Source organism: Triticum aestivum, chromosome 6D, assembly GCF_018294505.1.
Source record: "Triticum aestivum cultivar Chinese Spring chromosome 6D, IWGSC CS RefSeq v2.1, whole genome shotgun sequence".
NCBI classification, from domain to species: Eukaryota; Viridiplantae; Streptophyta; class Magnoliopsida; order Poales; family Poaceae; genus Triticum; species Triticum aestivum.
The window spans coordinates 330,522,714-330,580,628 of NC_057811.1; the positions used below are offsets into that span (position 1 = coordinate 330,522,714).

Consider the following 57,915-nt stretch of genomic DNA (forward strand, 5'->3'; position numbering starts at 1 on the left):
TTTGTCCTTAACAAAGAAAAGACGACGGTGAAACTCAACAAACACGTCATTATCACAAACAAGACGCTAGACAGAAAGGAGATGCTCTCTGATGTGTGGAACATGAAGGATGTTGCGCAGTTTAAGAGATGAACCGGGTAAACGGGAATGACCAATGTGTGAAATAGACAAACCTGCACCATTGGCCACCTGAACCTGGTCCTTGCCACCATAGCACTCGTGAACCTGGAGGCGTTCCAGATCACTCGTCAGGTGATCCGTAGCCCCGGTGTCCAGTACCCAAGGATAGTCGACGGTGTTGGTGGAGGCCGAGTTGGCGGAGCGAGCGTTGTGGTCCTGGTCATACGCTTGCGACACTCATCGGCCTCATGCCCCCAGTTTTTGCAAATTTGACACCGGGGGCACCACCGATTGTTGCGACGGCCACCACCTCCGTTGTTGCCGCCGTTACCCCCACCACTTTGCCGACCATTGCCAGCGTAGGAGGGGTTGCGGTCGCGGCCACCGTTGGGTCCGCCGTTGCCGCCTTGGCGACCGTGCCCGGGCTGGCCGTTGCCGTCAGCCGAGCGACCCCCACCCTGGGAGGGGTAGGGCTCCGAGTAGGGAGCACGCCCGCCCTGGCCGTAGGGGACGGAGCGAGTCACGGCGTTGGCGGAGGGAGTCCACCCCTCCGACGCACTTTGCTGAGCCTGCAACGCTTCGAACGACAAGACGAGCGAGTAGAAGCTGGAGTAGGGCATTGGTGCGTTACTCACACCCAGGGAGGCGGTGATGGAGTTGTAGGCGGAGCCGAGTCCGGTGAGGATGTGATCAATGAGCTCGTCATCACGAATCGGAGAGCCGGCGGCAGCCATGGTGTCGGCGAGGGCCTTCATCTTGTGCATGTACTCAGCCGCGGACATCTCCTCCTTCCGCAGCGTCTGGAGTTGACGCCGGATGTGACGGACGTTGGCACGACTCTGCGCGCCGTACATGGCACCGACGGCCGTCCATACCGCCTGCGCCGTCTCGCAGCTGATGAGCTGACAGGCGATGTCCTCCTCCATGGAGGTAAGAAGGAGGCCCTTGACCTTCTGATCCTGAGTCCACCAATGATGATACGCTGGATTAGCGGCGGTTGTCGCGGCGGCGCCAGTCCCGATGGCGATGGTCTTGTCGGGTGCCGCCGTGGTGCCGTCCAGGTAGCCATGGAGGTTGGCGCCGGCAAAGACGGTGCCGGCGATGCCTCCCCACAGCATGAAGTTGTGGCGGCCAAGGCGAACGGAGATCGCCGGAACGGCGAGGGCGGCGGGAACGGTGGCAGCTGCTGGCGAGGTGATGGTGCCGACACTGTTGGAGAGCGAAAGGGCGGCAGACGACATCGCGGCGGCGCGGAGGAGGACAACGCGCGGCGGCGGAGAAGAAACTCACGGCGGCGGCGGCGCGGAAGGCGGCGCGCGGCGGCGGCGGCGGCGGATGGATCGGGCGACGCGTAGTGTTCGCGCGGCGGCCGTGTGGCTAGCTAGCAAGCAGGTTGATGGATCCTGCGTATGTGCGTGGCTAGCTAGCAAGCTCGATGGATTAGCAAGCTCGATGGATCCTGCGTATGTGCGTAGCTAGCTAGCAAGCAGCAGCGGCTACGCGGAAGCTAGGTAGCAAGCGGCGGCGGCGACGCGGTAGATGGGATCGGGCGGCGGCGGCCCAACCTGGCTGATACCAGGTTGAAGAGGTAGGTTTAGGGTTTTGCGTGGGTGGTTAACATCCAGCCTCACCTCTCTCTATATAGATGATCATAATACAATTATATACGTATACAAATACGTATACGTGTATAATATGCTAGACCCTATTTTACAAGCATAGCCGCATAAGTACCAATGGCGTCACTTAGAAATGAGGTCATGTCATCATTATCAAGATGCGGTAGTTTATGCAGATTATGACGATAATTGGAAAACAGTAGTTCATTTGAATTTCAGATGCGATCGTACACACCAGCGTTGGGATTCAGTTATAGTAAAACTAATCAATGATCCCTTTAAAATGTACTACTTCCTCCGTCCCATAATATAAGAGCGTTTGGAAGCATTTGGCGAAGCTAGTACTCGTGAATTATCTGAGCATTAGTTGTACCACCCGGATAAACAATATTGCCACCCCTTTACGATTATTTTCCATCTTTGTTTGTAGTAGCTCTTTGTAGTCATATTTGTCGTCAATCTTTTGAATCAGTCTGTAGGCAGTTATTTTTGTTAAACGCCCATGGTCTGTGCCTTAGTCTTCAATCAAATTCTATCAGATGAGTAGAAAACAGTACTATCCAAAATGATAATAAAATCTTATCCGCAAATATAATGATAATAAAATCGAAAGCTATACGAAATAAAACTTATTTGGGTGAACCCCTACAACATAACAACAATATAAGATGTTCTACTCCCACCGCTCACAAATATAAGATGTTCTACTCCCTCCGATCCAAAGTAATTGACGCAGCTTTAGTACAACTCAGTCCGTATGTAGTTTATATTGAAATATTCAAAACATCTTATATTTGTGAACAGAGGGAGTAGAATTTAGTATCAGCTCATGTTTTGTTCCGAGAAACTTGAGCGGGCTGAGATTTACTTGAGAATCGGCAAAACGGCAAAACAAATGCATAGTTGGCCTTGAGCAACACTTTTATTCTGTATGCAGGATGTTCGCCAGCGCGGTCTCCCCGAAGACTTCGGTGGCTGGAAACAATCGCACTGAGCAGATTCGGAAGAACAAGGATGCTCGTCAAGCCTTGAGGCCTTGAATCACCATCTCATGCAAATACAATACGAAACTCAGTCAATTTTTCCTTGAACCAAAAAACTCACTCACTTTGGATTTTATCTGTTCCTTTTGAGCTGAAAGTAAGTCTGGCTTCATCAATCATGTTAGAAGTACTAGTACTACTCGTGAATTTAAACTGTAGCTATCTGCAATTCCTGCATTAAGTGTCTTCTTAGTACTGGAAATAATAGTGTACTGTTTATGACGCCTTTCCAAAACAGTCTGCTTTTGGCTTGGTGCCTGGTTACAGTAGCAATATAACTACACCTATTTGACTCTGCGTTTGACTTTTTATTGCTCATCCTCACATTGACTGATCGCAGTCATTTTTTGGGGGATTTAACTCTAGTAGTATTAACTTTGCAAGAAAAGGGACTGAGAGTCTTGCAGAGGCATCTCTCCCTGTGGTCCTCAAACAGTGATGTATCAGAATTCAGAACCAAATGCTCCCCTGACATTTTCAGAGCCGTGAGCGTAACCCATATAACGTTTGCGTTGGCTCTGGTTCGCCACGGTAAATTCGTCAACCTCACCGCAAGATAAACTGAGAGGCCCTCCTCACCTTCTTCTCTCTGAGGGAATTGAAGCTGCAAAAGGTGTAGTACATGCAGAGCACTGGACCTTCTCCTGCGAGCCGTGATCCGCGCATTGCCTGTCCCGTCTTTAATTCTACCTATTGAAATTCAGTAATGCTTTGCTGCCCCTACCGACTTTGTTGCTCATCTTCTAAACCAGCTCGCTTTGTTGCTCATACATCATGTTACGAAGAACACTTTGCTACCCTAAGATATACTCCCTCTGTATCAAAATCAAGATATAAGATGTTATTTTACCTAATCTAGACAAAAAAAAGTCTTATATTTCGAGGCAGATGGAGTAATAAACACCGAGCAAATTCCTGTCGAAGAAGAGCGCGGGAAGCATGCACATGTGCAGTGGCACAACATAACAAAAATCAAGCCAGAAGTGTCAACTCACAAGAATTAGAGTAATTTTAGAAGATCACATGGCACTAGTACAGACAATCTCGCGTGGCCTTGATCGATTTGCCCTACTACTTGGCTAGCTAGCTGATACCTAAACAACAACACTGAAAAGCGTGTGTGCATTGCTATGCGTGCTCTTGGGCACAAGGACAAGGAGAAAATGATAAACAAAAAGGAAGGGCGCAGTGGTACTGCATGCAGTCCACTCCTCGGCACGTACGTACGTACTGCTAGCTCGCCGCGGCAGCCGGCAGAGCCTGAGGAGAAGGCCAGTACAGGCTAGTTGTGCAGCGGATTGGGGCCCTGGGGTACCATCCTCTTGGACTCGTCGTACGCCGCTCCTCCCGCCTCGCCGGCGCACGCCGCCGCCGGCGGTCCTGTCTGAAGCACCGTGCGGCCGCGCTTCCGCGCTGCTGCAGCAGCCGTCGCCGACGCTACCGCGTCCGCCTTGAGAACTCCGCAGACGCAGGCCGCGGTGCCCAGCTCGGTCGCCACCAGCAGGAGCAGCAGCAGAAGCGACACCGAGAGCGTGTCTGGCAATGGAGGAGCGCCAGCGCCACCGGCGCGTCGTCTCATGGCCGACGGCGGAGCTTGGCTAGGCAGGGCAGCGGATTGGAGGAACAGAGCAGGTGGTGGTTTGGTTGTCCTGTGGTGAGATTTGAGGAGTTGTCTGCGTTGTGTGGGGAGGTAGGGGGGAGGAGGAGGAGGAGGAGGCCAGACAGATGTCGCACGAGAGGAAAGAGACGGGGTCCGCCTTTTGCGAGCGTGGATTTACGCTCCTGTCGAGTGAGGCCAATCGCGAAAGCTGGCCCCGTGGAAACGAAGCAAACGCGTTCTTATACTAAATAAATTCCAACACCTTGCATCGTGAGACCGTACTTGAATTCCAAAACCCTTGGATCGTGAGACCATACTCGTCAGTAATTCCTGTTATTTACTGAATCTCCCTCTCAGTATAATTGTATAAATCATCGCCAAAAAGGAGTATAATTGTACATAAACCGGGCAAAACCCCTTGAGGCTGGCTCACAGCATGTTTGCGAAAGGCTGATTCGGTTGGATGGGCTGAGACTTCTTGAGTAGCTTTGGACCCTTCGATTATGGACGACAAAATTCTGGTCAGACGTAGACGGTACAGTTTCAAGACATGAATCATGCCGCGCGCACTGGATGTCCACTTTGGCGTCTTCTCAGTAGACTCGGGCACAGTGCCGGAGTATACTGTAAGCGCACACTGTGGAGTGGTACATCAAACGCACCAGTGATATTGTCTCACCTGCTGCTCCTGGGAATGGAGGACTCGTATGCGTGCTCTTGGACACTACTGAAGATTTACTCTGCGAGCTACTACTTGCACTAGCATGCTCAACTTTTTTTTTTCTTTTTTTCTTTTTTCTTTTTTTGCGCGGGAGCACTAGCACGCGAGTGATTAAGCTGGAGTTCAATGCTCTTGATTAAAACGGGAGCCCCGTGATTTATGAAGGCCAGAGTGACGACGTAACAGTTGGCTCTAATTGTCTGAGACGACGGAGTGTCGTGCGTGCGTTCTACTGACTCGTATTGGTTGCTGCTGCTGCTGCTGTCCAATTTATGTGCCTGCCGGTCGATGCCATTTAAATTTGGTTTGTGTCTGTAGTTGCAATGAGCTGTGCGCGTGACGGGGAAGGACGTGCTCCTTGATGGATGTTCAGTGATTACAGAGCCCACTTTTCTGTTGTGCATCATCCAGCAGGTTATTGGGGCCGTGGCTGATGCAGGATCCCGTTCAATGCAAAAGCGAGCAATGCCACATCTAAATTCTTGATTGGTGCGGGACACGCAGGCTTCTCGGAGCTCTGAGGTTCTCGTCTGTACGATTCGTTCCTCCCTTCGATCTCGACCGTCCGCCACCAATCTCGCTCCTGCCTCCTCTGGCTCCCCACTGCCATCCCTCTCGCGCTGCGCAACCATCCTCCCTTAGAGCATCTCCAGCCGCGTTCCCAACAGACCCCCAGGCCATTTTTTTGGCGCCGGCGAAAAAAAACGCCCCAGTCGTGCCCCCAGGACGCCGAAAAGCGCCGGTTTGGTCCGTTTTTGGGCCCGGCGGTCGCAGGCCGAACCCGGCGCACATCGGGGGCTCCGGCGCAAGGGAAAAGCGCGGCTGGCCCACACCGTCAGGTGAAAAGGCAAGATTTTCTTCCCCGACTCGCCTCCCACCCCCGCGCCCTTCCCCGACGCAGCCCGCCGCCCATCACCGCTAGATAGCCAATCCCCGCCGGAAAAATAGCAAAGTTCGCCGAGGCAGCCCCTCCAACAGCAGCTGGGCGTTTCCGGCCGCCGTTTCTGGCTGCGGAGGGGCAGTCTAGCGGCGGGTACACGCCCACCGGGCGCAAGGTGTTCGGCGATTTGCCTGCCTCGGCGATGGACTCGGATGACGAGGAAGCGCTCGCCGTGCTGCTGGAGGAGGAAGCCGAGGCCGACGTCCAGGAAGAAGAGCATCTCATGGTGCTCGCCGCCCTCGCCCAGCTGCTGGCGAGCAATGAAAAGTCGCGGCGAGGTGGCTCGGCGCCGGGGCGGGTGAAAGCAAAGAACCGACATCGTCTCGAAGGCTACTGCATGCTCTACTCTGACTACTTCGCCGATGCTCCACTTCACGGCGACAAAACATTTCAGCGTCGTTATCGGATGAGCCGAGTGCTCTTCCTCAGGATTGTGAATTCCATCCGGGAGTTCGACAACTACTTCAAGTGCAAAGTGGATTGCACCGGCAAACTTGGATTCACCTCGATCCAGAAGTGCACGACAGCGATGAGGATGTGTGACGCCCCGAGATCGACGCTTCAGAAGACTTCCATATTTTCGTGATCACCGTGTGTTTCTTTTGTGCTTGCTCTTTTATTTTTTGCATTGCATCATGTCATTAATCTTTGCATCTCAACTCAACTAATAAATTGCATAGATGGTTGATCTATTTAAATCGAGGGAAGGGTGACTTCGCTTTATAACATATCCTCCCAATATTAGGGAGCTATATTAGATATTTCTTTAATTTGGAAATCACCATAACACACTTGTAAATTATCCCAATGCCTTTGTTATCTTAATTCTTGGTCTCCAACCTTGCCATATATTCTTTCATCATATTCCGGAGCTCCACCAAAAATCCGAACATTTTTTGACCTTCCGAACCCTCACTTCCTATTCAAATCATTTGAATTTAAATCAAATGAGTTTGAATTTAAATCTTTCAATCATGGCCTTTTCTATTTTCTCGGAACAAGCACATTTTTTTATGAGTCCGGGAAAATTATCCGCGTGTCCAACTTCTTCCCCTAACATCTCTTTCTTTTCTTTCTTATCTCTGTTTTGTTTTATTTTTCTTTAGAGTGAGAGAGAGAGAGCCTGCAGCCCAACCAGCCTCTAAACCCAAAGCCCAGCCAGCTCCTTGTTTTAACCTAGCGTGCACCTATCGATCCCCTCTGCCTCTCGATTCCTCCAGCGCCGCCACTCCACACACGCCCCACGCCTTGCCTCCCATGGCGCCCGAAGCCATGCCCCGTCGCCCCTCCGGCCGGCGAGTCCCGACCGCCTTGCACCCGCGAGCACCACCACCTCCAGCGCGCCTCGAGCCTCCTCCTGTGCGCCTCCACCCTGGATCCAGCCTCGACGACCCATCCCCGACCTCCTCCTCGCCCGCCTCCTCGTCTACCCGGCGCCACCGCCTCGTCAGCTCCATCGTCAGGGGAGGAGCCCCTCGATCCGTCCCCTTCGGCCCCGACTCCGGCGAGCGCCGCCCCGTCGACTCTCCTCCACGCGACGCCTCCCCTCTGCTTCCTCGTCCACCGCTGTTCCCGTCACTCCACCGCGACTTGGGCAAGCTGTCGACCTCACCGCCTTCCTGCACGCGCGTGCCCGCTGCTGGTCTCGTGCCAGGGCCCCTCCTCCTCACGGCCATGGTGTCCGTCGTGGCTGTACAGTGCCGGCACGTTGCTGCTGCTTCGCCGCCCGCCTCCCTTCGTTGACCACCAAGACCCGAGGCCTTTTGTGTTGTTTCGTTTGGATGCGTCAAGTTCCTCTACTACCTGTGTACGACTACGTGGATTCGCCAAGTACACCACCGGCAAGACCACACGGATGCTCGGCCGAGTACTGTACGAAACGCCAAGTACCACGACGACCATCGACATGTACCTCTACACCGCATCGAAACGCCGAGTTCCTCGCCGTCGACCCCAAGTTACTCGGATTTGTCAAGCTCCTATCCGAAACGAGCGTGTACCACTACTTCCACTACCGTCGCGAGAACGACTACTTCCAGTACCGTCGAACCCGATCCGCTCCGAAAAGGCACGCTTCGAAGGTATAACCCCGAGACGACGTCCGTGGACCGAATGCATGTGTTGCATGAGATGCACCCTATGTTTGGACCGTGTCCGAGTTGTTCCTTGCACGTTCGCCGTAAGCCATGCCACCGACATGTGGGACACCCGGTATCCGGGATCACTCCCCGTCACTCTTGCACGTTTCACGCACCCACACTTGTTCCTTTGCACCAGCATCTCAATCGAGTTGCCGGAACCGGGATGTTGCCGTGGCACCATTTCCGTTTCACCGCCGTGGCACCCTTTTCCTTCCGCCATGGCGACAAATGCCTCGTATCATGCTCATGTCAACATTTTCATAAATTGCTTAAAACTTGCATATGTCATCCGCATCATGATAATAACATTTAAAATGTTTCAAATTGTCATTTGCTTTAAATTGCTAAATGACATATGGGGATTTTCCGGAATTGTTATTTGTTATTTCTGGCCTCATTTAAACTTGCCTAAATAGATAGTTTTATTATGCTTCACCTCTTGCCATGCTTAACCACAGTTAATTTTGTTGGGTACATAAACGGGAGAGAACTAAATAATTGATGTGGTGTTTTGTCAATATGCAACTGTAGTATTGTTTGTTGCATTTTGCCATGCCATGCCTCATTTAAACCGGACATGCATCATACTTGATTGTGCATCATGCCATGTTTATGATTGTGTGTTTACCATGTTGTTTGCTTCTTTTGGGTTTGCTTCTCTCGTTAGCTTCGGTTTCATTCCGAAGTTGTGAGGGTTCGTTCAACTACATCCGTTTGTCTTCTTCTTGGACTCGTTCTTCTTCCTAGCGGAATTTCAGGCAAGATGACCATTACCCTCGATATCACTTCTATCTTTGCTTGCTAGTTGTTCGCTCTATCGCTATGTCGCGCTACCTACCACTTGTTTATCATGCCTCCCATAATGCCATGTCAAGCCTCTAACCCACCTTTCCTAGCAAACCGTTGTTTGGCTATGTTACCGCTTTTGCTCAGCCCCTCTTATAGCGTTGCTAGTTGCAGGTGAAGATGAAGATTGTTCCATGTTGGAACATGGATATGTTGGGATATCACAATATCTCTTATTTTAATTAATGCATCTATATACTTGGTAAAGGGTGGAAGGCTCGGCCTTATGCCTGGTGTTTTGTTCCACTCTTACCGCCCTAGTTTCCGTCATACCGGTGTTATGTTCCTTGATTTTGCGTTCCTTACGCGGTTGGGTGTTATGGGAACCCCTTGACAGTTCGCCTTGAATAAAACTCCTCCAGCAAGACCCAACCTTGGTTTTACCATTTGCCTACCTAAGCCTTTTTTCCCTTGGGTTCCGCGGACTCGAGGGTCATCTTTATTTTAACCCCCCCCCCCCGGGCCAGTGCTCCTTTGAGTGTTGGTCCAAACTAGAGCACCGTGCGGGACCGTCCCTTGGCAACTTGGGTTACGTTGGTACCTGTACGCTTCGCTCATCCGGCGTGCCCTGAGAACGAGATATGTGCAGCTCCTATCGGGATTTGTCGGCACAGTCGGGTGGTCTTGCTGGTCTTGTTTTATCATTGTTGAAACGTCTTGTAACCGGGATTCCGAGAGGGATCGGGTTTTCCCGGGAGAAGGAATATCCTTCGTTGACCGTGAGAGCTTGTGATGGGCTAAGTTGGGACACCCCTGCAGGGTATAAACTTTCGAGAGCCGTGCCCGCGGTTATGTGGCAGATGGGAATTTGTTAATGTCCGGTTGTAGAGAACTTGACACTTGACTTAATTAAAATGCATCAACCGCGTGTGTAACCGTGATGGTCTCTTTCCGGCGGAGTCCGGGAAGTGAACACGGTTCTTGTGTTATGGTTGTGCGTAAGTAGTTTCAGGATCACTTCTTGATCACTTCTAGCTTCTCGACCGTTGCATTGCTTCTCTTCTCGCTCTTATTTGCGTATGTTAGCCACCATATATGCTTAGTGCTTGCTGCAGCTCCACCTCACTACCCCTTTCCTACCCATAAGCTTAAATAGTCTTGATCTCGCGGGAGTGAGATTGTTGAGTCCTCGTGACTCACAGATTCTACCAAAACAGTTGCAGGTGCCGACGATACCAGTGCAGGCAACGCAACCGAGCTCAAGTGGGAGTTCGATGAGGACCTTGGTCGTTACTGTGTTTCTTTTCATGTTGATCAGTAGTGGAGCCCAGTTGGGACGATCGGGGATCTAGCATTTGGGGTTGTCTTCTTTTATTTTGGTTCCGTAGTCGGACCTTGATTGTATTGTGGATGATGTATGTTTAACTTGTTATTTGTGTGAAGTGGCGATTGTAAGCCAACTCTTTATCCCTTTCTTATTCAGTACATGGGATTGTGTGAAGATTACCCCTCTTGCGACAAAACCACAATGCGGTTATGCCTCTAAGTCGTGCCTCGACACGTGAGAGATATAGCCGCATCGTGGGCGTTTCAGGATGCTTGCATACGGAGCTCCCGGTGATTCACTAGACGACTATGGGCGCATGGCCGATTCCACCAGCATAGAGTGTTTCTACAAGTTCTATCGGGCAGTGGTGGCAGTGTTTGGACCGCAATACTTGAGAATACCCAATGCGGAAGACACTGCTCGGATCCTAGCACAGAATGCAGCAAGAGGATTTCCTGGGATGCTTGGAAGCATCGACTGAATGCATTGGAAATGGAAGAATTGCCCATTTGCTTGGCAGAGGATGTACAAAGGCGCCAAAGGCGGTTGTAGTGTGGTACTTGAGGCGGTGGCCACACAGGACCTCTGGATTTGGCACTCCTTCTTTGGTATGCCAGGAACTCACAATGACTTCAACGTGCTGCAGTGCTCCCCTGTCTTTGCCAAGCTTGTTGAAGGTCATTCTCCTCCGGTGAACTTCGAGATCAATGGGCGGCACTACAACAAGGGGTACTACCTAGCTGATGGCATCTATCCGAGATGGTCTACATTTGTGAAGACTATCTCAAATGCTGTGCCAGGAGGCAAGAAGTCCCACTTTGCCAAGGTGCAGGAGGCTTGCCGGAAGGATGTCGAGCGAGCATTTGGTGTGCTCAATCTCGATTTGCTGTTGTCCGGTACCCTGCTCAGACATGGTCGAAAGATCAAATGTGGGAGATCATGACTTGCTGTGTCATCTTGCACAACATGATCATCGAGAGCGAGCAAGAAGACCCAGTGTTTGACACTAAACCATACTACAGGCAGGGTCCTCTAGCCGAAGTTGATCACCAGCTACTGGCAACCTGGACTGCCTACCTCAGTATGCGTCAGGAGATCCGAGACCCACAGGTGCATCATCAGCTGTAGCAGGATCTGGTGGAGCACCTATGGAGGCTCAAGGGCGACGCCGGGCGCGACGTGTGATGAAATATGAGTTTTTATTTGTTGAACTATATAATTTGTATTGAACTATTTGTTGTTGTACTATTTTGTTGAACTATTTGATTTTCTGTGATGAACTATGTGATAAAAAATATTTATGTTCATAATTCAACGCCCAGCCACGGCAACCATGCCGAATATGGACCTATTCTCGCCCATATGGGCCCTTTATTCGCCGAAAGTGGGCCAGAAAGTGGGCCTATATCGGCGCCTGAGGGCGACCTGGGGGCGACAGCTGGACGCAAAGCCGCCCCCAGCGCCGATTGTATCGCCGGCTCGCCCCCAGGGGGCGATTTTTATGCATCCTGGGGGGGCCAATGGCTGGAGATGCTCTTAGACAGGGCCCCTTATCCCTCCTTCCTGGTGGCTACGGCGTGGGACATAGCAAGTGGGAGGGTAGCGCAGCGGCGTTGCGGCGGCGTCTTGGATGGCCTGACCTTGGGCGCGGTGGTGCGTGGACGCAGCGGCGGCTGCGTGGCGAAGGTGGCAAGGCGAGCCGACGCGTCGTGATGGTGGGGCTCCGTCAGATCTGGCGCATGGAGTTGCGGACTGTGGGCATCGAGGTTCGGTGTACTCCTTTGTGGTAGCGATGGCGTCGACATGGTGGAGGCAGCAGTGTGGTGGCGGTTCTTGTGCCCTTATCGCATCACGACAATGATCTGCATGATCGGTCCTCCTCGATCTGGCTATCGACTTGTTCCGGAACTACTGCTGGAGATCTTACCCAAGGATATCTGGATCGGATAGAATCCGGCCGTGCGCGTCCATATCAGCCTATATGTGTCTAGAAGGGTGCGACGCGAAGCTCTGTTGTTTGTTGACACCATGGGACAGTCGGCATCTTGATTTCCATTGCACATGCAGTGGCCGAGAAAGTCTTGATGGCTAAGATTGAAGGATTAGTAAGGCGGAGGGGGCCTTGAAGGCGATGGAGTCAACCAGGTGTTTGATAACTTTCAGTGGGGGCGGCGGCACAGGAGGATTTCATTTTTGGTGTTGCTCCTCGGGTGCCGAGTCGTGACTTTCAAGGTGAAGACCTAAGGTCTGGCCTTCATTGGGTGTACCTGACAATTGCCTTGTTGAAAGTATTGTTTTGAGAGCTCTTTCTCTAGGGTGAAAACCTATGATCTTGGATCGGACGACGAGGGCGCTTGTGCACTGTTTTTTATCTTGAAGGCGTTGCTTTTGGAGGCCGTTTATATTTTTCAGGTGCTGTCTTTGGTGGTGGTTGTGTGCTGATGCTGAGAGGAGTTGATCACTTTGACGAGGCCATTTTTTCCTTTATTTTTTGTTTTGTTTTTGGGCTGCATGTATTCTGGATGTTTTCGTGACTTCTTATTGGTACAGAGACTGGATGTAATTGGTATCTCCACGATATTAATATATTCCTCCTTTTCTTTAAAAAAAATCCTCCCTTAGACTCCGCTAGATCGCGTGATAGGGGTGAAGGAAAATATGCCCTAGAGGCAATAATAAAGTTGTTATTTTATATTTCCTTATATCATGATAAATGTTTATTATTCCAACTAGAATTGTATTAACCGGAAACTTGATACATGTGTGGATACATGGACAAAACACTGTGTCCCTAGTAAGCCTCTACTAGACTAGCTCGTTAATCAAAGATGGTTAAGTTTCCTAACCATAGACATGTGTTTTCATTTGATGAACGGGATCACATCATTAGGAGAATGATGTGATGGACAAGACCCATTCGTTAGCTTAGCATATTGATCGTTCAGTTTTATTGCTATTGCTTTCTTCATGTCATATACACATTCCTTTGACTATGAGATTATGCAACTCCCGGATACCGGAGGAATACCTTGTGTGCTATCAAACGTCACAACGTAACTGGGTGATTATAAAGATGCTCTACAGGTATCTCTGAAGGTGTTTGTTGGGTTGGCATAGATCGAGATTAGGATTTGTCAGTCCAAGTATCGGAGAGGTATCTCTGGGCCCTCTCGGTAATGCACATCATAATAAGCCTTGCAAGCAATGTAAATAATGAGTTAATTGCGGGATGATGTATTACGGAATGAGTAAAGAGACTTGCCGGTAACGAGATTGAACTAGGTATGAAGATACCGACGATCGAATCTCGGGCAAGTAACATACCGATGACAAAGGGAATAGCGTATGTTGTCATTACGGTACGACCGATAAAGATCTTCGTAGAATATGTAGGAACCAATATGAGCATCCAGGTTCCGTTGTTGGTTATTGACCGAAGAGGTGTCTCGGTCATGTCTACATAGTTCTCGAACCCGTAGGGTCCGCATGCTTAACGTTCGATGACAATTTTGTATTGTATGAGTTATGTGATTTGGTGACCGAATGTTGCGGAGTACCGGATGAGATCACGGACATGATGAGGAGTCTTGAAATGGTCGAGAGGTAAAGATTCATATATAGGACGATGATATTCAGACACCGGAAGTGTTCTGGGGGTACCAGGTACATATCGGGTCACCGGAAGGGGTTTCGGGCATCCCCCCGGCAACTACATGGGCCTAATGGGCCAAGAAGGGGACCGACCAGCCCCTAGGGGGCTGGTGCACTCCATGTCGGCCAAAATAAGGGGGAAGGAAAGAGAGGAAGAGAGAAAGGAAGGGGAACAATTCGGCCTCCCCCTTCCTTATCTCCTCCCTCCTCCTTTCTTCCCCCTCCGGATGAATATGGAAGGGGGGAAGGCCGAATTGGGAGGCACCCAAGTAGGATTCCTCCTACTTGGGGCGCCCCCTTGGCTGCCTCTCCTCCCCTCCAACCTATATATATGAGGGGAGGCACCGTTAGAAGACACACCAACAATTGTTAGCCGTGTGCGGCGCCCCCCTCCACAGTTTACACCTCCAGTCATATTCACGTAGTGCTTAGGCGAAGCCCTGCGTAGATCACTTCACCATCACCATCACCACGCCGTCGTGCTGACGGAACTCTCCCTCGACACTTTGCTGGATCAAGAGTTCGAGGGACATCATCGAGCTGAACGTGTGCAGAACTCGGAGGTGCCGTACGTTCGGTGCTTGATCGGTCGGAATGAGAAGAAGTTCGACTACATCAACTGTGTTGTCAAACGCTTTCGCTTTCGGTCTACGAGGATACGTGGACACACTCATCCCTTCTCGTTGCTATGCATCTCCTAGATAGATCTTGCGTGAGCGTAGGATTTTGTTGAAATTGCATGTTACGTTTCCCAACAGTGGCATCTGAGCCAGGTCTATGCGTAGATGATATGAACGAGTAGAACACAAAGAGTTGTGGGTGGTGATCATCATACTGCTTACCACCAATGTCTTATTTTGATTCAGCGGTATTGTTGGATGAAGCAGCTCGGACCAACCTTACAGGACCACGTTCATGAGACCGGTTCCACCGACAGACATGCAACTAGTTTTGCATAAAGGTGTCTGGCAGTCTGTTTCTCCTACTTTAGTTGAATCGAATTTGACTGCGGCCGGTCCTTGTTGAAGGTTAAAACAGCAAACTTGATAAATCACCGTTGTGGTTTTGATGCGCAGGTAAGAACGGTTCTTGCTAGAAGCCCTTAGCAGCCACGTAAAACTTGCAACAACAAAGTAGAGGACGTCTAACTTGTTTTTGCAGGGCATGTTGTGATGTGATATGGTCAAGACATGATGAGATATACGTTATTGTATGAGATGATCATGTTTTGTAAAAGTTACTGGCAACCGGCAGGAGCCTTATTGTTGTCTCTTTATTGTACTCTCTCTGTTCCATAATGTAGTGCCTATAGATTTCTTGAAAAGTCAAACCTCACAAATTTTGACCAAGTTTGTGGAGAATAATATTTACATCTAGAGTGCGAAACATATATCACTAGATTCATCCTAAGATGTAGTTTCACACGATATATTTTTGCTATTGTATATATAAATATTTTTCTCTACAAACTTGGTCAAAGTTTGCAAAGTTTGACTTCTCAGAAAATCTATAGGCACTACATTATGGAACAGAGGGAGTATGAAATGCAAACGCCATGTAATTGCTTTACTTTATCACTATGCGTTAGCGATAGTTGTAGAAGCAATAGTTGGCGAGACGACCACGACGCTACGATGGAGATCAAGGTGTCGAGCTGGTGACGATGGAGATCATGACGGTGCTTTGGAGATGGAGATCAAAGGCACAAGATGATGATGGCCATATCATGTCACATATTTTGATTGCATGTGATGTTTATCTTTTATGCATCTTATTTTGCTTAGTACGACAGTAGCATTATAAGATGGTCCCTTACTAAAATTTCAAGGTACAAGTGTTCTCCCTGAGTATGCACCGTTGCGCCAGTTCGTCGTGCTGAGACACCACGTGATGATCGGGTGTGATAAACTCTACGTTCACATACAACGAGTGCAAGACAGTTTTGCACATGCGGAATACTCGGGTTAAACTTGACGAGCCTAGCATGTACATACATGGCCTTGGAACACTGGAGACCGAAAGGTCGACTCATATAGTAGATATGATCAACATAGAGATGTTCACCATTGAAGACTACTCCATCTCACATGATTATCGGACATGGTTTAGTTGATTTGGATCACGTAATCATTTAGATGACTCGAGGGATGTCTATCTAAGTGGGAGTTCTTAAGTAATTTTATTAATTGAACTTAATTTATCATGAACTTTGTCCTGATAGTATTTGCATATCTATGTTGTAGATCAATAGCCCGCGTATAGCTCCCCTGTTTTATTTTTGATATGTTCCTAGAGAAAACTAAGTTGAAAGATGATAGTAGCAATGATGCAGACTGGGTCCGTGATTTGAGGATTATCCTCATTGCTGCTTAGAAGAATTATGTCCTTGATGCACCGCTAGGTGACAGACCTATTGGAGGAGCAGATGCAGACGTTATGAACGTTTTACAAGCTCGGTATGATGACTACTTGATAGTTTAGTGCACCATGCTTTACGGCTTAGAACCGGGACTTCAAAAATGTTTTGAATGCCATGGAGCATATGAGATGTTCCAAGAGCTGAAAATGATATTTCAGACTCATGCCCGTGTTAAGAGGTATGAGACCTCTGACAAGTACTTTGCCTACAAGATGGAGGAGAATAGCTCAGCTAGTGACTATGTGCTCAGAATGTCTGGGTACTACAATCACTTGAATCAAGTGGGAGTTAATCTTCCAGATAAGATAGTGATTGACAGAGTTCTCTAGTCACTATCACCAAGTTACTAGAACTTCGTGATGAACTATAATATGCAAGGGATAACGAAAACGATTCCCAAGCTCTTTGTGATGCTGAAATCAGTGAAGGTAGAAATCAAGAAATAGTATCAAGTGTTGATGGTTAAACAAGAGCACTAGTTTCAAGAAAAAGGGCAAGGGAAAGAAAGGGAACTTGAAGAAGAATGGCAAGCAAGTTTTCACTCCCATGAAGAAGTCCAAAGCTAGACCCAAACCTGAAACTGAGTGCTTCTACTGCAAAGAAAATGGTCACCGGAAGTGGAACTGCCCCCAAAACTTGGCGGATAAGAAGGATGGCAAAGTGAACAAAGGTATATTTGATATTCATGTTATTGATGTGTACTTTACTAGTGTTCATGGTAGCCCCTGGGTATTTGATAGCGGTTCAGTTGCTAAGTTTTGTAACTCAAAACAGGAGTTGCAAAATGAACAGATAGTAGTTAAGGGGGAGGTGACGATGTGTGTTGGAAGTGATTCCAAGGTTGATAAGATCACCATTGCACACTCCCTTTACCTTCGGGATTAGTGTTGAACCTAAAATAAATGTTATTTGGTGTTTGCGTTGAGCATGAATATGATTGGATCATGTTTATTGCAATACGGTTATTCATTTAAGTCAAATATTAATTGTTATTCTGTTTACATGAATAAAACCTTCTATGCTCATACACTCAATATAAATGGTTTATTGAATCCCGATTGTAGTGATACACATATTCATAATATTGATGCCAAAAGATGCAAAGTTGATAATGATAGTGCAACATATTTGTGGCACTGCCGTTTAGGTCATATTGGTGTACAGCGCATGAAGAAACTCCATGCGGATGGACTATTGGAATCACTTGATTATGAATCATTTGATACTTGCAAATCATGCCTCATGGGCAAGATGACTACAACTCCGTTCTCTGGAACAATAGAGCGAGCCAATGACTTATTGGAAATAATACATACCGATGTATGCGGTCCGCTGAGTGTTGAGGCACGCGGCGGGTATCGTTATTTTCTGACCCTCACAGATGATTTGAGCAGATATGGGTATATCTACTTAATGAAACACAAGTCTGAAACATTTGAAAAGTTCAAAGAATTTCAGAGTAAAGTGGAGAATAATCATAACAGGAAAATAAAGTTTCTAAATCGCGGAGGAAATATTTGAGTTATGAGTTTGGCCTTCATTTAAAATGTGGAATAGTTTCACAACTCACGCCACTTGGAACACCACAGCGTAATGGTGTGTCCGAACATCGTAACCATACTTTATTAGATATGGTGCGATCTATGATGTCCTTACCGATTTACCACTACCGTTTTGGGGTTATGCATTAGAGACAGCTGCATTCACGTTAAATAGGGCACCGTCTAAATCCGTTGAGAGGACACCGTATGAACTGTGGTTTGGCAAGAAACCTAAGCTGTCGTTTCTTAAAGTTTGGGGTTGCGATGCTTATGTGAAAAAGTTTCAGCCTGATAAGCTCGAACCCAAATCGGAGAAGTGTGTCCTCATAGGATTCCCAAAAGAAACTGTTGGGTACACCTTCTACCACAGATCCGAAGCCAAGATCTTTATTGCTAAGAACGGATCCTTTCTGGAGAAGGAGTTTCTCTTGAAAGAAGTGAGTGGGAGGAGAGTAGAACTTGATGAGGTAATTGTACCTTCTCTCAAATGGGAAAGTAGCACATCAGTGAAATCCATTCCCGTGATGCCTACACCAACTAGAGAGGAAGCTAATGATAATGATCATGAAACTTTAGATCAAGTTACTAACAAACCTCGTAGGTCAACCAGAGCATGTTCCGCACCAGAGTGGTACAGTAATCCTGTTCTGGAAGTCATGTTACTAGACCATGACAAACCTACGAATAATGAAGAAGCTATGATGAGCCTAGTGAAGGAAATATGCCCTAGAGGCAATAATAAAGTTGTTATTTTATATTTCCTTATATCATGATAAATGTTTATTATTCATGCTAGAATTGTATTAACCGGAAACTTGATACATGTGTGGATACATAGACAAAACACCGTGTCCCTAGTAAGCCTCTACGAGACTAGCTCGTTAACCAAAGATGGTTAAGTTGCCTAGCCATAGACATGTGTTGTCATTTGATGAACGGGATCACATCATTAGGAGAATGATGTGATGGACAAGACCCATCCGTTAGCTTAGCATGTTGATCGTTCAGTTTTATTGCTATTGCTTTCTTCATGTCATATACATATTCTTTGACTATGAGATTATACAACTCCCGGATACCGGAGGAATACCTTGTGTGCTATCAAAGTCACAACGTAACTGGGTGATTATAAAGATGCTCTACAGGTATCTCCGAAGGTGTTTGTTGGGTTGGCATAGATCGAGATTAGGATTTGTCACTCCGAGTATCGGAGAGGTATCTCTGGGCCCTCCCGGTAATGCACATCATGATAAGCCTTGCAAGCAATGTGACTAATGAGTTAGTTGCGGGATGATGCATTACGGAACGAGTAAAGAGACTTGCAGGTAACAAGATTGAACTAGGTATGAAGATACCGACGATCGAATCTCGGGCAAGTAACATACCGATGACAAAGGGAATAACGTATGTTGTCATTACGGTTTGACCGATAAAGATCTTCGTAGAATATGTAGGAACCAATATGAGCATCTAGGTTCCACTGTTGGTTATTGACCGGAGAAGTGTCTCGGTCATATCTACATAGTTCTCGAACCCGTAGGGTCCACACGCTTAACGGTCGATGACGATTTTGTATTATATGAGTTATGTGATTTGGTGACCGAATGTTGTTCGGAGTCTCGGATGAGATCACGGACATGACGAGGAGTCTCAAAATGGTCAAGAGGTAAAGATTCATATATAGGACGATAGTATTCGGACACCGGGAGTGTTCTGGGGGTACCGAGTACGTATCGGGTCACTAGAAGGGGTTCCGGGCAACCCCCGGCAAGCTATATGGGCCTAATGGGCCAAGAGGGGAAACACACCAGCCACTAAGGGGCTGGTGCCCCCCATATGGGCTGGCCAAATTGGAGAAAGAAAGGGGAAGAAGGAAAGGAAAAAGGGAATAGGATTCCCCCTTTCCCCTCTTCCCTTCCTACTCCGAATAGGAATAGGAAAGGGGGGAGGCCGAATTGGGAGGACCCCAAGTAGGATTCCTCCTACTTGGGGCGCCCCCTTGGTTGCCTCTCCTCCCCTCCAACATATATATGTGTGGGGGGCACCGCTAGAACACACAATAAACATTGTTAGCTGTGTGCGGCGCCCCCCCTCCATAATTTAGGCCTCCGGTCATATTCACGTAGTGCTTAGGCGAAGGCCTGCGCGGATCACTTCACCATCACCATCACCACGCCAACATGTTGATAGAACTCTCCCTCGACACTTTGGTAGATCAAGAGTTCGAGGGACTTCATCGAGTTGAACGTGTGCATAACTCGAAGGTGCCGTACGTTCGGTGCTTGATGGGTCGGAACGAGAAGAAGTTCGACTAAATCAACCGCGTTGTCAAACTCTTCCGCTTTCGGTCTATGAGGGTACGTGGACACTCTGTCCTCCTCTCATTGCTATGCATCTCCTATATAGATCTTGCGTGAGCGTTGGAATTTTTTTGAAATTGCATGCTACGTTCCCCAACACCCAGATTCCAACAAATGGCTTGAGGCCATGAAATCTGAGATAGGATCCATGTATGAGAACAAAGTATGGACTTTGGTGGACTTGCCCAATGATCGGCAAGCCATTGAGAATAAATGGATCTTCAAGAGGAAGACGGACGCTGATGGTAGTATTACTATCTACAAAGCTTGACTTGTCGCAAAAGGTTTTTGACAAGTTCAAGGTGTTGACTACGATGAGATTTTTTTCACTCGTAGCGATGCTTAAGTCTGTCCGAATCATGTTAGCAATTGCCACATTTTATGAAATCTGGCAAATGGATATCAAAACTGCATTTCTTTATGGATTTCTTAAAGAAGAGTTGTATATGATACAACCAAAAAGGTTTTGTCTATCCTAAAGGTGCTAACAAAGTGTGCAAACTCCAGCAATCCATCTACGGCCTGGTGAAAGCATATCGGAGTTGGAATATACGCTTTGATAAGGTGATCAAAGCATATGGTTTTATACAGACTTATGGTGAAGCCTGTATTTACAAGAAAGTGAGCGGGAGCTCTGTAGCATTTCTGATATTATATGTGGATGACATATTATTGATTGAAAATGATACAGAATTTCTGGATAGCATAAAAGGATACTTGAATAAGAATTTTTCAATAAAAGACCTTGGTAAAGTTGCTTATATATTGGGCATCAAGATCTATAGGGATAGATCGAAACGCTTAATAGAACTTTCATAAAGCACATACCTTGACAAGATTTTGAAGAAGTTCAAAATGGATCAGTAAAAAGAAAGGGTTCTTGCCTGTGTTGCAAGGTGTTAAGTTGAGTAAGGCTCAAAGCCCGACCACGACAGAAGATAGAGAGAGAATGAAAGTCATTCCCTATGCATCAGCCATAGGTTCTATAAAGTATGACATGCTGTGTACCAGACATATTGTGTACCTTGCCATGAGTTTTGCAAGGGGGTATAATAGTGATCCAGGAGTAGATCACTGGACAACTGTCAAAATTATCCTTAGTTACCTAAGAGGACTAAGGAAATATTTCTCAATTATGGAGGTAACAAAGAGTTCGTCGTAAAGGGTTATGTTGATGCAAGCTTTGACCTTGATCTGGATAACTCAGTATCTCAATCTGCATACATATTGAAAGTGGGAGCAATTAGCTAGAGTAGCTCCGTACAGAGCATTGTAGACATAAAATTTGCAAAATACATACATATATATCTGAATGTGGCAGACCCGTTGACTAAACTTCTGTCACAAGCAAAACATGATCACACCTTAGTACTCTTTGGTGTTAATCACATAGCGATGTGAACTAGATTATTGACTCTAGTAAACCCTTTGGGTGTTGGTCACATGGCGATGTGAACTATTGGTGTTAAATCACATGGCGATGTGAACTAGATTATTGACTCTAGTGCAAGTGGGAGACTAAAGAAAATATGCCCTAGAGGCAATAATAAAGTTGTTATTTTATATTTCCTTATATCATGATAAATGATTATTATTCATGCTAGAACTGTATTAACCGGAAACTTGATACATGTGTGGATACATAGACAAAACACCGTGTCCCTAGTAAGCCTCTACTAGACTAGCTCGTTAATCAAACATGGTTAGGTTTCCTAACCATAGACATGTGTTGTCATTTGATGAATGGGATCACATCATTAGGAGAATGATGTGATGGACAAGACCCATCCGTTAGCTTGGCATATTGATCATTCAGTTTTATTGCTATTGCTTTCTTCATGTCATATACATATTCCTTTGACTATGAGATTATGCAACTCCCGGATACCAGAGGAATACCTTGTGTACTATCAAATGTCACAACATAACTGGGTGATTATAAAGATGCTCTACAGGCATCTCCGAAGGTGTTTGTTGGGTTGGCATAGGTCAAGATTAGGATTTGTCACTTCGAGTATTGGAGAGGTATCTCTGAGCCCTCTCGGTAATGCACATCATAATAAGCCTTGCAAGCAATGTGACTAATGAGTTAATTGCGGGATGATGTATTACGGAATGAGTAAAGAGACTTACCGGTAACGAGATTGAACTAGGTATGAAGATACCGACGATCGAATCTCGGGCAAGTAACATACCGATGACAAAGGAAATAACGTATGTTGTCATTACGGTACGACTGAGAAAGATCTTCGTAGAATATGTAGGAACCAATATGAGCATCCAGGTTCTGCTGTTGGTTATTGACCGGAGAGGTGTCTCGGTCATGTCTACATAGTTCTCGAACCCGTAGGGTCCGCACGCTTAACGTTCGATGATGATTTTGTATTGTATGAGTTATGTGATTTGGTGACCGAATGTTGTTCGGAGTCCCGGATGAGATCACGAACATGATGGTCGAGAGGTAAAGATTCATATATAGGACGATGATATTCGGACACCGGAAGTGTTCTGGGGGTACCGGGTACATATCGGGTCACCGGAAGGGGTTCCACGCATCCCCGTGGCAACTACATGGGCCTAATGTGCCAAGAAGGGGACAGACCAGTCCCTAGGGGGCTGGTGCGCTCCATGTAGGCCAAAAAAAGTGGGAAGGAAAGAGAGGAAGAGAGAAAGGAAGGGGAGCAATTCGGTCTCCCCCTTCCTTCTGTCCCCCCTCCTCCTTCCTTCCCCCTCCGGATGAATATGGAAGGGGGGAAGGCCGAATTGGGAGGCGCCCAAGTAGGATTCCTCCTACTTGGGGCGCCCCCTTGGCTGCCTTTCCTACCCTCCAACCTATATATATGAGGGGGAGGCACTGCTCGAAGACACACCAACAATTGTTAGCCATGTGCGGCGCCCCCCTCCATAGTTTACGCCTCCGGTCATATTCGCGTAGTGCTTAGGCGAAGCCCTGCGCGGATCGCTTCACCATCACCATCACCACGCCATCATGCTGATGGAACTCTCCCTCGACACATTGCTGGATCAAGAGTTCGAGGGATGTCATCGAGCTGAACGTGTGCAAAACTCGGAGGTGTCGTACGTTTGGTGCTTGATCGGTCAGAATGAGAAGAAGTTCGACTACATCAACCGCGTTGTCAAACGCTTCCGCTTTCGGTCTATGAGGATACGTGGACACACTCTTCCCTTCTCGTTGCTATGCATCTCCTAGATAGATCTTGCGTGAGCGTAGGAATTTTTTTGAAATTGCATGTTACGTTTCCCAACAAGGGGCAGCCACCGTCGCTCCTCCTCGTCCGCTTCCCCGGAGTCGTGGGCTCTTCCTTGCTCAAGCTCAACCTCTTCCACGAAGCACCAGTCCTTCTCTCCCTGCCATGTCCCACCCCTTCTCCCTTCTCCCTTCTCTTCTTTTTTGCTCTGTTCATGTGTGCATCCTATGTGAATTGTTACACATGTGGTATGTGCTCTTTGCTTGCTCAGTGGCCGAGGAAGCAGCGGGACGGTTTCATCTCGGCCATTTCTTGTACAACCATCTTTTTATTCATCAAAGGTCTTTTGAAATGTAGTGCAGATTTTACTTCATACAAGTAGAGTTTACGTGTAGTGTAAACAAATCTGTCTATGTCTAAATTATCTTGTGATTTTTTTACCTTTGTCGTTGGAGAGCGTAAAAGTGTATCTCCCAAGGACTCTCTTAATTACAGAGCTCATAATGCATTTCTCCTCAAGACCATGATGCAAAAATCGTCCTATAAGTAAACTTTTGGCATAACATGCAAATCCCTCCTTTAATGCTGGTAGCGTCTGCGGTATGTTGCAGGGCATGTGATGGTGATTGCCAAACCTCACACGTCGAACCAATACAATTGCGATGATGGGTACCAGAGTATGCGAAGTGCCCTCTTCGTCTTCATCTTGGCCTGTGAGTTAATATGATTTTTCCTACTTCTTTTGATTTACATAATCCTCACATGATTTCTGCTTATCTTTTTCAAGAATAAGCAACCAGCATTGCCTGTCATTTGTATTAAGGAGAATAAATATTACAGGTTACAATGGAGTTCATCCAGAGGACACTATGATGATCCAAAGTGCCCGCACAACCGCCCCTAGAACCCTACATCTACTCACACATGCTTGACCTGCTCTTCTTAGCCTGCCGCCAAAGTTCGTAATGATCTAGAGCTAAGCTAACAACACGATACACCAGCTTTATCTTTCCCTCAAAGACTCGCACATTTCTCTAACCTTAGCTTGCGGAAACCCGAGACGATAATCGTCGACGCTTCTCAGATTTTGGTCGCCGGCAGCCTGCTAAGAATGGAGCACCACCAGTCCCTCGCTAGATCGTCCGGTCCAGGAGCAAGTAGGCCAAGGGCAACATCACTCAGGTGCAGGAACCAGAACTGATGCGTGAAGGGCATTACATTATCAGATGCTTGATGTTCTCGTGTGCTTTATCACAAAGCAAGCAACCCGAAGGGGCATGGTTATCTAGTTCTGCTACCAAACTTAGTTTGCACAATCCTCAATTTGTATCCCAATGAGGTGAAGAATTTGTCGCAGAAATCTACTTATACTGCCTCCTACAATTATTTGTGTGTTGTTGCTGCAATTAGCTAGCTAATTAGACATGTAATCTATATTTCTTAGCATCCACATAGTATGTACGAAATAACTTTTGCCCTCTATGTTCGCTACTCACAAAGTTCACTGGAAGCATCGATATTTTCTGATGATGCCCATCTTTAGATGCATCCATGTGTTCAGATAATACTTATATGGCAGTACATTACATCGATAGAAATTTGGCAACCTTATGTGGTTGTGCCTACCCTTTTAGTAGCTGATATGGTTCAGATGAACCATCATGTACATTTTATTTTGTTTTTGCCATCACAACCATATATTGCATAGAAGTTCTTTACCATGTAGTATAGTATAATCACTATTTCACTTAGTAATGCTCTCATGGTTTAACACAGTAGATTCTCATTTATTTCATTGCAGAGTGAGGTGCAATGCAGAGTAAGAGTTGAGAGGATGTGCTGTTTGGATCAGAAACATGAAGAATCAATCATCTACGTCCTTCTTAAATAGGCACAACTCTATGCATCATCATCAATAGGCACAACTCTACGCATACTTCACCTCAATATCTGATGTTTCCTTTGGTTTCTCCATTTCATCTTGATGGATGTTTGTATTGTTCTAACCAATATATGACGCTTCCCTTGATCCTCATGCACCTTCACGGGTTTCTGCTACTGTTCACATCTACACCTGGTGCCTGTTTTGCCTTCTCCCCGGCGTCTTTAGGCTCTCCTCCATCGCCAGTGATGCTTGTGTTCCTTAAATCTGCACCACACGTTTCCTCTAGCTTCTCCACTTCATCTTCATGGATGCTTTTACTGTCACCCACATGGGATATTTTTATTGGTTGCTCCATTGCACTTACATGACCCGCAGTTGTAGTTTCAGCTCTATTTTCTTCTGGCGCCAACTCATGATTTCTCTGTATTACATTTACGTCGAAGCCTATTCCAGATATCTCAGCGTGCGCTCTACCATCTTCATCAGAGACCAAAATGGTCTTCTTTATTGTTCCAACCTTCACATACTTGCCCATGAATTTTTGCTCCCATTCTTGCAAGGCTTCCACCTCCAAAGGGCCTAAGCCTGAAACGTCACAAGTTAAATCACTCAGCTCAAATGACATCTTTGCCAATGCCCTACTTGCATCTCTCCCCGCAAACAATGCATATGGGCCGCCAGGTCCATAGAACATCCTGCACAACACAAGGAAGACAGTATGAAGGAAGAATAAACATGTCACAAACATTGATTACAATACAATGGTTAGTACCGACGTTGGTAAAATTAAGATGGTTCGGTGATTAAGTTTGAATAGCACAAAATGTGGGATATTAGTTAACACAGATCATGAGAATAATCCCACAATGGGTGTGTGGTTGTCATGCAAACAAACCAAAATATGATCAATGTGAAGAACCAGCTCACTTAGTTAGACAAGGACACACCATATGTTTCTAGCTTTAGAAAAGTTATATCTGATCCAACTATATTTGCCATGACAAAGTCAATGACTAGCAAGAATAAAAAGTATCCAGTTCAAACTATGTGTACAAATGACAATGATTTAATGAGTTTGTACGAAATAGATCACTAGTAAAATGTTTCCAACTAAGGATATATTCTCCTAACAGCTTAATTATGTCCTTTTTCTAATTGATCACCTCTAAAACTCTATGGTAGTAAGTAGACGTATGAAACGGGGTAGTAAAAAAATACGGAGAACTCCTTATAATTTTTTTTGGGGGAGTGGGGGTGAATCTGGCATCCTTATATCTATATCTATATCTACCTAATAATAAAGGGGCTATTGTTTCTGGTTGTACGTCATGAAAATTGTCCCCAAAGTTGCAAAATATTACCCACCAATGCCACCTATAAGTGATAAAAAACGTCTCCCACAGGGGAATCCTTCGCATGGGCCAGCCCATGCAGTAGGGACCTCCTATACTGCGCTCTGCGCGCTGGGAGAATATGCAGCGCGCCCATTTGGGCTGGCCCATATCCGGGCAGCCTGTTTTTTAAATTTCATTTGTTTCCTTTTTCTTTTCTGTTTTGTTTTTTCCACTTTAAATAATTTGTGACTTCAAAAAAGTTCTGAAAATTAAACAAATAAGAATGTAAAATAAAATGTTTAATAAATATTGAAGTGTTTGTGGTTTCAAAAACTATTCATGATTTTGTAAAAATTGTTTGCATATTCAAAAATATTCAAAATTTTGAAAACAAATGTTTGGTAAATAAAAAATGTTCATCATTTTTTTAAAGTTCATGTATTAAAAATGTTAATAAAATTGAACAAAATGTCGCAAATTCAATTTTTTTTCATGAATGGAAACATATCCTTAATTTTTTTAAACTGTTCGTGACTTACAAAATAGTTTATTCATTGGAAAAATGTTTGTTGACTCATAAAATGATCATTCATTTCAAAAAATGTACGTTAAATCAAAAGATATGTTCGTGAATTTCAAAAACTGTTCCACCAATTTCCCAAAAAAATCATGGGTTCTAGAATTTTTTGCCGATTTAAGAAAATTGTTCACAGTTTTTAAAAATGTTTACAAATAGTATAAAATATCTGTTGTGTTAGAAAATGTTCGAAAATTTGTAAACGTGTTCACGAATTTGAAAAATGTTTAAGATTTTAAATATGCTCACGAGTTTAAAAAAAATGTGCATGATTTCATAAATTGTTCATGATTTCAAGTAATAGAGAGTGATAGTTTATCTCGGTGATGCAGCAAAATGTGGTCATGACCATTGAGGATTATGAATTTTTTTCTCCTGCTGCAACGCACCGGCCCTTTTGCTAGTAATGACTAAACTCCATTGCAAAATATTGAAAATTCGCTTTTAAGTTTCAGACTTTCAGTTGACAAATTCTCCCTTTTTTCACTTCTCATGGCAATTTACAGATATCGATAATTTAATTGGTCCACCCCTACTTTTGCTCTAATACATATCAAGATTATTACTCCTAGTAATTAAAATACTTTTCCTTTTGAGTTTTTCAGGAAACGTAGATGTTCTTATTGTACGGAAGATGAACTGATAACTGAAATAGCCCTGAAATTCAATGGCTATACGAGACGAGAGAGAGAACCTCTACCTGCTCTGCGTGACATCATAAATTTGCCCCTTGATGGCGATGAGGAGCGGCTTCTTGGGGTCGGACCCGTCATAGAGCCCCAGCTCCTTCTCCGTCACCTCACCAAGCTGCACCGGTGGCAGCAGCCGCTCGAGCGTCCTCTCGTCCTCCGCCCCCTTCCTTCTCGGCGGCGACGGGGCTGGCCGTGCGACTGAGCCGGAGACGGCCATGTAAAGCCCGGCGATCACCGCAACCACCGTGATGAACGCCTCCAGCGGCAGTCCTGTGTACGCCGCGATGGTCGCCTTCGCTGCCTCCCACCACTCCCCCGCTGCAGCCATCGCCATGGACGATGACACAGGAGATGGTATAAAGCAAAGTTGAGATGGAAGGGGCCGGAGTGGAACTGAGGGACGCGCGAACTGTGCTCTTTTGTATGAATGGGGCCGGAGAAATCGCGCGGTCGATTGAGAGTTGAGACGGAGCACTCGACCCGACGCTCTTATCAGAGAGAATCCATCTAGAAAGTTTAGAAAGTCGAAAAAAGACTTGTGCACGAGCAGGGATCACTCTTCTTTTTAGATGGATGGAAGAACCATCCTGGAACATCGTTCAGATGACGTGCAGAACATTCACTGTCAGCGGATGGAGCACCAACCACCAACCTGCTCCTGTCATCTTCTACCGTCCAACTGAAGCTAGGAAAAGATACTGTAGGAGGAAAGAAGGCGGTGCCGGTTCAGGGATGTGAGATGTGGGGAGCTGGAACGAAATAGGTGTGTGCTCTAAGTCACGTAGGTGGACTGTCTCGATTTGACATCAGAATTGTGCGGTCCTGCTTTTATCAAAGTCTCAAGGCAAAGACCATATTACTCATCATGGTTGCACGAAACTATTATTATGTTTTTTTGTGGGGAAATCCATAAGATGAAACTTGAGTAATCCTTTTTTTTCTTGAGAAAAAAACTTAACAAATCTAGGACGCCAATAGTTGGCACAATTCCACCTCTCTTTTTTCTTTTTTTTTGAGGGGAGCACCATTCCACCTTGGGAGGTGTCTGTACGAACGGTTCATTCACTGGGAACGTTCCGATCGAGCGAACGAAATCGTTCGCCAGGGGAAATCCCTCCCAACGAACTCCTCCCCGGAAAACCCTATTTGCCGCATTCTGTGACAAGTTAGCTTTTATTCGTGCGACCATTTCCGGTTTGAGAACCATCTGGATAGTTCCTTGTTGTGCTTTCAAAAAATTTCCGTGTTTTCAAAAATTGTTTGAAGTTGTAAAAAATGCTCTGGTTTAAAAAAAAATCATGTATTCAGAAAATGTCCGTGTTTCCAAATTTGTTCAAAATTTTCAAAAAAATTCAGAAAATTCAAAAATTCAAAAAATGCTCGAGGTTCAAAAGTTGTTTCTGTCAAAAAAAACTTTTTTTGAAATTTGTTCTGGAATTCAAAAAATGTTCACATTTTCGAATAAAGTTCAGAAATTTCAAAATTTGCCCATGATTTCAATTTTTAAAAAATTGTTCGTACGTTAAAAAACATCACAAATATTTAAAAATTGCTCGTGATTTTTCCGGGAAGTGTTAAGTCTGATACTGCAATTAGTTATTTACGTATTACGCTGCACACCTGAAGCCTGAGCTTATGGTCGGTGTGGCTAGCAGTGAACCCACATCACTAGGCAGTGGCGGGTTTGATTCCAGCAACCACACGCTACCCTATTTTGCGATTTTTACCCTTGCTTCGCGGCGCAGAGCAATGGACTGGCCCAAGTGGGCTCCCCTATTGCGACTCGCCAATTACTTGTCGCAAAGAGCGACGTATAGGAGGTCCCCCTCCACCCGCCTCTACAAAAGCTGTCATACGTCTTGAACCTTCAATTGAGGCAAAAATGGTTATTTCCTATGACGCACCACGAGACTTTAAAAACTGGTTTTTAGACATCATTTTTGATAGTTATAAGAGCATCTACAATTGGATCCCTCAAACGTCCAATCGGACAACCCGGTCACTGTCCGGACAGGAGAGAAGAAATGTCAGGGTCACTGCAATAAATTTGACATGAGAACAATTATTGAAAAAATGTTGTATGGAACTTAAAAGTGCCCATGGAAAAAACATCAAAAAGTCTACGGTTGATAGTTTATAGCTGAAAGCAAGTAAATAACATGACAAAAATGAATGAAATTGACACATGGAATTTTTTTGGCAAAACAAAATGTCTATAAAACATGGTGAACCAATATCATACTTCTCTATGTTTTGAGGAAACATTTTCCATGTTATCTTATTAAAAAATGACTTGGTAATTTACAAAGACTGTCATGGTTTTTATAAACACTTTCTCTTATTCTGCCATGGACTATAACTAACAATTTCAAACATGGCAAAACTTTGGGAAACACTAACTCAAAAACATGGTTAAAATATAAAAAAAATCATGTTTTGAAGAAAAACTAAAGTTTACGAATTTGCAAGTGGTTCAACAATTAAAAGGATTGCAAAACATGTTAGAATTATCCGAGGTCGCCGTCGATCCGTTGAGGACAAGTAATCACATAGCACGAGCATGACACCAAAATTTGTTAACAAGGTTCACCGTACCAACATGAATTTTATACTAATCACCTACCATACTATTTGTAAAAATGAATGGTCGTGGCAACAATCGCCATCAATGATCTAGTACTTTATACAAAGGGTGTAGCTAACCAGCGTGAATTTTTGGGTCTTGGGCTCCTTAAAGCCCAGTATGTTACGGAAACCAAAAAATGCCATTTTAAAGTAAAAACATAATTATGTGAACACATATATATGTCCTCTTAGTATTTGTAAAGTCTTATCAAATAATAGAATGATTTTTAAGCTGTACAAAAAACATTAAATTGTGGCCCAAATACAACTAAAAATAGCGCCATTTTGACATGTATTTGTCCTTTTGTGTATACCACAAATGAAAGTATATTTTGACGAAACTTTGTATGAGCATAGCATAGGTGTGCATGTATATGCACACATTTTCAGATTTTTTCTTCTTCTGAGATGTGAAGATATAGTTTTCAAGAAAAAAACTAAAGGGCTAACTGGAGCCCATCCTCCAAATGCATTTTTCGGTATAAGAATTAACTATGTCTTATCTAAATCCTACATCTTTTAATTTTATGCAAAGATTTTTGTAAATTTTCCCTTTTTACTTTTCGATTTGATTAACCAAATGGTGTAGGAGCTAGAGGAAACTTTGTTAATCCTCATCTATATCAGAGTTAGTGAATCGACTATATAAATTGTTCCAAAGGCTTAATACAACACATACTAATTTACACCAATTTTCACCTCTTGGCCAGCTGAGGTGCGTGGCTGCATGACGCGCGACGTGGTGGCCACGGCTTGGAGTGTGGTGGCCGCAGCCAGAGGCGACGTGACGTGCGGTTGCGCCGTGCTGCTGCGTGTGCCAGGCACAAGCGAGTTGGAGAGATATGGCGGGGCTTGTGCGTCACAACTTTGTGACTCACAAGGGGTCTGGTGGCAGGGTTTTCATCGCAAAGTGGTCACGCGGCGGCGCAGCGGGGTGCTGTTGCTCGGGCGGCGCGGCGGCGCGGGTTGCAGCCGCTTGCAGTGCTGGAGTAGGAGTGCGCCTGCGGTTGTTGGATCTTCTGGACTCTCCGACGGGTGCGTGTGGTGCGTGTGCACATGGAAGCTTGGTCAAGGATGGGAACAGAGATGGTTCGCGGCCTCGAGCGCCATTTATTAGTCCCTGCCGGCATGGTGGTCGGCAAGGATTGGTGGTTCGTGCTGAATCCGGTGACCCAGCTTTCTGTCAGCGGCTGATGGATTTAGTGTTGGAGATATGCCCTAAATGCAATAATATTACGTTATTGTTTCTATGTTCATAATTAAGAGTTTATATTCTATGTTATGACTATTATGATCCTAGAATATGCGATTCACTGAAAAATTCATATGATTTGAAGATACCGTTAAGTGTAATGATAGGCTCTAAACAACATTGAAAGTATGACGTTAGAAGAACGATTATATTGAATGGACCCAAATTTATTTGTTATACTTTGAGATAATATCGTCTGAAGTCAATTGCTATAACACGAAGTGTTAACGCGTGTTTTAGTTTCTTAGACCATGAAAGTAACGTAGTCACTTATTACCATACAATAAACTTTGTGGTTGCTCAAACGTTATATGTAACAACGACAACTTATAGGTTCATCGGACAGTTTGATAAGGGACTAGATAGCTCAAGAGTGGAATTTGCTCCTCCGACGATGGAGAGATATTTTTAGGGCTCTCTCGGTGTGACGGCATCAATCCTCGTCTGGCCAAATACAGGTGACTATGTCACAGGGATGCCGGAACACGTCAACGTGAAAGAAGAACAAAATTGGCAACAAGGAGACCGGTATAGTGAGCACGTAAATGACTCAAGAGAATACCGATATATCTCATCACGGGTTTTGTGAAGTATCACGAAGCAAAGTGAATAGAACATGATAACCGAAGGTTCACTTGAATGTCATTCGTGTATTCATAGTGATCAATATGGGCGTCCATGGTTCCACTATCGGCCATTGAACGAAGGGGTTTCGGTCATGTCTATGTTTTACCGAACCTACAGGGTCACAAGTTTAAGGCAATCATGATCTGTTGAGTGTTAGTAGGATGGGAATAAGGAGAATATATTTGTGAAATAGTTTTGAGAGGAACCGAAAGCGTTTCGGAGCCACCAGAAGGATTTCGGAGTTTATCGGGCAATACCGGATATTACAGATAAATAATATATAGGTGGAAAATGTTTCCGGTGATGTTAAATTAATAATAATAAGGTTTTAGTAATTGTTAGGAGGCTTTTATATTAAATCTACTATCAACGGGCCTTAAACGACCAAGAGGTGGAAGAAGAATTGGGCCAAAAGGGCCCACTAGGAGAGGCGCCCCTTTTCCCACTAAGGGAGGCCGAATTGGACAAGGGGGAGGACTCCTCCTCCCAAGGGCTGGCGCAAGGGGAGGGGAGTCCTTCCCCTTGTGTGGCCCCCCTCTCTCCCCTCCAACCTATATACACTGAGACTTTGGGCACTTTTGAATACACAAGTTTTTGGAGCCTCCTCTAGTTCTCTAGTTGCTCCTAGTTGATCAATCAGAGCTAGATCTAGATCTTATAATCCTCATAATTAGAAGTCTAGACTGGTTCTAATCTCCTCGTTCTAATCCTCCGGAGACGATTAGCTCTGGACGATGAAGCACTGCAGATCGTGAAGACCGTACGCTTGCAACTCGTAGAGAGGTCGTGCTTTTGGTCTTCTATTCGAGGGACTGGTGGGTGGTTTGCGGAATCGTTCATCTATGGTTCGAGGGAATCCAAATACGATGTACACGGACTCATCTTCTTCCGCTGCAACTTGGAGTCTGTAATGATCAAATCCAAACCGTTAATGCATCTTAATATTGTCATGGGTGATTGTAGGGCAATTTTTTTGTTTTCTACTACGTTTCCCAACATCTAGCGGCCTCCGCAAGGTGCGGTTGGTTGTGCTAGGTGGGCTCTGTTGTGAGATGATGTGCGGATGAGGTGGTGTCAGAAGATTGTGTGAGAACCCTGTCTCGGTTGTGGCCTTGATCAGCTATAGCGACGACCGTAGCTCCTCGCTTACCTTCTTGGAGGCATCACTGGATTGCTGCCGCACCCCTCCTGTGCGGATCGTTGCAGCTCTGAGGGAAACCCTTAATATTGTTTCATCGGACGATGGCGGCGCCTTGGTGTCGTATTCCTTCCTAGGGTCATCGTCTTTGGACCTGCGTACTAGCGAGCGGGATCAGTGGAAGACAGTGGTGTTGGCGTCGAGACCTCTGTGGCAATGATGATGGTGGAGCAATGTCGGAGACGTGGAAATTGTTCTCGTAGTTGGATCTTCTCCGACGTGTCCGCGGGATTGTCTCGGCCGATTTGTTGCTGTGAAGTTGAAGCTGCCGTGGCGGGGCCCGGTGGGTAGCACGTGGTTCATTCGACAATTTTCCGTGGCGTCAGCCATGCCTAGTTCTCCTTTGTGGTTCTCCGTCAGAGTTGGAGCTGCACTGTCTAGTCGTAGGTGGCTGAGTCTAGCGTGTATCTTCATACATCTCCACACGCCCTCTACTACGTGGGTTGGGTCGACAATCGCCTATGGTGAAGGCGAGTCATTTGCTCAGGGTTTAGGGATGGTGTTGACGCCTCTAGGGGAGGAGTAATGATGATGACACATGTGTGCTGTCTCGGTGAGGCCCTTTTTGGAGTGACGTGCATGGGGTATCTTATGTGTTCCGCTCAGCGGTTGTGATGGTTTTCGCTCGATTCTCTATAATTAATTTGGCTCGGTTTTCTTCAATTAACCGAGCAACTCCTTTGTTTTTAAGGAATGCGGGAATCCTGCCATTTTGAAAACAAAAAAATCCCCCGAGGAGCGATATAAGGTAGGAGTATAAGTAACACGAATTGACCATACATTTGTATCTTTGACGTTGTCTCTGGCAGAATAAAGTGACGTTCGCTCGAGTGAGCAAAGAGTGTCAACGATGCACGTTGCTCGTGTTATGTTCTTCTAGGGTTTCTCTTTCCCTCCCATATCCTTTGGAGGTTAGAGTAAACTCTCTCCTTCAGGCTTCGTCGGCGAACCCGTGGATTCGCCTCCCCTCTGCCTGCCGCTCCAGCGACGGGTGGCAGGAAGGGGAATTATGGTGCCTCCGTTCCGGTTAGTAGTTTAGGTTAGGCTTTTTGTCCTCGCAGGTGCGGCGCTCAGGCAGAAGTCGGTGCTTCTTCTTTGAGTGTGTCTTCTGGGCACCGATCGACCTCGAGTTCGTCCATCTAGACATAGTCGACGGAGCTTCGGCATAGGTTGAGGTTAGGGTTTCTCGTCATGTGACGAGATTTGGTGTCAGGTGCTTCAGATCTATTCAAGGGTTTACCGACGACAACTGCGGCTTCAAGGCGCTGGTCCTTAGGGGTACGTGCATGAAGACTTCTCGACTGTTATCGACAAGGTCAAGCAGGTTTGGATAAGGGAGCAACGATAGTGGTACGTCAGCGGCTCGTTCTGACGGTGGTAGTGGTTGTTCAATGGTCTCGATGTAATTTTTTATATGTTTGAGATGTTTCGTACTTTTAACTTTAATAATATGTCTGGACCATTTTGAAAAAAAAAAAGCACTGTATGAAAGCGGCAGGTCGACACGCGGAGTGTTAGCATTTTGTTTTTTGCGAGGGCGTTAGCAACAATTCGGGAGACTTTGACTGATTATATTGCATTTCTGTGAAGCAATGAAGATTGTATCCAACTGAGTAGCAAACCGTGGTCCATTGCATTTCACAATCAAGTATACTAAATCCAAAAGTGGGTTTAACATGTAGCGTAGAAATATCAGTAGCTGGGTCCGAATCCGCGCAAGTAGCACTGTAGCTGTCGACAATGTCGCTGTGCTGTTTCACTGGTTTTCAGACTACAGAAGAGTCGATGTTTCTTCTCACCTTTTCCAAGTTTCTTTTCCCGATTTGCCAAGACAAGTAGGATAACGCAGAAATTTCGAGCACGCGATAGAAGGAAATAGCACGCGCTTGAAAAAACAAGTCGACGTTCCGATAGGAAAGCCCGTCTTCTCAAACTGTACTTGGAGAAAAAAAACATTTTAGGAGTCAACTTTCCTCCTGTGGACTACACTAGAATGCACGCTTCAAAAAAGATAGCCAGCTGGACTTTTGAGCTAACAACGTGAAAACGAAACGAATAGTCTTGTGTCCATTACCTCGCTCCAGGAATATCAGAAATATTACCAGCTTCGGTTGACGGCAAAGAAGAATGCGAGTGAACCACCTGGTTTTGCATCAGCTCTAGCACGTCGACACTTGCATGATTCCATAATTGCTACCGCACGCCGACGCCGCGTTGTCTCGCTGCAAGCCCCCTAAGGCCCTCCACTATGTAGCGGTGCTAAAAGTATACCACGCCCATGTCGATGCCAGATGAAGAAGTTTTAGCACCGTCCACACTATGTGAAAGAATTTGGCATTCAATGAAGCTAGGGCCCATGTACATAAACTACTATATATCAGCCCATCTCACCCTACTAGCAGCGTCCTGGTTCCTAGCTCGTTGCCAGCTCTTTGCGTTAGAAGGACGGCCGGCGCGCTTAATTTACTCTGCAGATGGATTTGGCACAGGAGCAAGTAGATGCTCCGGTTTTCTAAAATTTTGTTATGGCACCTGCTAGGTAATGAAGGGCACCGGTGCCAAATAAAGTAAAAGTGATTTTGGCATCGATTTTAGCCCACATAGTGGAAGGCCTAAGACTATGGCCATCTGGAGGTCCTTTTCCCCCTTTTTTTATGCTTTTTTGGATCTGTTTGTGCCTTCTGTATTGTCGTGATGATTTTATTTATAAAGTGGAAAGAAATTCTATTTCAAGGAGTTACGAGTAACATGAATTGACCGTGCATTCGTATGTTGTACTTGGTCTCTGACAGAACAAAGTGACGTTACCTCTGGTGAGCAAAGAGTGTCTTTCTTTTTTCGAGTGAGGAAAGAGTGCCAACGATGCAGGGTGGTCGTGTTCTGTCCTTCTAGTACTGTTTGGAAGCGGCAGGTCGACACGCCGAATGTTTACAAATAACAATAATTGGGGAGACTTGACTAATATTTGCATTTCGGTGAAGCAATGAAGATTGTATCAGTAGCAAACCGTTGTCCATACCATTTCACAATCAAGTATACAGTATACTAAATCCAAAAGTAGGTTTAACATGTACTGTAGTGTAGCGCAGAAATATCAGTATAGCTGGGGTCCGAACTAGACAACGTATTCGTCTGCCGATCGGTGAGAACCAATACGGGCACTGAAGTAGAAGCCAGCCATCCAATTTTATCCGTATACATTTCAAACCGGATAAAATTCATACAAATATGATAAGATTCAACAAAGTTTAGACATAATTTATACTCCCTTCGTCCCAAAATATAAGAACGTTTTTCGTAAAACGTTCTTATATTTTGAGACAGAGGGAGTAGAAAATAGCCCGCAATCGTTCGGCTATAATGGAAACCCTCGAATCTAGAGCTGTTTGGCGTTCCAATCCAGTTCCAACAATGCATTTCTCGGACCGAGAAAGCGGAACTGCTTGGCGCAGCAACTAGTACTCCTGTGAAATAATAGGTTAGATACATTGACTTTCTATTCAAAAAATATTCGTTGATTCAATTAAAATAAAGAACTTTGAGTTAATTGAAGAACTAAATGAATCAAAAAGTAGGATAGGAGAAGATTATTAGTATTCCTAGTTGTCTAATTATTTAGACACAATTTACCTCTTTTTTAATCCTATTTGGATTTATATTATATCGTGCCAATCCAAATAATACAATTCATCCATGCACAAATATCTCCAGTACAATAATAGTTCAAATTCAGCAAGATAACCGGATGCCCAGCGTGTTTTTCGGAATCATTTATTTCAAATTCAATGGTACTAGAGCCAGAACCGGCACATGTGTCGTCCCACACAAACAGCCCCTTAAGCAGGCGGATAGAGGACCGTGTTGGATGGCAAAACACTTCCGAACCGAACGGTTTAGAAGGACGAGGGTGGTTTGAAGGTCCGCGTTGAAGATGCCCTTGCCTGTTAGCCCAGCCTGAAGATGTGCCAACGCGTTTTGGGGTGATGCAAAGCTGCACCCCAACTATTGTTTTTCTTCTTCTTCTTCCGCTGTTCTTTCTTTGGCTTCGGCTGTTTTTTTTCTAGTACCTTGTGCCTTTCTCTGTACTTTGCCATCGGCTATCCCTTCTGAAATGGAATCTTAGCAGTCGACTGAGACTTAGCAAGACTGAAACAAAATTTTGCACTGATCTCAATGTAAGATCTCACGGATAAAGCATCGACTGAGATTTAGTCTCAGTCGACTGAGACTTAGCAAGACTGGGAGAAAAAACATATTAGGAGTCGAGTTTCCTCGGTTCCTCTTCCTCCCATAAACCACCTGGTTTATTCTTGCGCTTTAGGTATACATTAGTCGATTGAAAAATCAATTATGGCCAGTCGATTTCCTTTTTCCAATCAGTGTACGCACCTACACTTCTGCATGCATGCAACTTTCATGAGGGCTGACGCGTCCGCGGAGAGTATTAATGCGGCGTGTTGGTGCAGACTCATTGAGATCAATCAGCTAGCTGGTTTTGGTTTTAATTTAAAGATATTTTTATGAATTACAGTGTAAATGTATGAGTCCAGATGTGTTTCATATGCCATTTTTCGGTGTGTTCTTTTTTTCTTCTTCTTCCTTTTTCAATGTTTCTATGTGTGCGTGTGTGTGTCACCGTGCGCGAGCGCGCGTGTGTGGTTTTTGCTTTTGTTTTTGGTTTTTCTTTGTTAGTTCATTTTTATTTTTTATGTGGGTATTTTTGGAATGTTGGTGAGTGGAAATGTACTCACATAAATACTATGCAATATGTGTGAAAATTACACTATTTTATGATTTTTTGCATGCAACAAAAAGTGCAAGTTTAGAACGAAGTTGTCTGCAAGTTTTTTGAAACCTTTTTGTTATCTTTCTTCCTTAAACGTCAACACTATTGCTACTAAGTAATTGTTCCCTATTTAGAATTTATATTTATTATTTTATTTTCTTTCTTCTTCAAGGTTAAAACCAATGCCACTAATTCATTCCTTAAGAAATATTTTTGCGAAATTCCACTATAATATGTATATTCGGGCATATTTAAAAAGCACATTTCTTGTGAATATTGCGTGCAAAATTCGTCGTTTTTTAATTTTATTTCTCCTTAAAGGGTAATACCAATGCTACTAATTTATTATTTTGATTTTATATAAGTTTTTGTTACATTTATTTCTTCTTTAAGGGATACCAATGCCTGTAATGCATTCCTTCTTAGGAATCCTTTTTTAATGATAGTTCACTATTATATGACTATTCTTGCATATTATTAAAATGTGCAATTTATGTTCAACCGTGCACAATTTTTTGTCATTCTTTGTTTTTTTGCCTTTCTTTCATTTTAAAGGTCCCTTGGTAATACTTATGCTACTAATTCATTCTCTTAGAAACCCCAGTCTTTTTTTGTTTTTGTTTTATTTTCAATTTTTCCTCTTGGAGGGTAGTACCAATGATACTAATTCATGTCTTCTGTTTTTGCGAAAATTTCACAATTATATGTTTATTCTTTCATATTATAAAAAAGTGCAAGTTCGGCATTAAATCGTGCTTGATTTTATCATTATTTTCTGTATTCTTAAAAGGTAGTTCCTTTGCTAGTAATTCAGTATTTCTTACTCGCTCTGATCGGAAATAAGTGTCACAGTTTTGAACTAAGGTTGGAGGGAGTAGAAAATTTAATTATTACGATTTGAAAAAGTATAGACGCCATGGTTCAAACACCAATGTAACTATTCATTCTTTCTTTAGAAAACCTTGTTTTTTTGCAAAAAGAACACTACTATCTTTATTCTTGCATATTTTAACAAAGTGAATTGCGTGCAAATTTTAGCTTTATTTTTTAGTTTTTATTTTATATTCTTTATTTTTATGAGTAATACCAGATGCCACTAATTCATCATTTGTTTAAAAACTTGACTATTTAACTTTGTTTTATATTTTTTTCATTTTGTTTCTTATGAAAGGGTAGTACCAATGCCACTAGTTTGTTCTTCCTTAGAAAACTTCATTATTATGATTTTGTTTTTTTATTTTATTTAAGTTTTTAATTTTCTTTCTTTTGAAAGGGTAATACCAATGCAAGTTATTCATTCTTCTTTAGAAGCCTTCATTACTTTGATTTTCTTTAGTTATTATTTCATTTTATTTCATCTGGAAGGGTATACCAATGCCACTAATTCATTCTTAGAAAACTTTATTATTCTGATTTTGTTTCATTTTCTTTATCTTGAAATGGTAATACAAATTCCACTAATTATGTTTTTCTTAGAAAAATTCATATTTTGATTTAGTTTTAGTTTTTTTGTTTTCTTTCTTCTTTAAGATTAATATATCAATGCCCCTAATTCATTCCTGCTTAGGAAATTTCCTTTTGTGACAATTCGCCATTATATGCTTATTCTTGCATATTATAAAAATGCGCAATTTCTATATAAATTATGTGCAATTTTTCATTATTTGTTTTATTTTAATGATTTTTCTTTATTCTTAGAAAAGCTTGTTATTTTGGTTTGGTTTTATTTCATTTTCCTTATTCTTTAATGGCAATACCATTGCCACTAATTCATTCCTTCTTAGGAATTTTCCTTTTCTGTGAAAATACCACTATTATATGCTTATTTTTGCATATTATAAAAAAGCACAATTTTTGTGTAAATTTTGTATTTATTTTATTATTTTTCTTTTCCTTTCTTGTTTAAATGGTAATGCCAATGACAAAAAAATTGCATTTGCTATTTTTTGTTTACGTACATATGCTTTAGCTTACATACATATATACATCGATGAGGAGTACTGTATTTATATGGAGCTGTTTTCCATGTATGCATGCACCTAACCCGCAAAAAAAATGTATGCATGCACCTGTAAACAGCAATTAAGTTGATGTACGACTTGCTTAAGGGGCAACATGCAGGAGAATCGTCGTTGCATGCATCAGCTCTTACGGCTGCGGCGTTATGTGTTGCCAATGCTCCGGACCCAAAGAATTCGTAAACATGCAAAACTGACTGACTAAAATATTACTATATTCAGTCGATTGACATCTAGTCGCTCGCTTATCTTGTGTTTATTACTACCTCGCTGCAGGAACATCAGAAATATTACCGGCTTCCGTGGACGGCAAAGAAGAGTGCGAGTGAACCACCTGGTTTTGCCTGAGCGCTAGCACGTCGACACTTACGTGCTCTACCGACACCTCCGGGAGCCGCGTGTCACCGCTCAGGAACTGCATGATCTGCCGAATGCCCGGGCGCGCGCTGGGCAGAGGGTGCGAGCACAGCAAGCACAGCTTCAGAACGAAGCTCGCTTCTTCGGCAGGGAAGTCGCCCCGGAGTCGCGGGTCCACGGCGTCGGTGATCGCTCCTTCGCGCCAGTGCTCGATCACCCTGTCCGCCAGCAGGAGGTGGTCGCCGTGCTCGTCCTGGGAGACGGGCCGCCGCCCGCACGCGACCTCCAGCATGAACACGCCGAAGGCGAAGATGTCGGACGCCTTGGAGGCCCTGCCGGTGTGCCCGAGCTCCGGGGCTAGGTAGCCCATGGTGCCCACCACGTGCGTGGTGTGCGGGTCGGTGCCGTGATCGTAGAGCCTCGCGAGGCCGAAGTCGCCTAGCCGCCCGTTCATGTCGGCATCCAGGAGCACGTTGCTCGCCTTGACGTCGCGATGCAGAACCACCTTCTCCCAGTCCTCGTGGAGGTACAGTATGCTGGAGGCGACGTCGTTGATGATCCCCAACCTCTGGCTCCAGCTCAAGACCATCGTGTTGTGGTCGTGCAGAAGCTTGTCGAGACTGCCATTTGGCATGTAGTCGTAGACTAGCAGGAGCTCGCGCTTCCGCCGGCAGTATCCGAGCAACCGGACGAGGTTCCGGTGCCGAATCTGGCCGATACTGACCACCTCGGAGATGAACTCCTTCATTCCTTGCCTCGATTCGTGCGACACCTTCTTCACTGCAACCTCCGCCCCGGACGTCGGAAGCACGCCCTTGTACACCCTCCCGAACCCGCCGATGCCAAGCAGCCGCTCGTCGGAGAACCCCTTGGTGGCGTGGAACAAATCCTTGTACGAGAAACGGTGCGGACCGAACTCCGTCTCCCAGTCCTCTTTTACCTCCGCATACCTGCGCCGCCTCCGATCAATTAGGACGACGGCGATGGCCAGTGCTAACACCAACGCTGCCGATGCTATCGGCAACAAGATATACAGCGTCTTCGACCGGCGCTTGGGGGTCGTGAACGGCAGGGCCGGCAGCTTCTGTATGTTTAGCGGCGGGGCTTGTCCACCATCCATCTTGAAGCTCCAGGCAAGCACGTAGTGGCGGCTCGACACGACGCCGGTGGATGACGAGAAGCCAACGTAGGCTTTGTCCTGGATCACCGACGAGAGGTTCACGGTGGCGGAGAGCAGAGGCTTCTTGGGCTTGGGCAGCTCAAGGGGTGCCATGGTGACGCTGACGAGAGAGGTGCGGGCGTCGAAGTCCACCCACACCTGCGCAGCCGTGCGGTTCAACAGGCTCATGTTGATGAACGCGCCTGTGCCGTCCTCGTAGTACCCCGCGTTGTCGGCGACGATGGATGAGAGGCCGTCGACGTCGACCCCGACGTGGTTGTTGCTCATGTCCCCGAACTCGGCGTTGACGATGGTGTCGAGCTCGACGGCCAGGAAGTGGTTGCTGGAGTTGCCGTTGTTGGCCGCGTTGGCCAGGCCCATGTACTGGCTCTGAAGCGCCGTGGAGAAGTTTTTGCTCTTGGAGACGACGAAGGCCAGGCCGGGGCTGCTGAAGTCGTCGTACTCGCTGACGATGCCGAACACGAAGGCTGTCGAGAAGGAGCGCGAGGAGGCGTTGCCGTTGGCGGCCTCGTGGAACCGCACGGGGACAGGGTAGAAGGCGTGTCCTTTTAGCTGAGTCGTGCCGTTGGTGAGCATGAGGAGGCCGTCTGGGGTGACCGTGGCCGTGCCGTCGAGCGAGAGGTTCGCGCCGGCGAAGCCATCGAACGTGAACTGGTCGGCGTCGACGGCCGGAGATGCGAGGGGAAGGACATGAAGAAGCAAGAAAAGGAGCAGATGAAGGACGCTCATGGTTGGTTGGCTTCCGCGCCTAATGTGCCGGGAGTGTACTGATATTTGACCCTGAGGGCTGAGGCTGTCTTTCCACGAAGAATGGAACCATCAGTCCATGTGACTATAAACCCTTGCTGGCAAATGATGTGGTTATCGCTGTATGTGTACGACTGGCTAATCCCGAGATATCTTTTTATGTAACAGTTCAACTTGTCGCCTTAAAATGTTCGTATGTAAAACGCGTCGCCTTAAATTTCACTTACGATTGCAATCATTGACTTGACCTACAGTTTTGTTTGTGAGCTTGCGTGCCAAATTTTCAGAGGAGAGCACGCTATGCGAATAATTTAATGCGGACCCAACTAGCTGCGGCAAGTTGATTCTTTCCTAGGGAGAAGAAACAGGGGACCGGCTACCTGTCAGTTGACTGGAAACAGATTTTGGGTCAGTCGATCGACCCACAATTTGTTTCAGTCGAGTACAGTCCAGCCGAGTATCAAGTTGGTCCATAGTTGATTATTTTATCCACCTGCAATTGACGTGAGCTAGCGTGCATTTCGAATGGTCATGCACGTACGCATTTCAGCACATCAATAACGCTGCTTTTTAGGGGTAGTATCAATAACGCTGCTATAAATTTTTTTAATACAATACAGACACAAGCGTTCATAAGCGTTCATATACACGCGCATACACTTAACCCTATGAATGGACACACGCACATCCTATCCCAATGAGCACCTCCGAAAGACTGAGCCGGCATATCATCTTGAAATTTACAAAATCGCCGTAGGCATCTCGTCATCGACGGGAACATCTCCTCTCACTGAATGTGCATAACCAGAAATCCTGAAATAAATCCATAAATAAATGCGAGCACCAGGATTTGTACCCTGTTGGAATGAGGATACAACAATCCCTGTAACCATCCAACCACAGGTTACAATTGAGTCACCACCATCAGTGTGATGGATGCATGCAACACGGGCCCCCAAATATCAGATGTACATATCCATGTTTGGTTCATAGTTAGTACTTTCCCACACTCTTTTTACTCAGTAAGATTCTTGTGGAAAATAAGGCCCACATGTCATACACAAAAAATACATGGCAATTTTTCCATAGGCAAGCCAAAATGTGGCTAACAACAAGTTTGGCTAAAATAGTGTGGCAAACTATGAGACTGGCTACCGGTTTTAACAGGCATGATTTAATTTACTATGAGTTGTAAACCTGATAACCAAAAGTAGAAAAAGAGGCGGTCACCTCAAAATGTAATAGTTGTGCTGCTGTCATCTTATAAAATATATGAATAAAAATAGTGGCATTGGTCTTACCTAAAAAACATGTAAATCAAATAATGACAAAATTTGCATACAATTTATACAGAAATTGCATTTTTCATAATGTGCAAAAATAAGTATATAATGTTGAAAGTTTTGCAAAAAAGAAGTTTCCTAAGAAGGAATACTTTACTAGAATCAGCATTATCATTAAAAAGAAAGCATAATATAAAAATAAATCAAATATTGACAAAACTTACACAGAAGGGTTTCGCAAAATAAATTGCACACATTTCACATAGAAATTAAATTTTTATAATACGAAAGAATAACCATATAATAGTGGAATGATATTGGTATTACCATTACAGAAAGAAAATGAAATAAAATGAAAATGAAAATGAAAACAAAATAATGAATTTTTCTACGGAAGAATAAAACCCTTTAAGAAGAAAGAAATTAAAAATAAAATAAAAATAATGAAATTTTCAAGGGAAGATTGAAACCCTTTAAGAAGAAAGAAAATAAAAAAACAAAAACAAAATAATGAAGTTTTCTAGGGAAGAATCAAACCCTTTAAGAAAAAATAAAATATATAAAGAAAACAAAATGATGATGTTTTCTATGGAATAATGAAACCCTTTAAGGAAAAAATACAAAACTAAAACTAAAACAAAATAACGAAGTTTTCTATGTTAGAATGAAACCCTTTAAGAGGAAAGATATTATAAAAACAAATGAAAAAAATAAAATAATGAAGTTTTCTAGGGGAAAATGAAACCCTTTAAGAAGCGCGGAAATTAAAAAATAACTTGCACACAAGTAAGCCTTGAAATTGCACTTTTGTAATAAGCAAAAAATAAGCATATACAATGCAATTTTTGCTCTGTACTATAATTTACACACATGGTGTATCATACTTGCGTGTATACTTACTTACAAACACAAAAATAAAAATAATTTTTTCTAAGAAGAAATCAAGTATAGTGGCATTGGTACCACCCTTTAAGAAGAAAGAAAGTAAAAATAATAATTATACAAATTGCACACAATTTACACATAAATTATACTTTTTTAGTTATGTAAGAATATGCATATAATAGTGCGTTTTACATAAAACAAAGTTTTTTAAACAAGGAACGAATTAGTGACATTGGTATCGTCCTTAAAAATAGGAAATGGATTAAAAACTAAACATAATAAAACGAATAAAATTTCCTAAGAGAGACCAAATTATTGACATTGGTATCACTCTTAAGAAGAAAGAAAGAAAAACTTGCACACAACTTTGCAGTGAAATTGCACATTTTATAATATGCACTGAATACACATATAGTAATACAACTTTAGCAGTCTAGTATAACTTACACAAATACCGTATAGTACTTTCATGCATACATACACATAATAATAATAATAATAATAATAATAATAATTTAATTAGAAAAAAAAATTAGCACAAAAAAATAGCATTGTTGTTACCCCTAAGGAATAAAAAAAGGGAAAAAATCCACACAATTAGCACAAAAAATGCACTTGTTATAATATATAGAATAAATATATAAGAGTGAAGTTTCTGTACTCGAATGTAATTTGTACATGCATTACTTGCATGTATACATTTACACACACTCAACATCCAGAAATAGATGTAAAGAAAAAAAAACTCAAGCAAAAAATAGGAAAATAAAAGCGTACACGTGCAGAAAACAAAAGCAACCCATGGAGAAAAGCATACACACACCAAAATACAGCCTAAGAAGAAAATCGACTGACCTAAAATAGGGGCCAGTCGAATCCAAGCAGCCCAGTACACCAGCAAAATGTGACAAGAAAAACTGCACAAATCTTAAAGCACAATCCAATGACCAAAAAATTGACTAAGCACAAAACTAAAAATCAGCTGACTGAAATCCAGCTAAAGTGAAGAAACAGTCCAACCAACATTTCGTAATTTCCCTCGCTGTAGTCGGTCCATGGTGACCCTCATTTTAAAGTGCCCTAAACAAAGAATTGTTTTCTCTACTTCTATAAAAAACAAATTTGATGATGATGGTGTGCCTGTCTCCTAACCATCTGAACCATCAGATAAAAAACGAACGGTTTAGATGGCACTAAGGGCATCTTCAGCCGTTCGCCCCCCAAGGCCCTGAAATAGCGCCTAGTGGGGGTTAACCGGCGATATTTTCGCCGTGGGGGCGCTCGGGTTCCCAACCGCCGCCCTAAGTTGGCACCCAGACGTCGTTTTTCAAATGCAAAATTGACTCAAATTCGACGAAAACGACTCGATTTTGAACGGAATTTAGGCGGTTTCATTCATATTTGTTCAAATTTAAAGACATACACAAAAACTTAAAAAACTACGCCACCGCCGCCGCCCCAAGCCTAGTTCATGCCGAGGAGCTTGTAGAATGCGGTGTAGTCGCCGCCGCCGTCGCCGTCGTCCTGCACGCCGCCGTCCTTGCTGTAGCCCTGCCCTGGATCGCCGTTCTTTGGCGGCAACAAATCATCCCAAGCACGCCAATGAACCTCCTGTTTACCATTTGAGGATCCGCAATAGAAGCCCCTCACCATCTTAGTGAGCTCATCACATACAGAAAAGGGCAGTTTAAACATGCACATAATGTAAGTGGGTAATGCTTGCGCTACAAATTTGATGAGTGTCTCTTGACCAGGTTGAGCGAGGAACTCGGTTTTTTCTTCTGCTAAAACTATTGAAAAAAACCCCCGTAAAAATTGGCAAGACTACTCAAGTCACTAAGAACAAGGGTGCAACTTTTAATAATAACAAAGAGGATCTTAAGATGATTAGTATTCACCCCGACTTTGTTGAAGTTGTAAAAGACTCTACTTGCGAAAATGAATTCGTCAATCTTATTCCTAGAAGTATTATTATAAAAATATGCATGCTAAATCTTTGAAGAATATTGGTTGTCCGATTCAGGAATTAGAAACTAAAGATGGCAATACTTGAATCTATGCATTATGCCTACCTAGGGGCATAAAACGATAGCGCTTGTTGGGAGGCAACCCATTGAATATTTTTTTTGCTTTTTTCTTTATGTTTTTGAGTGTTTACACAATTATGCTACTGTTATGATTGTGTTTATTATGTTTTATTTAGTGTTTGTGCCAAGTAAAGCCTTTGGGATCATGTTTGGTGATAGTTGATTTGCTCTTGTCGAAAAATAGAACTTTTGCGCCCAGTAGCAAAATTGTTAAAAATCACAGAAGCGTGATAAAATTGTGAATTTTTTTTACAGAAGATTGATATACAAATTGCCTACGTTGTCCTAATTTGTCAAAAAAATTGGAGTTACAGAAGTATGGACAAAGTCCAGATTACTACAGACTGTTCTGTTTTCGTTGCATTGTGTGCTTATTTTGATGAATCTATGGATTGTATCGGGGGGGGGGGTATAAACCTTGGTAAAGTTGGAATACAGTCGGTATAATGCAATAATACAAAATGAATGGGTTTGCAACAGTACTTGGAGTGGTGATTTGCTTTATTATACTAATGGATCTCACGAAGGTTTTGTTAAGTTTTGTGTGATTGAAGTTTTCAAGTTTTGGGTGAGATCACGATGGATGAAGGAATAAGGAGTGAAAAGAGCCTAAGCTTGGGGATGCCCATGGAACCCCAAGTTATTATTCAAGGAAAACCAAGCAACTAAGCATGGGGATTCCCTGAAAGGCATCCCCTCTTTCTTCTAACGACCATCGGTATTTTACTTGGAGCTATATTTTTATTCGTCACATATCATGAGTTTTTCTTGAAGCGTCTTGTATTATATGAGTCTTTGCTTGTTTTGCTTTTTAGTTTGTCACAAGTATCCTTGCTGGACACACCTATTTGAGAGAGCCAAAATTATGCTATGATTTGTTAGAATTGCTCTTTATGCTTCACTTAAATTTTTTGAGCTATGGAATTGCTCTAGTGCTTCACTTATATCTTTTTGAGCACGGTGTGATTTAATATTTTTGAAGAAACACTCTCATGCCTCACTTAGATTCATTTGAGAGTTAGTAAATTTTTGAAGAAATTCTCTCATGCTTCACTTATATTATTTTGAGAGAAGAAATTTTTATGCTCATGTTCTTCACTTAAATTTGTTTGAGCTTATCAAAAGCAACATATGAAATTAGTCCCAAAGTGATAGATATTCAAGAGGGATATAATAAAAACTTTCATGAAGATCATTGGACAAAATAAACTTGATTCTTTCTAGTAGTTTTCAGATATGATGATAGTAATATATGACTCATGTTGGTGAGTAATTATGCTTTAGTAAGAATATTGGTGTTAAGGTTTGTGATTCCCTATGCAAGCACGAAAGTCAATAGTTATGCAATGAAATCTATACATACTAATAAAAGAAATAGGTATTCTCAGTCCGTCATGCTATTTTGTAGAAAACCCTCTGAGATTCCTGACACTAAACCCGCAGTACATATCAAATGTTTTTTTAAAATACTCATATCTTCTAAACCGTAATTCCAAATTTAACATGTTATATATGAAATTTGATTAAACAAATATGTAGAATCTGAATATGATGTTATTTTACCTGTTAACAATTAAAAAAAATACTATCTAGGCTGCAATGTTAATCAACAATGTATTATCCATATTTTTTTCATACCGGTACTGATTCAGATTGGGGATAAACACCTCAGCAAAATAAGGATTGGACATGAAATTGAAGATAAATTTGCTAGAGACACCCAATAAATAAGGAAATGCATGACAAGAAATAACAAAAGGACCCAATAAAGATAGGATGTCCACTATAAAATAAATAAAAAAGAAAATGCAGAGGAGATCCGATAAAGATGAGATGTTGCGCTATTCTCCTATATATAAGAAGAAGAAAAAGAGGACGTGGATGAAAAAAGTAAAAAAGAAGGCATGCATGACAGAAAATAAAATAAAAGACAAGTTTGATAAGATATAAATAGTGATGAAATAGGGGAGCAAGTACCTGCGTCAACAGGAGACCATACAAAAACGGTATTTTCCAAACAAAAAAAAATCTATATTTAAGATTAAAAAATCATGTATCTTTTTGACAACCTTTTTAACAACTCTTCATGTATTTAAGAAATAGCTACAAATTCTCAGATTATAGAATAATTTTTTAATTAATAGTGTGTGGTATTTTTTCTCCCGTTGCAACGCACGGGACTTTTTGCTAGTTACATCCTACTTGTGGTACATTATCCGGTGTTAGTTATGCTTAATGCTTGCTTATGTGATTTTTCGTTTCTTGGTTGGTTGTTTCTCAACTTATTTGCTAGCCTCCACTTGTACTAAGTAGAAATACTACTTGTGCATCCAAAATCTTTAAACCCAGTTTTGCCATATGAGTCTACCATACCTACCTATATGCGGTATTTCCGTGCCGTTCTAAGCAAATTTGTATGTGCCATCTCTAATTTTCAAAATGAAATTCCTTTTTGTGCGCTCGTACCGCTCATGAAGCGGCAGGGGGTGGCCAATATTTTCCATGCTAGATGTGTTATTCTCAAGATGAGTGTTTATTCACTTGTCATTGCATGAGAGTACGGTGGTAATAGGGATGCCCAGTCCCGAAATGAAAAAAAAATCTATGTTGCCGAATAATAAATTCCTTGGAAAGTGTTGGTATGGAAAGCACCCGTGGATACGGCTAGCCATGGATTGTGGAAGAATGGTGGAAAAGGAATAAACTTTATTTTATGTTTGGGAACCTCCTATGATATATCTAGCATGGAAAGTGTTAGGAATTACTTGGTCGTTTTCGTTGACAGGAAAAGTATGTCTCTAAAAAAATTATCTCTCAATTTAAGCTTTGAGCTCTAGCACCTCTACAAATCCCTACTTCCCTCTGCGAAGGGCCTATCTATTTACTTTATGCAATTTTTATTATCATTTTTCAATGCTTTGATCTATATGTTGTCATCTATTACCAAAAAGGAGGAGATTGAAAGTGCAACTATCCCATGGTGGTTTTGGTAATCACTAACAACATATAGCTCATTGAACTAATGCTACTTCAAGATGACTATTTCAGGAACTTCAATGTTTGGCATGGCATGGATTAAGAATGTGGACCCCTCAAAATGCTAAGGACACACATTGGCTCAAGCTCAAGACTCTACATTTTTATTTTAGTGATCCAAGATCATATTGAGTCCATAGGAAAAGCTAATACTATTAAAAGAGGATGAGGTGTTGCTTAATGGCTTGCTTGCTCAAAATGCTTAGTGATATGCTCCAAAAGCCCTCGACCACTTTCTCATATCCACATATGTCCCAAACCAAAAGTCAAACTCGGCCCTACCGATTTGATTTATCCGGCGCCATCGAGTTCATTTGACATAGTGATAATCCCCAAGTGCAGGGAATCATCGTAGCAATTCCCAAAGGTGGAAGTGATAAGTATGGAGTGTCGAACCCACAAGGAGCTAAAGGTAAGATCAATATTCTCTCAAGTCCTATCTGCCACTGATACGACTCTACGTACACCGAACGTTTGCTTCCAACTAGAAACGAGAAATAAAACTACGTTGTGGGTATGAAGAGGATAACTTTGCATGGTATCAGAGAGCTAAAATATAAAAGTAGGTGCTGTTACCATAAAGTGAGAATATATTACTATTATTATAAATAGCGAGTGTGGAATAATGATGGGTCGGTGTGCGGAATTATCCTAGGCAATCATTAACAAGACCGGTAGTCGTCATTGCAATTTCATATGAGGGAGAGGCATAAGCTAACATACTTTCTCTTCTTGGATCATATGCACTTATGATTGGAACTCTAGCAAGCATCCGCAACTACTAAAGATCATTAAGGTAAAACCCAACCATAGCATTAACATATCAAGTCCCCTTTATCCCATACGCAACAACCCCCTTACTCAGGTTTATGCTTCTGTCACTCAAGCAACCAACCATAAGCGAATCATGAACGTATTGCAATACCCTACAGCGGGAATCCCTCACGCTTGCGCGACACGGAGGGCACAATAGGACAACATCAAAATAAAACATACAACTCATACCAATCTAGATCATCAATCAACCCAAAGACAAAGGATATCTACTCAAAACACCATAGGATGGCAACACATCATTGGATCATAATATGTGGCATAAAGCACCAGGGATTACAGCGGGGTGCGGGAGAGTGGACCGCGTAAAAGAGATGAGGATGGTGATGATGATGGTGATGTTGATGAAGACGATCACCGGGGCGATGATTCCCCGCCCGATGGCACTCCGGCGCCACCGAGAGACAGGAGGAGAGGTTCTCCCCTTTGTGAAGGAAATATGCCCTAGAGGCAATAATAAAGTTATTATTTATTTCCTTATTTCATGATAATTGTTTATTATTCATGCTAGAATTGTATTAACCGGAAACTTAGTACATGTGTGAATACATAGACAAACAGAGTGTCAGTAGTATGCCTCTACTTGACTAGCTCGTTGAATCAAAGACGGTTAAGTTTCCTAGCCATAGACATGACTTGCCATTTGATTAACGGGATCACATCATTAGAGAATGATGTGATTGACTTGACCCATTCCGTTAGCTTAGCACTTGATCGTTTAGTATGTTGCTATTGCTTTCTTCATGACTTATACATGTTTCTATGACTATGAGATTATGCAACTCCCGAATACCGGAGGAACACTTTGTGTGCTATCAAACGTCACAATGTAACTGGGTGATTATAAAGATGCTCTACAGGTGTCTCCGATGGTGTTTGTTGAGTTGACATAGATCGAGATTAGGATTTGTCACTCCGTGTATCGGAGAGGTATCTCTGGGCCCTCTCGGTAATGCACATCACTATAAGCCTTGCAAGCAATGTGACTAATGAGTTAGTTGCGGGATGATGCATTATGGAACGAGTAAAGAGACTTGCCAGTAACGAGATTGAACTAGGTATTGAGATACCGACGATCGAATCTCGGGCAAGTAACATACCGATGACAAAGGGAACACCGTATGTTGTTATGCGGTTTGACCGATAAAGATCTTCGTAGAATATGTGGGAGCCAATATGAGCATCCAGGTTCCGCTATTGGTTATTGACCGGAGATGAGTCTCGGTCATGTCTACATAGTTCTCGAACCCGTAGGGTCCGCACGCTTAACGTTCGGTGACGATCGGTATTATGAGTTTATGTGTTTTGATATACCGAAGGTAGTTCGGAGTCCCGGATGAGATCACAGACATGACGAGGAGTCTCGAAATGCTCGAGACGTAAAGATCGATATATTGGAAGGCTATATTCGTACATTGGAAAGGTTCCGAGTGATTCGGGTATTTTTCGGAGTACCGGAGAGTTACGGGAATTCGTATTGGGCCTTAATGGGCCATACAGGAAAGGAGAGAAAGGCCTCAAGGGTGGCCGCGCCCCTTCCCCATGGACTGGTCCGAATTGGACTAGGGAAAGGGGGCGCCCCCTTCCTTCCTTCTCCTTCTTCCTTCCCTTTTTCCTATTCCATGTAGGACTCCACACTTTGGGCGCGCCCTATGAGGGCCGGCCTCCTCCTCCCTCCATCCTTTATATACGTGGCCAGGGGGCACCCCATAGACACACAAGTTGATCATTGATCCCTTAGCCGTGTGCGGTGCCCCCCTCCACCATAATCCACCTCGGTCATATCGGCGTAGTGCTTAGGCGAAGCCCTGCGCCGGTAACTTCATCATCATCGTCATCATGCCGTCGTGCTAACGAAGCTCTCCCTCGACACTCTGCTGGACCGTGAGTTCGTGGGACGTCACCGAGCTGAACGTGTGCGGATCGCGGAGGTGTCGTACTTTCGGTACTAGGATCGGTCGATCGTGAAGACGTACGACTACATCAACCGCGTTGTCATAACGACGGTCTACGAGGGTACATGGACAACACTCTCCCCTCTCGTTGCTATGCATCACCATGATCTTGCGTGTGCATAGGATTTTTTTTTGAAATTACTACGTTTCCCAACACTTTGTGCTTCCTCCTTCATGGCCTCCCCCTTGGATGGGGAGAGGTTCTCCCTCTGGATCTTGGCCTTCATGGCGATGATGGCCCCTCCGGGATCCTCCTCCATGGCCTCCGGTGATGATGGCCCCCTCCGGCAGGGTGCCAAAGAGGGCCTAGATTGATTTCTCGTGGCTACAGAGGCTTGCGGCGGCGGAACTTCCGATCTATGTTATTTTCTAGAGGTTTGGTATTTATAGGAGAGGTTGGCACCGAGAAAAAGTCAGGGGGCCCCACGGGAAGTCCACGAGGCACAGGGGCGCGCCCTAGGGGGGTGTGCGTGCCCTCCACCCTCGTGGGGCCCACGGGCCTCCCCTCCGGTAACTCTTCGTTCCAGTATTTTTTATATTTTTCAGAAAAATTCTCCGTTGATTTTCATCGCATTCCGAGAACTTTTATTTCTGCGCAAAACAACACCACGGTAGTTCTGCTGAAAACAGCGTTGTGGGTTAGTTCTAATCAAATCATACCAAAATCATATCAAACTATTGTAAACATGGCATGAATACTTCATAAATTATAAATACGTTGGAGACGTATCAGCATCCCCAAGCTTATTTCCTTCTCGTCCTCGAGTAGGTAAATGATAAAAGAAATAATTTATAAAGTGTGAATGCTAGCAAGTGCATAAGTTTGATCAATGATAGTTCCAATCACTTTTGCTAGCATCATTATATATCATAATAGTAGCTCAACTCATGAAACTTCTCATGATCAAGTAACAAGCTATTCACATGTTAAAGTATAGATCTTGGAAACTAACAAACTGTACTCTTAGTCATCAAACAATTGCAATTCATCTTATTTTCAGGAAGGGTCTATGTAAGAGCTTTGATTCAACAAACTCCACATACTCAACTATCATTTAATCTTTCATAATTGCTAACACTCATGTGATATTTATGGGTTCAAAGTTTTAATCGGACACAGAGAAAGATAGGGGCTTATAGTTTCGCCTCCCAACCTTTTACCTCAAGGGTAATGTCAACAATAATAATTTATGAAAACCTACATCCAAGTGGATATATATATATATATATATATATATATATATATATATATATATATCCGGATCGCTCCAACACAAAGTGCTTGCCAAAAGAAAAGGTGTAAAAAGGAAAGGTGATGATCACCATGACTCTTGTATAAGGGTAGAAGATAAAAGTAAAAAATAGGCCCTTCGCGGAGGGAAGCAGAGGTTGTCATGCGCTTTTATGGTTGGATGCACAAAATCTTAATGCAAAAGAACGTCACTTTATATTGCCGCTTGTGATAAAGACCTTTATTATGCAGTCCGTCGCTTTTATTTCTTCCCTATCACAAGTTCGTATAAAGCTTATTTTCTTCGAACTAATAGATCATACATATTTAGAGAGCAATTTTTATTGCATGCATCGATGACAACTTACTTGAAGGATCTTACTCAATCCACAGGTAGGTATGGTGGACTCTCATGGCAAAACTGGTTTAAGGGATGTTTGGAAGCACAAGTAGTATTTCTACTTGGTGCAAATAATTTGGCTAGCAAGAGAGGGAAAGGCAAGCTCAACATGTTGGATGATCCAAGACAATATAATGTTTCAGATATAGGAAAACATAACCCATTAAGTTGTCTTCCTTGTCCAACATCAACCTTTTAGCATGTCATATTTTAATGAGTGCTCACAATTACAAAATATGTCCAAGATAGTATATTTATATGTGAAATCTCTCTTCCTTTAATATTCTTTCATGAATTGTTCAAGTGACCAATTCTGCGTTTGCTAACTTTCAATAAATTTACCACCTATACTTATTATGTGTGAAGTCATTACTCCCCATGGTATAAGCTTATAAAACATATATAAATTCAGATTTATGATATTCAATTCATTCAACCATTTACTCATAGGATATACGTGAAGCACGCGAGTAAACAACAAACTACTCAAAAAGATATAAGTGAAGAATACTGAGTAGTCAAGTAATTAACTAGCCATGGGAGGATTCTTTTTCATTCAAAATTTCAGATCCAATGATTTTATTCAAACAGCAAGTAAAATAGAAAATACGCTCCAAGCAAAACACATATCATGTGACGAATAAAAATATAGCTCCGAGTAAGGTATACTGATTGTTTTGAAGACGAAAGAGGGGATGCCTTCCGGGGCATCCCCAAGCTTAGGCACTTGAGTCTTCCTTGAATATTACCTTGGGGTGCCTTGGGCATCCCCAAGCTTAGGGTTTTTCCACTCCTTATTCTCCTCATATCGATATCTCACCCAAAACTTGAAAACTTCAAACACACAAAACTTAACGGAACTTCGTGAGATAGGTTAGTATGATGAAGAGTAAACCATTCACTTTGGTACTGTCAAATACAAGGTTCATAATTGTTCTCACACAATGCCTACTGTACCATATCATTTCTACAATTTATATTGAGAAATATAAGCCATAGAAACTAGAAAACAAGCAAACTATGCAATGAAAACAGAATCTGTCAGAAACGGAACATTCTGTAATGATCTGAACAGCAACCATACTTCTGCTACTCCAAAAATTATGAAATAAATTGGTGGACGTGAGGAATTTGTCTATTAATCTTCTTCAAAAAGAATCAACTCAAAAGGACTCTTCTGTAAAAAATGACAGCTAATCTCGTGAGCACAAAGTTTCTGTTTTTTTACAGCAAGATCACATGAACTTTCACCCAAGTCTTCCCAAAGGTCTTACTTGGCACTTTATTGAAACAAAAGCTATAAAACATGATTACTACAGTAGCTTAATCATGTAAACACACAAAAACAGTAAGGGTAAATATTGTGTTGTCTCCCAACAAGCGCTTTACTTTAATGCCTTTTAGCTAGGCATGATGATTTCAATGATGCTCATATAAAAGATAAGAATTGAAACATAAAGACAGCATCATGAAGAATATGACTAGCACATTTAAATCTAACTCACTTCCTATGCCTAGGGATTTTGTGAGCACATAATTTATAGGAACAAGAATCAACTAGTATAGGAAGGCAAAACAAGTATAACTTCAAAACTTTAAGCACATAGAGAGGAAACTTGATATTATTGCAACTCCTACAAGCATATATTCCTCCCTCATAATAATTTTCAGTAGCATCATGGATGAATTCAACAATATAACCATCACATAAAGCATTCTTCTCATGATCTACAAGCATAGAAAATTTTCTACTCTCCACATAAGGAAAATTCTTCTCATTCGGAATAATGGGAGCAAACTCAACAGAATAACGGTCATGTGAGGCATAATCCAACTGAAAATTAAAATCATGATGACAAGTTTCATGGTTAACATTATTCTTTATAACATACATGTCATCACAATAATCATCATAGATAGCAGCTTTGTTCTCATAATCAATTGGAACCTCTTCCGAAATAGTGGAATCATTACTAACTAAAGTTGACACTCTTCCAAATCCACTTTCATAAATATCACACTAAGATTCAACACCCTCCAAAATAGTGCGATCACTAATTCCCAAAGTTGACACTCTTCCAACCCCACTTTAGATTATAGTATTATTCATACTCCAAAAGATATAAGTGAAGTTCATGGAGCATTCTACAATTAATATAGACTAACCAATATCCAAGCTCAAAATATATAAGTGAAGCACATGAAGCATTCTATAAAACCATACTCAAAAGATTTAAGTGAAGCACAAATAACAATTCTATAAGATCATACTTAAAAGATATAAGTGAAGCACATGAAGTATTCCATAAATCAATGAAGGGCTATCTCATACTAGCATGGTTCTTAAAGGAAAAACAAAAACACAAACGACACAAATCATGTGAACAAAATAAAAACCGAGGTATACCGATAATTGTTGAAGAAGAAAGATGGGATGCCAACCGGGGCATCCCCAAGCTTAGATGCTTGAGTATCCTTGAAATATTTACTTGGGGTGCCTTGGTCATCCCCAAGCTTGAACTCTTGCCTCCTTTATTCTTCTCGTATTGATAGCTCCTCGATCTTCAAACACTTCATCCACACAAAAACTTGAACAAAAACTTTGTGAGATCCGTTAGTATAATAAAGCAAATCACTACCTTTAGGTACTGTTGCAAACTTATTCCAATTTCATATTAGAACTATATCTACTGTATTCCAACTTCACCATGGTTCATACCCCCCGATACTACCCATAGATTCATCAAAATAAGCGAACAACACATAGAAAACAGATCTGTCAAAAACAGGACAGTCTGTAGTAATCTGGAAGTTTAGTATACTTATGTAACTCCAAAAATTCTAAAAAAATATGACAATTTAAAAAAATTGTACAAAAGTAATGTGCAAAAAGTTTCAGACCAATTTGACTTCCCAGTAAAAAATGTAATGTAACATCCCAAATTTTCAATTTGGAATGTTTTACAATTATTAGCGCATCTATGCATGTTGTTTGAAATTGAGTGGCATTTGAAATTTCAGAGGCATTTGAGTTTTATTTGAATTTGAATTTGAATTGGCAATTGAAATTTATTTCAAAAATACCTGACAAATACTTGTGCAAAAGTTTGAGAGGAGCAAACATGCCACTCCAAAAAAATGTCAGAAGAAAATATTGCCAAAAGGTTTGAATTCAAATTTGAATTTTATTTGGAATTTGCAGAAAATGTTTTTTTAGTTTCTGTTTTGCCTCTCGAAAAATGTTCACGTTGTAGGTTTTATTTTTCTGATTTTATTGATATATATATATATGTCCTATATAAAAATAATATAGATTTCTCTATATTTTATTTTCCTCTTTGCCTTAATTCAAAAAAAAAACGCACGCCAGCCAGGCCAACCGGCCAGCCAGCCACCCGAGCCGCAGTCCACCAGCGACCGAGCCGGCCTGCTCCACCCGCGCCGCGCCC

General features: G+C 43.3%; 4 protein-coding genes across 4 annotated transcripts in view; 1 reads left to right on the forward strand and 3 right to left on the reverse strand.

Moving 5' to 3' along the window:
• The window catches only part of LOC123141565 (elicitor-responsive protein 3), a 15,962-nt gene extending 12,885 nt beyond the window's left edge, over nucleotides 1–3,077 (forward strand). The window contains exon 5 of the mRNA XM_044560674.1: nucleotides 2,677–3,077. Within this exon, the coding sequence (XP_044416609.1) occupies nucleotides 2,677–2,733 (57 nt within the window). The 3' untranslated portion in view covers nucleotides 2,734–3,077. The remainder of the gene's footprint in view (nucleotides 1–2,676) is intronic.
• Nucleotides 3,078–3,741: 664 nt separating this feature from the next.
• LOC123141567 (uncharacterized) lies at nucleotides 3,742–4,571 on the reverse strand. Its single transcript, XM_044560675.1, has one exon. The coding sequence runs from the start codon at nucleotides 4,359–4,361 to the stop codon at nucleotides 4,065–4,067; it is 297 nt and encodes a 98-aa protein (XP_044416610.1). The 5' UTR covers nucleotides 4,362–4,571; the 3' UTR covers nucleotides 3,742–4,064.
• A 20,669-nt stretch (nucleotides 4,572–25,240) lies between these two features.
• LOC123141568 (membrane steroid-binding protein 1) lies at nucleotides 25,241–28,683 on the reverse strand. Its single transcript, XM_044560676.1, has 2 exons — nucleotides 27,974–28,683; nucleotides 25,241–26,057 (listed from the first exon to the last, which is right to left on the reverse strand). Exons 1-2 carry the CDS (start codon nucleotides 28,297–28,299, stop codon nucleotides 25,520–25,522), a joined length of 864 nt encoding a protein of 287 aa, XP_044416611.1. The 5' UTR covers nucleotides 28,300–28,683; the 3' UTR covers nucleotides 25,241–25,519.
• Nucleotides 28,684–40,650: 11,967 nt separating this feature from the next.
• LOC123141569 (L-type lectin-domain containing receptor kinase SIT1) lies at nucleotides 40,651–42,799 on the reverse strand. The gene has a single exon (XM_044560677.1). It carries the CDS (start codon nucleotides 42,735–42,737, stop codon nucleotides 40,734–40,736), a length of 2,004 nt encoding a protein of 667 aa, XP_044416612.1. The 5' UTR covers nucleotides 42,738–42,799; the 3' UTR covers nucleotides 40,651–40,733.
• Between the last annotated feature and the right edge of the window lie 15,116 nt (nucleotides 42,800–57,915).

What these genes read in the sequence shown, in the direction of transcription:
- LOC123141567 (XM_044560675.1), bottom strand. Translation starts at nt 4,361, where the DNA reads ATGAGACGACGCGCCGGTGGCGCTGGCGCTCCTCCATTGCCAGACACG.
- LOC123141568 (XM_044560676.1), bottom strand. Translation starts at nt 28,299, where the DNA reads ATGGCGATGGCTGCAGCGGGGGAGTGGTGGGAGGCAGCGAAGGCGACC. An exon ending in TATGATGTCACGCAGAGCAG is followed by an intron (nt 26,058 to 27,973) that starts GTAGAGGTTCTC and finishes TGTGTTGTGCAG; the next exon opens with GATGTTCTATGGACCTGGCG.
- LOC123141569 (XM_044560677.1), bottom strand. Translation starts at nt 42,737, where the DNA reads ATGAGCGTCCTTCATCTGCTCCTTTTCTTGCTTCTTCATGTCCTTCCC.